The sequence below is a fragment of the Cryptomeria japonica genome, chromosome 5, assembly GCF_030272615.1.
Source record: "Cryptomeria japonica chromosome 5, Sugi_1.0, whole genome shotgun sequence".
Lineage (NCBI taxonomy): Eukaryota > Viridiplantae > Streptophyta > Pinopsida > Cupressales > Cupressaceae > Cryptomeria > Cryptomeria japonica.
This window is the reverse complement of record NC_081409.1, coordinates 343,728,384-343,800,472: the sequence shown is the minus strand read 5'-3', so window position 1 is coordinate 343,800,472 and position 72,089 is coordinate 343,728,384. Positions and strand designations below refer to the sequence as shown.

Here is a 72,089-nt window from a genome sequence, read left to right as displayed (position 1 = left end):
AAAGCGGTCTTACTTAAGGATTAACACTTCTTGTATAAGAGAGAATCCTTAAGCCAATAACCAATGATTCTGCACAAGGAATGACATCAAGTAATATAACTCACACCATCCACTTAATAGGGAAAAGTGGATCCCTAGAGAAAGAGAGAGAGAAGGATCATTTTCCCCCAAGCTAATGGGATGATGAGAAGATCTTACACAATCTACTAGAGAGAGATTAAACATAAGAAAATGTGCAATGAACTTACATGAACACATGTAAGAACAAACATTATTAAATGTAAAATACCCATCTCAAGAAGTGGTAATCTTCAAAAAGAAGAGAGAATAAGAATCATATATTCCCCAAGGGGGATTAGTCATAAAAAGCATACCATTGTATAAAATGATAATCACATATGAAAAATGCAGCCCCTAAATGAAATAATGATACAAGGGAAAGGAGTCCAAATCCTTGCCCCCCAAGTGAGGAGAACAAGGATAAACATTACACATTTTCTGATGGTGATTAGTTTCAAGTGACATGCCGTCCTAGTAGAACAAATCCTTTCAAGGAAGGGATACATACTTCTCAAGAGATCATTCCTTGCTAAGGGGCATATCGTACTTGCAAATAATCGAAACCATAGAAGAGGTAAGATTTCCAAGAGAATGAAGGAAAGAGAAGAAATGCAGTACTCATTAAAGATATTCCTCTCCAAGAAAAGAGGAAAACCAAAGAACAATTATATGCTCACATAAGAATAACCCTATGTAAGAAAAGAGATCTAATAATAAATGATGCACAAGAATAGATATAAATGTAAGAAAGAAGAAGAAAAATGGACTTCATGTTTCTACCCCAAAGTGTGTAAAAGTGAAACAATACTACCAGTAATGATAAAGAGCCCCCATGAAATGGGCTAATTATGCCATAGGGTGAAGAGCAACATGAAGGGAAAAGAAGTGCTAAGGCACGATGTTTTTACCAAGAAATACAACTAGATCTTTTGTGAGACAAATGTGTGAAAGATGATATTGTAGTTGAACAAATTTCTTAAACACATAACATTTTCCAAGAGAATGTGAATATGAATCATGAAAAATGCAATATTCAATACCTTTCACTTGCTTAATTTTTTTGTTTTTATTTTGAGGAAAGGAAATGTTCTTGTCATATTTAAACCTCTTAAAGATTCTTGAAGCTAATCTATCAGGATGGTAAATATCATCTTGCCATGAAGAAGAGGGTTTGTTAGAAGAAGAAGTTTCATTATCCACAACTCTAATTTTGCCACTATCTATTCCATCTTGAATAGATTTTTGAAAATCAGGGCAATCATCAACATTATGGTCATGGGTTTGATGAAATGAGCAAAAAGGATGCTTTGAAGAAGATGCATTCTTGCGAGCTCCCTTGATTTGTTGTTTTTCAAGGTAATCCTTAAAGTTTTGAAGCCTAAGGAATTTGTCCATAGAAAGAGGGGTACCACTTCCTAGGCCTCTTGTAGTAGTTTGTGTAGGAGGATTTAAAGGGACATGAATTCCATGCTCAAATTTCCCCACTCCTTGTCCTTTAAAACCTTGTTTTATGATTATATGAAAACTACGACTATAAGAATGTTGCAATTGACTAGATGGAGGAACAAGATCATGAATTTCTTTGAAATCTGATGTGTAAGGAGATAGAAAAGGATTTTTAGATGAAGGTGTATCATATGGAATGAGAATATATTTTCCTTTATCAAGCTTATCCTATTTGGAAGATTGGGGAGGAATATATTCATCATCTAAAAGCTCATTTTTAGGGATTTATATGTGAGGAGAAAGGTCATCAATAAAATGCATGACATCTTCCTCTCTACATAGAATTTGATGTTGAAGGTAGGTCCTAGGAGAATAAGGAGGATCTAAAGATGTAAGAATGTTGATGTTTTCATATTGCCCCTCTTGTTCAAGGGTATGTGTAGAAGAAGAAAATGGATCCATATTACCTTCCAATGCTTGCTCTCTTGTAGAAAGATCATTGGGTAAGGCATTAGATTTCATTGTATCCACACAAGATACCCTAGGAGAGGTACAAAGGTTAGGATCTCTAGGTTTAGGATCTAAAAGCTATTTAAGGTGATTAACATAGGATATGCATTCTGTTAACAACATCACCATAATGCAACATAAATGATACATGAAAATTTTGAAAAGAAAATAATTTGGAAATCCTAACAACACAATATGACCAAATGCTATGAAGAAAGAGAAGCAACAGGAAATGAAAGAAACTATTATCCGACACATGATAAATATATGCAAAAATTAATATAATCATATGTGAAAGAGAAAGTAAATCCAATTTATTAATTGCCATCAAAAGTCTCTTAAATGAAATCTGAATTTGATAGAAAAGCGGATCTAAAATTAGGACCTTTTTATGAAAATTAATTTTAAGATTTGCATTTCATGAATTTTCAATTTGTGCTTGATCTTAGAGAGTGTTAAAATTGATAAAGTACACTGATTTTCTGGATATGAGTAGAAAAATACAGTCAATTCTGTCTCCCGAAATTTTTGGAAAAAAGCTGAGGACTGTGGCGGGAATGCACACGGTCCAACCAACTTTTTTTGAATTTTTTTAGGGATGATAGAGATTATGATTTTAATGCGGAATCCAAAAAAAATAGTTGATTTGGAGATGGCTAGATAGGTCAAACTTATGGTCAAACGTCAAAAATAGAAGAATCTTAAAAATTAGGGTTTGATGATTTAACCACTGAATTTTCAGAATAAAGAGACAGATTTGAATCATAATTTTGAAATAAAAATCAGATCTATAACAAGCAATTAAAATTTTATACCTCACAAGCTTAATTTTCTCAAAATGAAAACTTAGGGTTTTTATGATAAGGACCACATACATGTTTGTGGTAGGACAAAGTGTATACAATCCCTTGGAAATTATTTTCAGGTAGAAACTATAGGATACCATCTTTCTATTTTGAAGCCTATCCAAAGGGGATCAAGGTCCTTTCTCTCTTATTTGGAATTGGGGGTGAAAAAGTTTATTTACATCGTTTGGGTATACCACTCAATTATGTTCTATCTGCAGAAATTTGCAAAGTAAACAGGCTTATCCTCATAAGCTGGTGGGAAAAAACACATCAAAAGGGTAAATTGATTAAGGTGGGGGATGTGAATAATTTAACAAAAGAAAGACTTGATGAAATGAACCTATAAAATTTGCAAATAGATCAAACTTGAAAATGAAAATTTGAAATTCAACTTGCAATTAATCAGATCTAAGAATGAGAAATTAGAATTAATGTGTAAGACGTCGGGTTCACCAAAATGTAAAGTGGAAAATTGGACCCTAGTGACTTGCCACCTACGAGAGAGAAAGGAAGCCACTAGGATGATTCTCACTTGGGAAGAACTTTACATTCAAAAGAGTGGCTTGAATCCACTAGATCTAAATCTGAGGGGAAAAAGGATGTGAATTTTGAGTGGATTGCATGCGGTTGAAGTGTGATTTACCCTCTTTTGTAAATGAGAAAGTTGACTTGTTGACTACGTGGAAAAGAGAGGGAAAATGAGTGAAATGAGGAGCTACCGGTTCGGGATCATGTTGTAACTCTGGATCTAAGCTAATTAGACTAATACAGGTTTTCACTACAAATTTGGATAAAAGTCATTGGGACCGTGGCAGGAATGTACATGGTCCTCCAAATAATCCACGAAACGAAAAGGGTTCTTCTATGTCTGCAAATGAAGCCCAAACCTGCAATTACAACTTCATACCTACAACCTACACACAGAAAAGAGAAGAAAGGGAGGTTGTAGATAGGGGTTTGCCTTAGTCAAACCCCAGTTGAGGAATCAACCTTGAAAGAAAGTAATTGCAAATGCTTGAATGTAAACAATGGAGATGTATACCTTATATATCTACAACTCGTTGATGATAATTTCTTTGCTTCTTGAATGTATCCACAAATGTTGTATGAAATGGCATGTAACATGAAAAAACCCTCACACACACATGCTTGCAAATAAATGTTGTAATGTTGGTCCAATGGATGAATGAAGAAGACTTGAATGCTTGAATGCTTGATGATGACCTTGAAATCTTGTCTCTTCTCCTTAAGATCTTTATCTATCTCTCCATTTTTTCCTTGTCCATCCATCCATGAATGAGGGTATTGAATTCCTTTTTATACATGCCTCAAGGATTAATTTTCAACGACCGGAGTCCGACAAAAATGAATTACAAACACCGAAGACAAATTGTGAATAGGAGACTCGATAGACCTAACATAGGGCCACCCTAAAGGGTGAGGATAAGGGTTCCATGCCCCTTTCCTACCCTATTTTGGGGCTCAGATAGGGTCTAGAGCAAACATAGGTCATGATGGAGAAAGAGTGAAGGGTTGGAAATGCAAAAAACCGTCCTAGTTAGGGAAGGAGATGTCCTCTCCAAGGTGAGGACCCAAAATGTGGTTAAAATTGCAAGGGTTGCAATTTTATGACACTACACATCCATCAACCTTCCCTCAAATCCATAACACAAAATGTTAACTTGAAAATAAGTACCAACCAAAATATTGAACACTCTCAGATGTTCTATTCTTAGCTTGTCATACTTGAACAAATCTCCAATCTGACTTTTGATATGATCAAATAATGCAATGTGGATGGGTACACTGACCTAGGTTGCCATAAATGACAACACCTAATAACCTACACACTCTCTCTTGCCAAAAAAACTTACTTGGTGAATATACAAAGAATCGAATGAAATATGGTACGAAGTTATCAAAAAGAAGTATCTAGATGAGGATTCACCAAAAATAATCTTGAGAATTGTCAATCCACCGCAAGGCTCAACTATTTGAAACTCTATGAAAAAATGTATAGGCATTATAATTGATCACATGTCCTAGAGAATTAAAGATGGTAGAAAAGTGGATTTCTAGAAGGATTCTTGTAATAGATACAAACCTCTTATTGATATACTAGGCATGATGCTAATGAGAAAAAAATTGCCCCTGTATTCGAAGACAAAGTTAGAGATTATCTAATGCTATCTTGGAATAATCATATTATGTCTTTTAAATGGAAGAAATTGGAAATTTTGGGTGAAGATAACAAGAAGCTGATGTAGATGAGAGGATGATTTTTTTTGTGTGTGGAGAAAAATCTAGTAACTAATCACCAAAATTGGGCTATGAAGTGTCTTAGGGAGATTGGATCAGATGTGACTGGGAAACAAAGTTGTGCTAGAACCCACACATATTGCCAATAGTGGGGACCATCATATGGTTGGTAGTACAAAAGTGTATTTTAATTAGTGATAGGCTAAAAGAATTGGGTGTTATGGTTCCCTTTCAATGTTTGATGTATTATGAGCATGAGAAAATGTTGGATCATTTATTTGTACACTATGAGGTGGCACAAGAGTGTTGGACGTTTTTCTTGGGGAAATTAAACCATTATGGTCCTATACTAGCATCACTAAAATAAAAATTTACGTGTTGGCATCTGCTAGACAAAATCTTAGTGAGGGGTTGTCTATGGTATGATATTCTTGCCACTATAATTTGGCACATTTTGAAAGAGAGAAACCAGAGAATTTTTAAGGATAAAAGAGTCAAGATAGAATTGTTGTTGAACAAAATTAAAGTGGCAGTCTGTGAACATGTCAATACCATTGTTGTGAGTAGGGTAAATCAAATATTCACATCATGGGATGACTAGATAGAGAAGGTTTGGCCACATCTCATTATTTTTGAATAAAATTAAAGTGGTAGTCTATGAACATGCCAATACCATTGATGTGAGTAGGGTAGATCACATATTCACATCATGGGATGATTGGATAGAGAAGATTTGGCTACATATCATTCCCCTATGAGGAGACAAACTTAAAAACACTAATATTTGTAAGAATGTGAGGTGGTGGCTTCCCTCTTTTGGAAGGTTCAAGCTCAATGTTGATGGTTCTACCCATGGAAATCCAAGATTATTCAATGTTGGGTTCATCATTAGGGTTGATAGAGGGAGATTGGTTTTGGGTGGATCTGACAAATTGCCTAGTGAACCAAATAATGATGTTGAGTACACTCCCCTGTTGGTTGGGTTGAGACTATGTAAGAATAATGTGTTAACAAATTTAGTAATCGAAGGGGATTCACTAAAGGTGATTCATGTCATCATATTCAAAACAACACCAAGTTGGAAGTAAAAAATATGGGTTGATTGCATTCGTGTGATTCTTCAAAATTTGGGGGAGAACACAGTAAGACATGTCTTTAGAAAATCCAATACAAATGTAGGCATCCTTTCTAGTCATGCCATAGATCAAAATGTAGATTCGATTATCTCTTTTGATTCTCAGACATGGAGGGGATTTAATATAGTAGACTAAGTGAATGAGGAGTATGATTTGATATTATAGATTAGGGAAAGGAGAATCTGGAAGAGATTGCAAGATTTTTCTTGGTCAGTCTTAGATGTAAAATATGTTAGGTCAAAAAATCAGAGGCAATATATATATGATAACAGGGACAATTTGGAATGACACTTTGATTAAAATGGTAGATCCATCCTCTATTAATAGTAAATCAAAGTTTGTCTCCATCATTGAGTGCATCTATAGTTCTGATCAAGACTCGGTCATGGAGAAGCTAGAGGAAATTTTTATCATTGAAGGTGATGTTGAAGAGGATGTGGTTCATAAGATATTTGGTGAGAAGATTCTTGTAGGGTCACATGTGCATAGTGCAGAGTTGCTTGAACATTGTTTTTCTACCATTGTAAGAACCACCAATGACAGTGAGGATACACAAATTGCCATTGATCAATTGGTTACTACTCAACATAGGCGACCAGTGGTAAATGTACTTCAAAGGCTCAAGCCCAATGCTTTCATGGGATTGGTATAAAATCCTTTCAAAATAGAAGAGATACTAGAGAATAAGGACAAGATTGACACAATTCTATCTTTGAGGCATGGATTATAAAGAAACAACTTGGAGACCAATGAGCACATGATGAGTGTAAATGGGACCATGTTCCAATCAAAGAAAATTGAGAGATGCTAGGAGGTCATAGAGGCCATCTAGGTTATGTTGTTTTCTCTTTTTTGTTGATATGGATGTATTTTATTTCTATGTTTTATTGAAATGAGAGCTACCCACTAGGTAGCAATTTGTCTAATAATTATTAATTTTAAATCATTGCAAAACTATTATAGTAATTCTAATTCGAAATATTACATGAATAGTCTACTATATGTATTTTTAGTGTATTTATTTCATTTTATTACACTTAGGCTTACCTAATATTACTTAATCATCCATTTACACTTGAAACTTGTTCATGCAAGATGTCAAGTTGATTAGGAGTTGTTAGAGAGGTGTCGACTCGGTTTGGACACCTCATACTACCTTTTTGGTAGCCACCACTCCATAATTTGATAAGTCCTATCCTCATTTCATGGAGATCGGGTGCCTTTTCTATTTCCTATTTATATGTGCTCATAAGCTAATAAATTGGGTCGACTTTTCTCATAATCTTGTTCTTATTGTGATTTTTATTTATCTTCATTAGGTTCTGGTTATTTCATTGTATCAAAGCGAGGTCTGAGATTATTTTGTAAGAAAAGGAACACTTTCTCATCTCTTGTAACTCCTTATGTTTTTGTGAAGCCACTACAGTAGGAGGCAACTCCCGAGGCAAGTTGACGGCCTCTTTTGAGCCCTATAGCAGTGTAAGAGAGGCGAAGGGTATGTTTGAGGGTTTGAGAACAACAAAGAAAGGAGAGAGCTATGTTTGGACAACATGAGCCAAGGAAGACCCATAGTTCCCTCCACATATGGCTTGACCCCTAGTTTTCTATCCATGGCATGACACTCATGCACCTCTTCCATCAAAAATAGTAGCAATTGCTTACACCCCTTGCTCACCTATGGTCGACAATGCTCGCTCATGCCCCCTCCACGTATAGTCTACCATGACTTCAAAAAACACAAAGAGAGGAGAGACACATGGCCTCAGTAGGTGTTGCCTTACACCTAACCAATCCTCCCACCCCTACACCCAGATGCAGATGATGTAGCAGTAGTAGTGATGGACACACAGGGTTGGCCTCAGCCTCCTCAGACAGTAGGCATAACTTCTCATGCCCTTTCATTGGGCGAGGTTTATGTATTTTTGGGGGGGTTTAGTTATAAAGAACTTCTTCTATAAAATACCAAAAACAAGGGAAGAACAAAAATATAACCAAGGGGCTATTATGTGTGGTATATTTTTCTCACTTCCTTAAGAAGTGCTTTCATCATTTCTACATTCTACAAGTAGGTGTCTAGATGCCTGATCTTCATTTTGTTGCAATGAGTGATTCATTGATCATTCTTCATCGACATTGGTACCTGGCTGTGTCACACTTTGACATTCTTGGTTCAAGATTAGCTTCTTTGTATGAGATTCTACATTAAGGGGGGGCTTCATGGTCTTCTCTTCTTATCTTTTCTTGGAAGAATGTTTTTCCTCACTGGGTTTTCTATCTTTCTCCATTTATGAGAGATTTATTTGTACATGAGTACCTTATCAGGGTTTATGGCCGAGAATCATTTTCATTTGAATTGTACATGGTTACCTCACCAAGCTAGTGGCTATGACCTATGTTTCTTCTTTTCCTCCTAAGCTACACTTAAATGGGGTTGTTAGTGTATTTATTTCATTTAATTACACTTAGGCTTATTTAGGCCTACTTAGTCATCCATTTACACTTGATAATTGTTCATGCAAGATATCAAGTCGATTAGGAGTTGTTAGAGAGGCGTCGACGCAGTTTCGATACCTCACACTACCTTTGTGGTAGGCAACCCGCCAGTGCTTCATGTTTGAGGAGTCCTATCCTTATTTCATGGAGATCGAGTGCCTTTGCTACATCCTATTTATATGTGCTCATAAGATAATACATTGGGTCGACTTTTCTTATAATCTCGTTCTTATTCTGCTTGTTATTTATCTTCATTTAGTTTTGGTTATTTCATGTTTTATAAGAGACAAGTTTGAAATCTTGATACTTTGTATCTTAGACCAATATCTATATTAAAATATCTTGTATTTTTTTTTCTTTCCACATTGTCAAACACACCATATTTGAACTTATTTAAGTTAAAGTTTAGAAAAAAAAAAAATAATCATTCCTATGTAGCTATAAAAATAATGAGAAAAAAATATTGTTAGATAGAATCTTAGATTGCAGTCATTGCTAAAAATTGGCTTAGTACATTTAAACATATACGAAGAAATAAAAATAAGAATTAATTTTATATAATATATTTAACCCAATTCTAATATTTTCATTATAATATTATAGAAATTTAATATTGTATAATAGAAATATACAATATCTTATGCTATTAAAAATTAAATATATTATGAAACCAAATTCACAATCAATTGGAAGATTTGGGAGAGCCAAAGATGGCGCGCGTGCAGAGGACTTCGAGCGGCCGAGCTGGGGTTTCGAAGCCCTAGCTCACGAGAGGTTCTTGTTGCAGGTGCTGAGGGGGAGGGAAGTGAAGGGTGTTGGGGGAGAGTGGTGAGATGGGAGTAGTTGGGGGGATAGGGTTGCTTCGCCGGCCATCGGGGGGAGGTTTGGCAGCACGAGAGTAAGGGTTGGCTGCGCGGGAGGAAGGGCTCTAGACTGCTACGGGCAGTGGGCTTTCGGTGGGGCTCCCATTTGTTTGGGGGGTCCATTTGGGGGCATCTATTGGAGGAGCTTGGAAGGGGGGAGCCTTAGGGATGATTCTTTCTCAAGGGGCTCTTTGGGTTGGGGTCCTTGGTTGCCCTTTGTCGCCTTTTAAATCTTTTTGAGCTCTGATGTCGGGTTTTGGTGGTGAGGCCTCTCAGGTGGCTCTAGCCATGGACTTCTATGCTGCAATGGATTCTAAACCCCCACCTTTGAATATAGAGACATTTTCCAATAACCTTTTCTCCTCAGAACGGGGGTCTGGAAGTACTGGTATTTCTCGCCTTATGAAGATTAATGGGTGTCTGGAGAGATGTAGTGAAAGGCCGAAGCTGGTTATTCCTTCAAAGATGATAGCTAAAGATGTTGAGTACTTTTCAAAACACTCGCTCTACTACAAATTTTTGGGAATGAGGGTCTCCCTGTAGTTCTTGGAAAATTGGGCGTAGAGGTCTTGGGCACCAGATGGGGAAATGGAGATTATGCTGCTAGCGAACAACTATTTCATGGTTACTTTCAACTATATGGATGATCGAAATAGGGTTTTTGAAGGAGGCCCGTATTTTTACAAACAGGTGGGGTTGTTCATCAAACCTTAGCATGCGGGGTTTAACCCTTCGGAGGAGCTCCCAAACAGGGTTCCTGTATGGGTTTGGTTACCACGTCTTCCAATGGAATGCTGTCGAGAGGACGTGTTACAGATGCTAGCAGCACTGTTGGGGAAACCAGTGGGATCTTCATCACAAACCCTAGGGAGAAAGGTGATGACCTTTGCGCTCATTTGTGTTGAAATTGATCTTAGTAAACCATTACCAGATGCTATAGATATGTGTGTGGGTTCTTACTCATGGGTTCAACAGCTAGACTATGAGACTTTACCTTTTCGCTGTCGTCTGTGTCATGAGTATGGTCATTTACAATGTAAATTCCCTAGATATAAACTAGTGGTGCACCAACCTCAACAACCGGCCCAGAGTCAAGATAGGGCTGATAAAGGAAAAAGTGCTATGGTGACTAATGTTGTGGGTGCTAAGGGTTTTGTTCCAATTAAGACAAGGAACAGAAATCAAGGCCAGAAGAGGTCCCTTCAGGAGAGATAGGAGGAGGATACCTTTAACAAATTTGAAGCATTGGATGACCTCTGCCAATAGGAAGTGAATCCGGGGTTAACCCCTTTGGATCAGGGGGCTTCAGGGGGGGCACCGGAAAGAGTTAGGGAGGACTTTTCCCAAGCCTTGGTAGTGACTGGAAGCCAACAAATGGAGATGGAGCAGGCTATAGGGGGTGAGTTGGGACTCATTCCTGGTTCAGATGTGAATTTGGGTGGGGGGGAGGGGTCCCCGATAGCCCTAAAATTGGAACCGACTGGAGCTAAGACTAGTAAGTCTTCTGTTCACTTGGGTCTTCATCAGAAATATTTTAAGAAAAGTGCCTTAGAAAAAATCTCAAAGGCTGGCACAAAGAAGGATGTGGATAAAATCAAAATGATGGGAGAGAATTTGATTAAGTCAGGGTTAGTAAAGACCTTGGATTCTCACTTTTCCAACCCTCCCAAATGATTGTACTCTCATGGAATGTAAGGGGCTTGAACAACGGCCCTAGACAAAAAGTTGTTCGGGATTTGATTAGGAATCATTCACCTGATGTCCTTTTCTTGTAAGAAACTAAAATTTTAGTGGAGAGCATGATGGGTCTTGTGCCAAAGTTGTGGGGGCGAGGTGAGTGTCAGTGTGTTGGGGTAGTTGGTTCCTCGGGAGGGGTGGTTTGTCTTTGGAACCCTTTAAGGCTTCACCCTGTTTGGTGGGCCGCCTCTAGATCCTCATTATTCGGGGTGCTATCTAGTCTCGAGACTGGGGAATTCATCTTGTTTTCAAATATCTATGCTCCCACTGATCTTCAAGGTAAGCAAAACTTATGGTCTCATGTTGCTGGTATGCGAAGGTTGGCCCCTTTTCATCCTTGGATTATGGTAGGAGACTTCAATGCCATTCTAGAGTTGAGTGAGAAGAAGGGGGGTGTAATGCGGTTGGAACCTTCTTCAGTCCTTTTCCAGGATAGTATCTCCCTAATGCAGCTGGTTGACATCAAGCCTAGCAATGGCTTGTTCACTTGGAACAATAGGATGGTGGGTGAGAATTGGATTGCTGAACGGTTGGATCACTTTCTAGTTTCTTGCTTTTGGATTGGCGGGGGGTGGTCCACAACTTTTGAGATTCTTGACTGGAGTGGGTCGGATCATTGGTCCATCAAGTTGGTTTCATCCTTAGCTCGGGTTGCCCGCTTGCCTTCATTCAAATTTCAACTTATGTGGCTTTGGGACCACTCTTTACAGGATCTTGTTGTAGACTGGTGGAGGAAAGGCAGGCTTGCCTTTGGCATTGCCATGTTCTCTTTTGCCAAGCAGTTGCAATTTTTTAAGCGCTAGCTTAAATAGTGGAACCGTCAAGGGTTTGGGAACATCTTTCATGAGAAGAAAGATGCCCAAATTGTGTTGAATGAGATCACTAGGGAAATCAGAGAGCATGGGTTGTCAGAGGAATTACTTAGAGAGGAAGACAAGGCTGTCAAGGTGGTTGAGGAATGTGAGATTAGGGAAGAAATTTATTGGAAGCAGAGAGCTTGCATTGATTGGCTGAAGGAGGGGGACAAGAATAAGGCTTTCTTCTTCAACTCTGTGAAAGCAAGGAGACATGAAAATTCCATTCCTGTTCTGGTTAATGATAGAGGTGAGCAGTGCTTATCCTTGCAAGAGATGTCTAGGGAGTCCCTTCAGTTTTTCCAATCCCTCTTTATGGAAGAATCTCAGGGGGAAACAGTGGAGGAGAATCTTGTTCTGGCTTGCATCCCTTCTCTTGTCTCAAGGGAGATGAATGAGCAGCTTTTGCATCCTATCTTGATGGAAGAACTTGAGAGGATTGTCTTCCATATGAGGAAAGGGAAGGCTCCTGGACTAGATGGGTTCCCGGTTGAATTCTTTCAAGAGTTCTGGGATATTATTAAGCTAGATTTATTGGATGTTGTCTAAGAGTCCCAGAGAAATAAGTAGATGCTTAGGGCTTTGAATGCGACCTTCATTTCTCTAATCCCCAAGTGTGAAGGGGCTGACTGGTTAGGCCAATTCCACCCTATCTCTCTCTACAATGTGATTTATAAGATCATCTCTAAACTGATAGCAGACAGATTGAAGAAGTGCCTGGGGAGTGTTATTTTGGAGGAGCGGAGTGGGTTTGTGGAAGGCCACCAAATTCTAAATGGGGTGGTCATTGCTACGGAGACCATTCACTCTATGGCAACTTCTAAGGAAAAGGCTATGTTTATCAAGTTGGATATGGCTAAGGCGTACGATAGAGTTCGATGGTCCTTCCTTCAGAAGATCCTCGGGGCTTTTGGTTTTGCTCATGAGTAGATCCAGTGGGTTATGAGTTGTGTTATGTCCACCTCTTTCTTGGTGCTTATCAATGGGGACCATACTAAGTTGTTCAAGGCTTCAAGGGGTCTCCGCCAGGGGGATCCCCTCTCCCCTTATTTATTCATTCTTCTTGCTGAGGGTCTGGGGAGGCTGATTAAGCATAATGTGGGCCTGGGTAATATTCAAGGTTGGAGTTGGGGTAATGACTTGCAGCCGTAGTCTCACTTGCAGTTTGTGGATGATACAACCCTTATGGGGCTAGCTCAGATCAATGAAGCTTCTAATATGCGTAAGGACCTGGATGTTTATCTTGTGGCATCTAGCCAGTTGATTAATGAGGATAAGTCTTCTATCCTCTTTTTCAACACTCTTGAAGATATCCAAAGGAGGATTACTTTTATTCTAAGATTCCAAATTGTCTCCCTGCCCTTGACCTATTTAGGAATTCCTATCTCTCCTGGCAACCCTCCTAGGGAGTCATGGTAGGGGATCTTGGATAAATTTTGATCGAAGGTTGATCATTGGACTCATAGATGGTTATCCTTTGCGGGGAGGGTTCAACTGATTTAGTCAGTCGTTCAGGCTCTTTCGACCTATCGATGTATGCTTCAGGTGGCTCCTAAGTGGTTCTCGAAGGGTTTGGACTCTCTAGCTAGGTAGTTCTTATGGGCAAGAAATATCTCCTCTTCCAAGTGGACTCTAGTCAATTGGGACCTGGTGTGTAGCCCGAAGCAGTTGGGGGGCTCTGGTTAAGGCAGTCTATTCTTTTTGGGGAGGCACTTGCACCTAAATTGTACTGGAGGTGGTGTGTTGAGCAGGATTGAGGTTGGTCTAGGATTGTGGCTAACAAATATATGTAGAGGATCCTGTTGGAGGAAATCCCTAGATATCCACTTGAAGGAAAGGGCTCATCGATCTGGAACACGCTAAAGAGGGGGGCTTCTCTCATTAAGGTGGGGCTTTTTGGATTTGTAGAAGGGGGGAAGAGGTCCTTTTCTGGAAGGACTCTTGGGATGGTTACCCTCCCATCCTTGATCAGTTTCCTAACCTTGGAAACCTATGCCAAAGGTTTTTGGACGCGAGATGGTCAAGGGTGAGTGATTTTAAGGTTGTCTATAGGTGCAGTCAGCTGGATTTGGAGCGGTGGAAGAATCCTAATGAGTGGTTGGTGGTTGGGATGGAGGAAGAATGTGCTGAGCTGTAGGGCATTTTGGCAAATAGACACTGTAGCCCTCTTAAGGGTAGGGATGGGCTTTCTTGGTCTCCAAATCTTAAGGGTGTCTTTTATGTGGCTAGTGCTTACTGGGAATTGATGAGCTGAAGACTTGAGGGAAGAGAAGTGAACTGGTGGAAATAGGTGTGGAATAATGCTTCTTGGCTGAAGTGTAACTGCTTTGCTTAGACTTTAGCTTGGAATAGGTGTCATACTTGGGACAATATCTACAAGCGGGGATTCTTGGGGCCTTCTATCTATGTTTTGTGTGGTAATGGAGATGAAGATTCCTTTCATCTTTTCTTCAAATGCCCATTCTCTATACTTATCTGGCACTATTGGTGGGGGCTGTGGAAGCATCCTTGTGTCCATGCAGATTCTCTGGTGGAATTTTTGAGTAGTTTGGGCAGACCTCCTATTTTGTCCTCCTTCATCCAGACTGTCTGGTATATTGGGCCCATCTTCATTCTGTGGCAAATCTAGCTCGAAAGGAACAAGATGATTTTTCGTGAGGCCAAATTGTTTGCTCAACAAGTTTGGAATAGGATCACTGTTATGATTCGGGAGACAGTGGAAGCTAAGTGTGAGGTGAACTTCCCACTAGGTAGAGATGAGGCAGATATTGTGAGTAGGCTTGGATTGCAGGAGCTATCTCCGACCTCTGCTTGTGTCAGGAGAGGTAGATAGGCTATTAAGAAGGTGCAAAGGGTGGGAAGGTGGATTACCCCTCAGGATGAGGTTATCAAGATTAACACTAATGGCTCATCTAGGGGTAACCCAGGCCCTGTCGGCGTAGGGGGTGTTGGCAGGAACAATAGGGGGGAAGTTATTTTCTTCTTTTCGATGCATAAAGGATGGCAATCTAATAATTTTATGGAGGGTTTAGTGATTCTTTATGCACTGGAGCAGGCTTTGGTGTTGGGTTGTAGGAAGGTGATTTGTGAATCGGATTCACAAATTGTTGTTAACTTGTTGCCTAAGCAGAAGGTGAGTGGGATTCAATGGCAATTGGCAGGGATTGTTCAACAGATTCTCCAAATTAGCTCTTTAATTGAGCAGGTGTCCTTCATCCATATTCCTCATGAATGGAATGGAGTGGCGGACTATTTGGCCAAGTGGGCCTCAGATCATGATAGTGATTGGAAAGTGGAAGGTTGGGAGCATCTCTCTGGGGACTACTGTCATGAATTGCAGAAGATTTTCACTAAGGACATGGATGGTTTTGAAGCTGGTTGATTTGTGGTTGGGTTGGTTGTTTTCTCTGGGGCCTCAGGGCTCTGCCTCTCTATGTAATGCTTTATTTTGATTTTCAATAAAGTTTTTACCCTTTTTATTCAAAATAAAATAAATTAAAATATATTATTAAAGATGAAATAAATATTTTTAAAATTTGTAACCTATATAGTGTAGCTCCATCTAAACATATAGGTGAGTTACATTTTCTTTAAACACAAGGTATGGGATTACACTAAAAAAATAATTATATAGATATATTTTTAATCTTACAAATGTTAAAAGAGATCAAATTTACTAATAGAACATTTGCTTCCTATCACAGTGTCACCTAATTATCTTCTTATCTAGAGCCATATTATATTATGTGAGAAATAAACAACATAAACTGTGTTCCTCTAGATAAAATTGTTATACATGTGTGTAATTACATTTCCAAATATTTTTCCACCTTTCTTTTTCTTTTGATAGGTAATAGGCCATAGCCAAAGAATTTTATTAATTTTTAAATTTGCATCTCGGTTCAGTGTGACCATTGGTAGGAAAGAACTGAGGCAAGAAAACCTCCAATCTAGCCCAAGGAAGATTAACTTCCTAGAAAAATTTTCAGTAACTGATAATACAGAACCCATATATGGTGTTGCCAACTTACATAATATTGGCAATATTTCCATTACAATGAATTCTTTTAAGCTATTACAATAAAATATCATGGAGGTTTCGAGACACCAAGTCCTATTCCTGAAGTGAACCCTGGCTAGATGACGAAGAGTTACCCTGTCCCTGCACAACACATCTCACACACCACATCCTCCAAATTAATCTTACACAACTCTTAAATATTGAAAATAAATATAAGCTTATTAAAAAAGTAAATAGTAGAGTAACCCAATTATCTGATGATCTTGTAATTTAATCATGTTAATCTTAATAGCTTGCTCAAATTATTTATCTCCATTAACTTAAGTGTTTAAAATTATCCAAATCATCAAGAAAGTCTCAGTCGCTTGCTCGTTTATTCATTCAGTACTATAATCGGAATTTTGGTTATGAAAGATAACATTTATTACCAGTAACATGTAGCAATTCATCCCTAAAAGTTGAATCTTTAATAAAGTTAAGGCATGGTACCAATCTATTGTCATTAGATTAAAACATAGATCATGCACTCTAAACTACCTCTGTGAAGCATGAACTATGATATTGAAATGCACAAAATTAACCAAGGTTAACCATTTAGCTACCAGAGCATACCCATGTAACACATAGTATTCTTAATTATTGTTGTGACAGAACAATCCCATCCCACTCAGATTACTTATTATTTTACTACAACTTCCAAGATTGGGGTTAAGTGATATTATGATCAATCTCTGCTTATTGGGTGATATGTCGGCTAAGTCATAAATTGATAGATCTATCCCCTCAATTTTGTACTTTTCTTGTGAGGAAATTAATGCCTTCAAGTACCATTTTTACCCAACATGTGGTGAGTTTGATTGATGAATTATGCTAACAAATATAGGGGAGATCCATGTAATCCCCTTACTTTATAGAGGACACCAGATATCTATAATTGGTAAAGCGTTTTGCCAAACATATGGCTTCATATTAGAAGGTTTATTAACCCAGCGAATTTTAGATTGTATGAATTTGTAATTAAGGTATCCTTTACTAACTAAATTGCTTGTTGATAGTTAGCTTAGGGGTGTTGGCCAGGCTTAATGTTGATAAGTGAATTTCCATCTACTCCTTTATTAGCTAGTTGGTCTGCTCTGGAGTTGCCTTCTCTGTATACATGGTTAAAGATTACTTCCTGAAAGGATTGGATGTCATTAAGGATGCTAGTAAGGACAACATTGAGATTCCAATTAGGCATATTACCTTTCCTAAGGGCATTAATAATGATAGTAGAGTCACCTTCAATGTTTATTTTGCTAGCTTTCAAGATTTTGCATAATTTAATCCCTTCCTGAAGGGCTCTAAGTTCAGCTTCATTGTTGGAGCACATACCCAATGGATATGCAAGAGCAGCAATTTCCTCTCCCTTTGAGTTGTGTATGATGCATCCAATTCCTACAATACCTGGGTTTCCTCTGAAAGCCCCATCAAAGTTGAGCTTAACCCATCCATCATTTGGGGGTTTCCACTTGCAATCCTTTCATTTTTGTGGATTGCTAGTAGGTCCATCTCCAACAAATGGAGGAATTTTCAAGCCAATCCATTTAAATCTCATTTTTCCATCCCAATAAGTCATTTCCATGTTTTTGTGACCCTTCATAGAGTGGCAATTGATTAATTCTATTATTGCTGCCTCAAGCTTGTTTGTTAGTTGATGCCAGCCCATTTTGTATTCTCTGAAAATCCTCCTATTTCTCTCTTTCCAGATCTCCCAAATCAACAATGAGGGAGTTGCAACCCATAGCCCTACATAAATACATCCTTTATTTTTGATAGGCCATGTCTGAAACATACCAAGGACCAACTCTGGAATGGGGGAATACCAATTCAACTTATTTCTAAGCCACCCCCAACAATTGTGAGAATATTCAAAAGTATGTAATAGATGGTTGGTTGTCTCCTCCTCCTTCTCACATAGAGGGCATCTACTAGGTCCCTCATACCCCATTCTTCTGAATGTGGGTGTTGTTAGGATTTTGTTTTGTAATGCCAACCAAGCAAATATCCTTGCTTTGGGAAGACATCTTTTGTCCCAGCAGAGTTTTAGTGGGATGTCAGTACCATTGTCTTGACCTTTTTTAATGAGTATGTTGTAGCCTTCTTTTGTGCTATATTTGCCATTCTTAGCCCCTTCTCAAACCAAACCATCCTCTTTCTGACTAAAATTAATTTTTATAGATGCCAATAAGTCTTCCAATTCTTTTGACTCATTGGGTGTGAGATCTAGATTTCCTAAGGACTTCCAATTCCATGATTTTATGCCCTTGGCTATTTTTTCTTCTATATAATCAGAAACCTTATTTCCCCAGCACCTTTCCAGGGTTGTCTGGTAGTGTCAATTTTGTTTTCTTTGTAAATGGTAGGATAAACGTCCCATGAATCCAACCAGAATAATTCATTCTCTCCATTTCTGAGATTCCATGTGAGCTTTTTTGATAAAATTTCCTTACAGTCCATCATAAAATTCCCTTAGGAGGGGAGGATATTCTGAAGATGCTAGTTGGCTCATTATTTTGAAGGTATTTGTTGAATAGGATTCTAGCCCACTTTAAATGGGGATTTTTATACATACGCCAAAGTAATTTTGCCCCTAGGGTCTTTCTTTGTAGAATCATGTCTTTTAGCCCCAAACCCCCTTTAACTTTTGGTTTATAGACCTTTTCCCATGCCATCAGGGGAATTCTATATTTTTCATTGGATCCTTGCCAAAAGAAGGTCCTTAGATTTTTATTATTTTTTGTCTTTTTTGATATAGGTAGGTCATTGCAAGAGAATTGGTATATAGGCATGGCTAAAAGAACTAATTTTATCATAGTTGCCTTGCCAACTAAGGATAGCCACCTCCCACTCCAGGAATCTGTCCTATTTTTAATTTTTGATACAATTTGGTCCCATAAATTAGAGGATCTACATCCTCTCTCCAAGGGTATACCCAGATATTTACAAGGTAGTTTGCCTTTATTGAATTGGAGGGAGCTACATATATTATTGGCAAGTATCTCTTCTGTATTGAATAAGAAAATATTTGATTTTAGGGTGTTAATTTCTTGGCCAGAAGCCATTGAGTAGGTTTTTAGAATTTGTTTGATAGTTTTGGCTTCCTGGACATCACTATGTCCAAAGAGCATAGTATCATCCACAAATTGTTGGTGTGTAGTAGCTTCTAGCCCACTGGTTATTTTGATTCCTTGGATAGAAGACTATTCTCTAGCATTATTGAGCAATCTCTCAAGTGATTCAACCATTAGTATGAAGAGAAAAGGGGATATAGGATCCCCTTGCCTCAATCCCCTAGAGGTGTTAAAAAATCTCATAGGAGATCCATTTACAAGGATTGACATTCTCGATGTGGAAATGCAATCATAAATGAGGTTGATCCATTGATTTACAAAGCCAAAAGCTTCTAGGCATTTGCATAAGAAATGCCAGTCTACCTTATCATAGGCTTTTTTAATGTCCAATTTAATAAGCATACTTGGCTCTTTATTAGTTTGTACTGAGTGTATTGCTTCTTGGGCAATGATAATTCCATCATAAATTGACTGTCCTGGCACAAATCTGGTCTGTTCCTCACTAATCAACAGAGGGAGTAAGTTATGTAATCTATTTGCAATATTTTTTGTTAGTAGTTTGTATACCGTAAAACAAAGAGCAATAGGTATAAAATATTCATAGCTTTCAACTTTGTCTTTCTTTGGTATCAAAGCGATAAATGTCTTATTTAGTTCCTTGAGGATCTTCGTAGAATTTCTAATTCCTTCTAATGCTTTAGTGACCTCATCACCAATAAATTTCATGCATTGCTGATAGAAGGAAGCTGGGAAGCCATCCGGCCCAGGGGCCTTATCTGGGTTGATTTGGAATAGCGCTTTCTCAATTTCTTCCTTAGTGAATTTTGCATTTAGCAACTGGTTCTGTTATTTGTTTATTACCTTTGGAATACATATGAGGACTTCATTCCTCGAGGTTAACCTAGATTCCTCCTGATTATTAAAGATATTATAAAAGTATTCAATTGCTTCTGCAACAATGACATCTGGATTGTTGTTGATATCCCCAAATTTAGTCTTGATGTTGGAAATTTTAATAATTAGTCTTTTCTGCTAGGTGCTATTGTGGAAGAACTTGGTGTTTTTATCTCCTAACTCTAACCAATGTTCTCTACACTTTTGTTTCCAAAAAATTTCTTCTCTGGCCAAAATTTCTTCATATTCTGCTAATAAGGATTTTTCCTTCAGATAGAGATTATTATCCATACCCTTTCTAATAACCTCTTCATTTATGTCTTTTAAAGCCTCCTCTACTTAAGTTTTTTTAATAAAAATGTTTCCAAACTAATTTTTATTCTAGGCTATTAGATTTTGTTTTACTGTTTTTAATTTGGTGACCAGTTTGAAGGATTTGGAACCTATTACTTGAGATTCCTTCCACCATTTTTTTATTATTTTTAATATGTTTTCACCTCTGAGCCACATTAGCTCAAATCTGAAAGGGCTTTTTGTAGAGGGGGTGGCTTTAGAGATAGAGAGCTAGATTGGGAAGTGGTCTGATCCTGAAAGAGGAAGGATATTTGCTTCAAAGGTATTAGGGATGTTGGCCAAATTTCTCTGAATAAAGAACCTATCCAATTTTTGTCCAATGTTGCAGAATCCTTTCCTTCTGTTATTCCAGGTAAAAGAGTTCATCTCTGTTTTGACTTCCATGAGATTTCTATTGAATATCCATTCTCTAAAATCAACGTGTGTGGGAGAAAAAGTGACACTAAGCAAACATGCCCTAATCTCACTTTCAACCACACATTTGTGGAATACGAAAGAGCCTAGAGGTATCACACAATTGGCTACTTCTTTTTGTGGAAGAGAGAGCCATGGGATACCTATTAGGATTTCTATTCCCTTGTTGTAATTGAAAGATAAAATGATGCAAGTTCAATCCCTAACCCCAAAGTGTAAGTATGAACTAATAACAAGATTACGGAATTGAACTTAAATGATGGAAAGCTGTAAACACAAGGACAAGACAAGAATGAAAATGCGTACCCGGAGTTAAAATCTGACTGAAAATGTTCTGGACGGGGGCGCGGGCGCCACTGTCCTGATTCTGCCCCTGAAACTGCTCTGAAAACTGTTGTTTTTGCACTCTGGAAAAAGCTGTCAAAAATGCTGAAAATGCTGTCTATCAGGAGGACCAGGGCACCCAGCGCCCCTGTCCCAGGGACCAGGGTGCCCAGCGCCCCTGTCCTGGTAGGACCAGGGTGCCCCATGCCCTTGTCCTGGTCTTTTGCTCTGAAATTTGGTGGGAAGGTCGGTCTCAGTCTGCTTCTCCCGGATCTGCAACCTGCGGCGTCGTCCGAGTCCCGAAACCTGCACTTATATCTGAAAAGGTGTTTGGGCGGCTATATAGGGTTTTGCCTTAGTCAAACCCCGCTTCGGTGATTTCCACCTCCACGAATAGCCAAGTTGTATTGTAAAATGTATTGTGTGTGCAGACCTAGTGTGTGTGCAAGGTCCTTAAATGCAAGAAAGCAAACTAGAGCAACCTAGAAAGTAAACCCTAATTGCTTGTAAATGATAATGTAAATGCCCTAAATCAAGATGCAAAGTGATCTAAAGCATGAATAAAGGATATATTGAAGCTTATGCAAAGACATGAAAACAATATGAAATCATACCCAACCCTCAAGGGAGGAGTACAAGCCAATCTTCAGTCGGTAATTTCCTATTGCTCTTCAATGTCTTCAAAGCCCTAAATGGATGAATGAAATTGATGAATGCTTGATAGAAGGATGTTGAATATTGTTGAAGTCTTCAAAGATCTGCTCTTTCGCTGCATAGAAGGTCCTTGAAAGCCAAAATTCGGATCTCTTCTAATGAAGAAAGAGAGCTCTTATGTAGGAAATCCTAGATCGAAAATTCATATTTTGGCCGACCTAGAGATTGAATCTCCCGCCAATTTCTTGGGGTTAAGCTTTATTTTATGATTGGATCGTGCTCCCAAAATTTCGAGAAAAATGTCCGGGACCATGTGCACCGGGCGCCACGGTCCTGACAACTTTTCACCAAATTTTCAGGGCCGTCGGATATGATGATTTTAGAGAGTATCCCGAAGTTATAGGTGATTTCAAGATGTTTTGACCCTCGAAATCAAGCCCCCAAGTTCAAAATAGGACCTAATTAGGGTTTTTGAATAAATGATGTATAGGAGGAATAAAATGAAAAGGGCACACTTTAATGAAAGGGCCCAACTTTATGATGTGGGAAATGATAAAATAGGACCTTAGACCTAATTAATTTAATTAATTAAGTGCTAAAGGGGAAATGCAATGCAAAATACAAAATGTGCCAAGGTGGGTGCTAAACTAGGTGTGAAATTGTACCACCCTAGCAAGTGCGTACAATTTATGACGCTACATTTAGCCCCCACTTTAGCGGTCATATGAACACTACGTGCATATGCAAGCTAAAGTACAAAAAAGTAAACATTATTTGAAAAAGGATATATCCATAAGTCTGTCGAACGAAGCCCCCAGCGGTATCTGTAGTACACAGTTAGGAACCGCACCCTACAAAACCACACGTTAGATCACAAAATCACCTAATGCTTACTAAGGAAGGTGATGAAAATTTGAGGGTAGCTATATGCCCCCCACTGTTTCAGCTTGCTAATTTTAGTGAGTTGAAACAGGGTATCATGTTTACCACTGCGAATTGTTAAAGAAAATTGATGACAAATGCTCACAAGAAGATTTGATATGAGATCAAAAACTAATGGAGAATCGTTTGGTAAGAAAGAGGACTAAATCTCAATTCCAACGCAACAAAGAGTGTGAGGTTTTGAGAGTTCTCTAACACAAGATGAAGGATGTAAATGGAAACAAAATGCAAAGAGAAGAAAAGAAAGGAGAAAAGCATGAATACACACATTGGTGATCCATGAGAAGAATAGTGAAAGAGAAAACATGGACTTCTCGCCCCTAGATCTTGTCTAGGTGATCCATGGAAAAGAGGACATGGAAAACTAGCCCCTAGAGTCTATCTAGGTGATCCATGTAAGGGAGGAGAGTGAGAAAGTCTAGCCTTATGCCGCTAGTTCCACTCAACCTCGTGCATGTGTGTGTAAGTGAGGTTAGAAGCATCTCATAGGAGTCTATGCCCGAGTATGCTACAACCTGTATATGTATAGTACAAAAGCGTGACATCTCGCTCTAAGAGTCTGTGCTCTGGTTCCGAGAATAATCACCTTGCATAAAAGAAAAATGGAGACATCTTTCTCTAAGAGTTTGTGCTCTGGTTCCGAGAATGACCCATTGCTCAAAAAGTGTAATGTTTATGTCACAAGAAAAGTAGAACAAGGATACCTACCTTCATCACAAAAGAAGATACCCCAAAAATGCAACAATGTCATAGATCCAAGCAAGAGAGTTTTGCACTCTTTAAGCAAGGATAAGATAGTTGAAAAGGGATATCTTGTAGTATATGTAAAGGAGATCCTTAGAGGAGAAGAAATCTTTGTACAAAAGACACCTATCCCCAAGAGGAATTGTCTTAGACAAATATAACATCTTCTAGAATAAGACAAAGAAGAGAATAAGAATGCAATACTTCCTTCTTTTGCGAGGTGAAAGTGATTCTTAATGAAGGATGACGCTCTTTTTAACCCAATTGGGAGAGTGAATTCATTATGGATGTATTTCATCAAGTGCAAAAGAGGTTATAGTCAAGGACTTACACCTCTTGTAAGAGAGAATCCTTGAACAAACAACAACCAATGCATACAAGGAATAACATCAAGTAATAAAGTTCACACCATCCACGAAATAGGAAAAAGTGGATCCTTAGATAAAAATAAGTAAAGATCATTGCTTCAATGAGGACTTACACAATCTTCTAGGAAGAGATTTGGACATAAGAAAAAGAAGAGATGTATGAAATCACTCTTGTCCCCATAGAAACAAGAGATAATATAGAAAATTAGGCTATTATGTTGCTTCAAAAATATGATTGCACTTGAAATTGTACCATCATGAATGACAATGAGCCCCCAGTAAATGAGCTACCAATGTCACATAATGATGAGCAACATAACAGCCATTAATGTTATTTAAAGACATGATAGATTGAATGAGGTATTTGAATATGACATGCTGAATGCTCAACTATAAGTGAGATGAAAAACATGTATAAAATTATAAAAATAGAGGGATGAGTGTAATTTATTAGAGCCTTATCCTTGGAGGAAAGGACTTTATGATGACTAGGAAATAAAGATTCATAAGTGGATTTAGAAATTTGAGGGGAGTCATAAAGAAATTTGTTCATTGCCAAGATTTCCTTATGAGGGGAATGAGAGTTGATAGAAGTAGAAGATGATTTAGTTGAAGTGAGATCATCATCACTACTAAATATAGCATTCACATTGAGAGATGGTCTTTTGGATGCTTTAGTACGTTTGCAGGGATTATAGCCGAGTCCAAAGGCATAATTGTGAAAATTAGTCTCTAGAGGAACTTTTATCCCTTGTTCATGAGTGCCACAACCATTTCCATGATACCCATGCTTAGCAAAAATGCGAAAACCACGACCATAACGATAAGCCATTTCAGGAAGAGAAGGTGGTTTTTCATAAGACAAAGAATCAAACTCTTCATAATTAGAGGTGTGAGGAGAAGAAGTTTGAGAAGCGGCCACAAAATTATTGCTCATAGGTTCAAGTAAGACTGATTGATCTCTAGTTTCTTCCTTCTTTTTACCTTTAAGATCTCTAGGAGGAACCCTATACTCACCTACAAAGGTGGGATTAAAATCAAGAGATCCCCAATCGTCTTCTGCGAGAACCTTCTCAGGGTCAAAAGCTTTTTCATGTGTAGATTCAAGTCGAGAAGGATCTTCTTCAGGAGCTTTAGACTCATCCAAATAATTTTGATTATCAGAGGATGATGATTCATCCATAGGTATCTTGTTTAACGGGTCATCACTAGAAGAGGAAGGCTTAGAAGAACTCCCTTTGGAAGTAGATGTTTGCAAACAGGCCTGAAGTTTAGTATCACCTATCAAGGTATATGTCTTATTGTTATAAATGAATTTAACTTGTCTATGCAATGTAGAGGGGACAGCTTGCATACTCTGAATCCAAGGTCTCCCTAATAACAAGTTGTATGATAGATTTCCCGACATAACATGGATAGGAGTAGGCAAAGTAATAGGTCCCACTGTGATGGGTAAGGTGATAATACCTAATGAAGACTTAGCCACATTATCAAAGCCTCGAATGGGACGAGAGTCAGGCTCAATAAGGGATGTATCCACATTCATCTTATGCAATAGATTAATGCTACACACATTAAGGCCAGAGCCATTATCTATCAGTGTTCGTCTTATAGCAATGTCATTTATGATAACCATAATCATCAAGGGATCATATTGTTGTTGAATTTCACTAGTAGGCAACTCATCTTGGGTGAACACAATTTGAGCTTTAGGATTCATCACAGAGTTAACTAAAGATGCTATATTACTAGATGTATTCGGTGGAGGAACATTCAAATCTTTCAAGGCATCTTGTAACATTCCATGATGAGCGGAAGAAGTTTGGATCAAATCCCAAAGGGATATCTTAGCAGGGGTAGCTTTAAGTTGTTCTATGAGATCATATTCCTTACCAAGAACTTGTGAAATACGTGGAGCTTGCGGAAGAATAGGTTGGGAAGGAGGAAGTGAAGTTGGGATAACTAGAGGAGGATTAGGTTGCCTATTGTTTCTTGTGTTATAAGTATGGGCAACCGCATGATAACTCTCTCTAGTCAGTTGCTTAGCATACTCATAAGGGCTCTTAGAAGAATAACCTCCTTGCACAGTAATAACAGGTTTCTTAGGAGTGCAAAAAGAATCATTAGCATAACCACCTTGAACCACTAAGATAGGCTTATTTAAAGGTTGAGAATTTTGAGAAGGACAAGCACCTTGGACAGTGAAGAGAGGTTTGTTAGGTGTTTCATTCACACGTATCAAATTGATTGAGGATGGTTCAGAGGAATGAACAAAAGTGTTGGAAGAATTTTTGATAGTCTTCTCTTGCACTAAAATCTTATCACGAATTAAATCAATTTTAGGAGAGAGACAAGCGGTAGGCACTGATGTTCTAGTAGGAGGAGTAATACTAGGAAAGGTCATATCATCCTCTATCATCAAAGGATCTACATGGGGAATAAACTCTCTAGGAGAAGGATCAACATTACTTTCTAAAGTCTCACTTTTGAGAGGGAGATCTTTGAAAGAGATGTTAACCATCTTTCTTTGAACTAGGGTATCCTTATGAGTAGAACCAAGTTGAGGAGAGGGAGATGCTTTATTTTTAGAGGGAGAATAATTGATATTCAAGGAAGGTGAGAAACTATCAAGGGAGAGAGAATAATCTACACCTTCTTCTAATGGTTCATCCCAAATAGTGAGGTTGTTGAAAGGAATGTTTGAAGTATTGTCAATTTCGGGAGAGGAGATAACATTGTTTATTAATTCCTCATCCTTAGGAGGGAGAGCATCAATAGATGTGTTAAACTCATCCTCTTTCCTCAAAATATGTTCAATATGATCTTTAGGGGAGAGAAAATTAAGGAAATTGCTTATTATTTCATCTTCTTTCTCTAAGGGATGCTTATGGGTAAGACAAACTTTAGGAGAAGGTTAAGCATTTATCATTAATTCATCATCTCTAGTGGGAATTTTGTTGGAAAAGGAAATGCCATCACTAGGAAATGTAGGGATAATGTCATCTTCTTGCACAAAAGGATCCTCATGAAGGGAGTGTTTTTTAGGAGGAACATGAACATATTTCTCCAAAGATTCATGCTTAGGAAGGAGATCTTTGAAAGAAGTGTTCATAACCTCTTGTTGCACCAACATGCCCCCATTGGAAGGACCAACTTTAAGAGAAAATAAGTCTATGTCCATCAATACCTTTTCACTTAGAGAGGCATCATGAAGGGAAAGTGAAGTAGCATTAAGAAAGGTGTTTATGATATCATTCTCTTCCTCTAGGATAGCTAGATAGGAAGGGCACATTTTAGGAGAGTTGTCAAGATCACTCTTAAAGTCTTCATCCTTAGAGCATGGGAGAGTCTCAAAGGGATTGGTAGCAACTCTTTTAGACACTAAAATGTTGTTATAGATGAGGGGAGGTTCTTTAGGAGAAGGAAAAATTGAAACAAGGGAAGCCAACCCATTATCACATCTATGAAATGAATGCATCATGACAACAATTTTCCTCTTTCAAATGATAACACATGCAAAATAGAAGGAAATGTTTAATTTCAACCAATGCAAACACTTAGAATGTAGATTTAGAAAATGAAATTTATGATTCAAATGAGTTCCTAAATCAGATTTGAAATTATTGATCCCAATTAAGCTATCCACAAGTTCAACTTTGAATTGAAAAATTAGGGTTTTAGCAAAAAATTTCCTCTAATTTTTTTTTGAATCTTGCAAGAAATTAAAACTTGTAAATATAAATTTGAATTTAAAATAGCATAAACACTCAAATTTGAAAACATAAATCAGAATTAGAGAAGATTGGAGTTCACGTCGGGTTCACCAAAATGTGTGGGAGAAAAAGTGACACTAAGCAAACATGCCCTAATCTCACTTTCAAGCACACATTTGTGGAATACGAAAGAGCCTAGAGGTATCACGCAATTGGCTACTTCTTCTTGTGGAAGAGAGAGCCATGGGATACCTATTAGGATTTCTATTCCCTTGTTGTAATTGAAAGATAAAATGATGCAAGTTCAATCCCTAACCCCAAAGTGTAAGTATGAACTAATAACAAGATTACGGAATTGAACTTAAATGATGGAAAGCTATAAACACAAGGACAAGACAAGAATGAAAATGCATACCCAGAGTTAAAATCTGACTGAAAATGTTCGGGACGGGGGCACGGGCGCCACTGTCCTGATTTTGCCCCTGAAACTGCTCCGAAAACTGCTATTTTTGCACTCTAGAAAAAGCTGTCAAAAATGCTGAAAATGATGTCTGTCAAGAGGACCAGGGCACCCAGCACCCCTGTCCCAGGGACCAGGGCGCCCAGGGACCAGGGCGCCCAGCGCCCCTGTCCTGGCAGGACCAGGGCGCCCCACGCCCTTGTCCTGGTCTTTTGCTCTGAAATTTGGTGGGAAGGTCGGTCTCAGTCTGCTTCTCCCGGATCTGCAACCTGCGGCATCGTCCGAGTCCCGAAACCTACACTTATATCTGAAAAAGTGTTTGGGTGGCTATATAGGGTTTTGCCTTAGTCAAACCCCCGCCTCGGTGATTTCCACCTCCACGAATAGCCAAGTTGTATTGTAAAATGTATTGTGTGTGCAGACCTAGTGTGTGTGCAAGGTCCTTAAATGCAAGAAAGCAAACTAGAGCAACCTAGAAAGTAAACCCTAATTGCTTGTAAATGATAATGTAAATGCCCTAAATCAAGATGCAAAGTGATCTAAAGCATGAATAAAGGATATATTGAAGCTTATGCAAAGACATGAAAACAACATGAAATCATACCCAACCCTCAAGGGAGGAGTACAAGCCAATCTTCAGTCGGTAATTTCCTATTGCTCTTCAATGTCTTCAAAGCCCTAAATGGATGAATGAAATTGATGAATGCTTGATAGAAGGATGTTGAATGTTGTTGAAGTCTTCAAAGATCTGCTCTTTCGCTGCATAGAAGGTCCTTGAAAGCCAAAATTCGGATCTCTTCTAATGAAGAAAGAGAGCTCTTATGTAGGAAACCCTAGATCGAAAATTCATATTTTGGCCGACCTAGAGATTGAATCTCCCGCCAATTTCTTGGGGTTAAGCTTTATTTTATGATTGGATCGTGCTCCCAAAATTTCGGGAAAAATGTCCGGGACCATGTGCACTGGGCGCCACGGTCCCGACAACTTTTCACCAAATTTTTAGGGCTGTCGGATATGATGATTTTAGAGAGAATCCCGAAGTTACAAGTGATTTTGAGATGTTTTGACCCCCGAAATCAAGCCCCCAAGTTCAAAATAGGACCTAATTAGGGTTTTTGATTAAATGATGTATAGGAGGAATAAAATGAAAAGGGCACACTTTAATGAAAGGGCCCAACTTTATGATGCGGGAAATGATAAAATAGGACCTTAGACCTAATTAATTTAATTAATTAAGTGCTAAAGGGGAAATGCAATGCAAAATACAAAATGCGCCAAGGCGGGTGCTAAACTAGGTGTGAAATTGTACCACTCTAGCAAGTGCGTACAATTTACGACGCTACACAATGGTGGCCTAGTTAACTTTCTTTATGCCCCCCCATTTTTCTGAAGAGTCTTCTATGGCATTGAAGTCCCCTCCTATAATACAAATCTGATCTGGTATCGAGGTGAGAAATTGGTCAATTTCTTCCCAGGTTTTCTTTTTATCTTTACTTTGAATGGGTCCATAAATATTAAACAAGAGGAATTTTAAATTGCTCTTAATGTTGTTGACCCTTCCACACACCCAATTGGGAGATTTATAGCTCGATAAAAAGGAGGCTATCCTAGGATTCCATATTACTACTATTCCTCTAGAAGCCCCCATGGTTAGATGACCCTCCACTTCTCTTATTCCTATTCTTTTATTAAATGATTCCAATTCATCTTTATTCAGTTTAGATTCTTGTATTAAAAATATATCTGGGCTAAATTTTGTTATGCAACACTTGATAATTCACTGCTTGTTAGGAGCATTCAAGCCCCTAACATTCAAAGTAAAGAGCTTCATTTCTCCTTGGGAAGGACCTTCCCCTTCCCTGCCTAGTTGAGAAGCTTTGATATTGATTTCTACCCCTCTTCTTAACTTCTTTGGCACAATCTGGGGATCCAATATCTTTTATTGTTTTGGCTAATCCTAGGTCTTCATCATCTATTTCTATTTCAGTTTCCATAATATCCATAACTTCTAGGGTTTCTACCTTCATGGCCTTTTCCTTCAAGAGCCTTGTCATAAGAAGCCTTCTTTGATAGGCCAATTCATCATCATCAACAACTTCTTCTATAAAAGAGTCCATCAAATCGTCAAATTTTTCATTTCCCATATATTCCGAGATGATCATATTCTCCTCTTCAATCCTCCTTAAATACTCCTCTTCAATCCATATTGTGGGAATCATTAGTTAGTGAATCTGAACATTCATTTTCTACCATGATAGAGGGCTGACAATCCCTCCCAATTCCGTGGCTTTCTAAGCCAATCAGTGCCACTTCTACTTTCTCCTTTGGGGGTAACTCTATGATCTATTTTAAGAGGGTTTGTTCTTCAATGGTAGGAATTGGGAAGTCTAAATCCATCAATGAGGGAATGTCAGATATGCCAGCATCTTCGCAGGCAATTTCTCCTTCCTCTAATTCCTAGATTAGGGTTTCCAAAGGTAATGGTTTCATACAACCTGGGCTGCCCTTCAAATCTATGTCCTTTTTCCTCAGATCTGTATTAACTGTCTTTACCTCCTCATTGGTTTTTATGATGAAGCCACCTCCAGTAGGGTTGAAGGTTATGCTTACATTATCCTCAGGGGACGTTGCTTGGCTCATTTTTTGTCGTTTAGGGTTGGGAGGGGATAGATCTGGAAAGATTGCTTCCCTACGATCCACCCTGCCCATATATATTTCTGGTTTAACCAAATACATTGAGTGATTAGTTATTATCTTAATAGGCTCAAAATTAATGTCATTTATATGCAATTTTACCATGATCCTAATGGTTGCAGAATCTCTAAAATTTTCTTCTCAGCCTTCAAAACCCCCAAGTGAGTCCCCTATTTGAACAAGGTAGTGTTCGTGAATAAGTTCTACTGGGAGGTTAAGTAATTCTACCCACCTGGGAACTAAATTTTTTTCGAACATTTTAGGGGAGAAATTTGGCTGCCATTTAAAAAAGGAAAAGAAGTAACCTTTAAAAAATCTAGGTTGATTATTAAGTATTTTATCTCTTAATTCTAATGTATTGCAATGAATAAATAGATAATTGTCTTCTAGGGTTGTAATACTTACTTTCCCTTTGGTTGTGGAGATCAACCACTGGATAATTTCCTTGGTGGAGGTACCATATCCGCACCATTTGCCAAGCAGACCTCGTCTCTTGTAATCCTCCTAGAGACTGTTCATATATTGATTGCTTATAATAATTGTGTTATGATTCAATTTGTTATGAATTGTAGCTTGTTGCTTGCCACTATTATTTTGTATCTTACTTTTAGGGATAATGATCTGAGGAAGGGCCATTGGTGACTTTGGCAGAGACTCGGCACTATTCTGCCTTTTGCCTAATTTTACCAAATTTGCTCCAATGGCAATAGAATTTGCAGAGTTCCGAGTTGATCTTTGTGACGACCATCAATTGTCCTTATAGAAGAGTCCTTTTGGTTTCTAGGTGTTGATCTAGGGTTCCTCTATTTCCCAAACTAATCAAAATCTCCTGCGGCAGATGTAGAGATTATTTTATCTTTTAAAGATTAGAAATCTTTAGGCTAATTGGGGGACCTCTTGGAACCCTAGCCACCTCTTTGTAGGTCTGATTCAGAGTAACCGAGATTGAATTTGCTCCCGTCACATAGGATAGTGTGGAATTTAGGGCTTCAAATCTATTTGTTGAACCCACCTTGTGCTTGTGGGTGAACCTCAGATATGTTTTTGCTTGCCATGGGGATTTCTTTGTGATCCCATGATTTCTTTTTGGCCGCAGGAATGACTGTCTTGCAGTTTTTAAATTCGTATTCATAATTTTTAGATTACCACTGCCACACGGGTGGGCTATGGCAACCATGCCTATTCTTTGCAGCAACACCATGGCACTTAACAACAATATTTTTCCACATTTGTCTATATGATCATGTAGGTAAAAATAACCATCAGTAAATCTGACGTATCTAGCAAAATCTCCATAGTAATTTTTTAAGAAATGAAACTATTTAGCAAGTATAGAATAGCTTAAAATATTTCTAACTCAATATAAACATTAATATTCTTATATTATTGTAATTTAATTTTTATATTATTAAAATTGTTAACTTAGAGTTATGTTTAAAGTTGGTGTTAGGCTTGACTTAGTTTAACTCTTTACTTTATTATTATGCTAAGGTTCAGGATAAATATTAAGATTCTTATATTAATGTATTTTATTTTTTATATTATTAATATTGTTGTTATTTATTAATATATTATTATAAATATTATTATTCTATTATTAACAATATTATTTTATTATCAAAATTTTATATCATTTAATTGCACGAGGATAACCTAATCTAAATAAAATAATATAATAATTAGTTTTAAATGATTTCGATTAAATTTAATCGTTGAATTTATTTAATATATTAGTATACTATGTTATGTTATGTTATGTTATGTTATGTTATGTTATGTTATGTTAGGTTATGTTAGGTTATGTTATGTTATGTTATGTTATGTTATGTTATATTATTATCATTTTATTTTGATAAAAAAATATAAGATATAAAATACTAAGATACAAATAATAATCGAACAAAAAATAGAACCATATTAATTTTGTATAGATTCTAAATCATTTGCTAAATATTTATTTGATGGTAGTGGATGCTTGAAATAAATTAAAAAAATAAAAATAAAAAAATTACTTGCCTTAACGTCTTAAAAAAATGTCCTCAAAATTTTCATTTAGATAGTAGATCCATGTAATCCAACAATAAGATGTAAATTTTTTGAGAAAATTACATTGGAGAAATATAATATATGTAATTTGAAAACTCAAAAAAAAAAATTTAAAAATAATTAAAATATTTAACAATTCTTATTGATGGAGAAACAATTGAATAATAACAAGTTAAAAAAAAATGATTGCAATAATACTAGCCTAATGAAAAGTGCTAATAAATATGGGTGCAAAGTAATTAAATTAACCTATTATCAACTAAATAAACAACTTAACCCTAATGTATTCATAGTTGATAGAACCATAACACATAACTCATTTTAGATAATTCTCATATAGGTACTTAATAGCAATTGTAAGAAGGTAAAATAGAGACATATAAAAGGAATTGGATTTCAACATAACACATAATTATTCATATGTCCATTAAAATCATGAGCCATTTACATGCGTATTTATGATATCTTCAATATTCATTCACTTGGAATAATAAAGCTAGTCCTCTAGAGGTTGGTCGAGAGGAACTTGATCCTAGCAATTTGATAATACTCCATAAGATGTTTGTAAACACCATTGTGTCAAATTCAAAAACTAGGAATCAGTAAAGATAAATAGATATTTTCTCCAACAATTAGTTAGAAAATTTGAGCAAGACATAATTCATATTTATGCTTCATATTATCTCATGTAATTTAGTTCTGAAACTCAAAGAATCACAACATAAATGTACAAAGTTGTGTCCCACTTTTATAAAAGAAATGACAAATACGGATTCAACTCACTAGAAAATGACATATATATTTTAAATTTTAAAATCATGTAAATTAATAAGACATATATTTTTTAGCATATTATTTTATTTTAATTTCAAAATAAAATAAAAATATTTTAATATAATATTTTATTAAATTAACACTAAAATATAGATGTTGATAAAATGTTAAAATTGAAGTTACATGGAGCATCACACTTTATATAGAAAATTTAATATTTTTCCTTCAACTTTTTATTTGTGTGTATTAATAACTTCGAACTTTCATTTTCATTACCTGTTCTCTTACTAATTTATTCAAAAAAGAAAAGAATGATATCATCTTGACATAGATTATTTTCTTTGTTGCATCAAATTTTCTAAAAAAATTTAATTAAATTTTAATATTTTCAATCAACAAGATAATCAACCTTATATTTTAGTGTTGACTGGAGCTATGAGTGTGCACCAACAACGAATGACCTCTCCGGCCAAGTCAATGGACGCAACGGCGGGGGTCGGCAGGGGCGGTTAGCAGTGAATGGCGGGGGCCAGCGAGAGCGGAGAGGGGCAAGCCCCGAGCTTCGAACTCATGACCTCCACTACGGGAGGCTCACAGCGGTACCGTTGCGCTATGGGGTGAACCCCACAAAATGGAATTTTTAATTTTCTTAAGAAAAATATTATTTATATGAGTTGGAGTTGTTGAAACATCAAAATTTTCAATTTTTTTTTTTTTTTTTGTGATTGCTCTCAAAGTCATATATAATATGCATTTAGTAAACATTTTAAATTTGAAAAATTATGGCCCTTATTTAACTTAGCTAAAATGAATCTAATCTGACCAACATTAATCTTTAATTAGATATATTGAAATTCACTTGTATTGATAAATTGGTCTAAAATATGACACAACTTTGTACTCTTATCCACATATTAAATTCGATTATAAAACTACTAAGATAAATAATTTAACTTAACATTAATAGTGTTTCATTACTCCCAAAACTTATTTATCTTTCTTATAAATTTAATTTGCTAAATTCATTAGATACTCGCCAAGTGTTATGTGGTGCATTGACTTATTAGCTTAGATTACTTATATAATGGGAATTCATTTGTTTGCAATATTTTTAAGAGCGAAACTCTAAGATGCACAACTAACAAGACCTGTGTAGTTTTCTGGCTGACATGTGGTCTAAAAGACGCGGCTCTTCGTTGCTACAAGGAGATATCCACAACATATATATTACAACTAACAAGACCTGTGTAGTTTTCTGGCTGACATGTGGTCTAAATGATTCAGTTATTGATAGGACAGATATGGGCATTAAGTGGGCTCGTGACTTCCGCTCAAACCCTAATTCCACCTCTACTCCGTGATACATGTTAACTATAGCGGCACAGATATTGATAGGACAGATATGGGCATTAATTATGAGAATGTTAACTATAACATTTTGCTCATGTGCAACGTCGATAGAAGTAAACCGAAAAAACTCAAGCGATGCCTTGGCCCTATAAAAACAAAAAGGAAAAGAAAATCTCCATAACATGCGAGTCTCTTGAAACGACTGTGGTATCAACGATGAGCATAAGAGAAAACATTTCCCACCTGTTTTCAAGAACTCAAAAAACTGTAATCGAATTGACAGAAAAAATATGGTCATTAACAGGAGCCTTAACGCTACTTCAGAGTATTCTTCCCAAGGAGGTTGGAGCAATCTTGAGCAAGTTCTTCTTATACCGAGTTTGGATCATTTTTTAATCTCTACAGTGAGATGAAGATTGAGGAGCTCAATAAATCAAATGATTATGGTTTAAATTCTCTGTATTTCTTTTGTGAGTTTTTGGTTTAAGAATTTGGTTTGGTTGTTTTGGATTTTATGAGTGATAAACATTTTAACGTTTAGATCATTATATTACTTCATTATTTCAAATATTAAGATTTTTTTAATTCAAGAATTTAATGAAAATTATTGACTATTCAAGCATCAAGATGATAACTCATTTGGCAAGAAAAAGCTTATGGAAAATTGTAGAAATGGGTTTTGAAGAGTCAAATAAATGGACCAAACTTGCAGCTTATGATAGAACAACAAAAAAAAGGGCTGAAAGGAAAATCTCCTAAGCATTAATCCATATTCATGTAATCTCATCGTCACTATACCATATGAAGATGAAAAATGTAGTCCACATGACATGCATTGTGATCTCATCACTTGTTTTTTTGTATTAAGCATCATATAAACAACAGTTACAAAATTTGAGAGTCTTGGCTGGATACCTTGTAGCCAGCTAAAGAGTATTGCAGGAGCTATATCAGGTGGGATCACGAGTCATGATATAAGATCATATGCATTGGAGCTGAATTACAAAATTACGCAAAATGAGAGACATATCAAAATGCATCATGGGGTATATAACTAACTAAACACAAAGGAGGAATTAAGACCATTGTTGTCGCCCATGGGGGGGAGCCATGCAGTCCAACCTAGCTCTCCCTTGCACCAGACTAGCACATTTCCTTCGGCAAACTAATCTCTGAAGGGGTGGGAGGGTAGTCCTTCCAACTCCAGCTCAATGAAGTCCTCTCTGTTGTCGTTCCTCCATCTCTTGCATGAATCTCATCAGCCCATGTTCAAAATGAGTCTTCTTGCTTCCCATGCGATCCCAAGTGAAGCCATGTGAGAGCTCTCTAATGAAAACTAGGGTAGTTCCATTCTTTAGCCACCTGTCAAATTTGTCTTCCTCCAATCTTAGTACCACTATGACCTGCATAGCAACAAGGTAGCGGATGAGTCTCCTAAGAGACTCAGTGAGGTTCCTACTCTTTCCATTAAACACATCATCATTCCTAGATTTCCAAATGATCCACAAAATTTCCAAGGAGAGAGAAGACTAGAAAAGATTAGCATGTTTCTTGCCACCTCTAACATAACCAAATACCATCTCTTCAACAGTAAAACAATTGTTACTAAGTGAGATACAAACAGATTCCAGACTTCTTTGGCAAAATGACATTCAAAAAAAATGTGGTATATTGATTTAGGGATATGGAAAAGTTTGCACAGTAGGGGGTCACCGTTGTTATCCTTAAGTGGCAGTTTATGAAGCAGGAGTCTCCAAGCAAAAAATTTCTTTTTTGGCTCAGTTGGATTAGACCAGAATCTTGAGAGGCTAGAATGCCATTTTTTTGTATCACAGGAAAGGTTCCAAGTGCTATTAAGGTGCTCGAGAATATCCACAGAGTCAGAAAGGGCAGAGTAGATCATTTTGGCCTTGGTTAGCAGGAGGGGAGAGCCATCTATCGAGCAGAGGGAGGCTAGAGGGGAGAGGGAGGATGGGTTAGGAGAGGGAAGGATGGGAGCAAGTGCAGACTTAAGGATGCTGTAGGTTCTGGCTTGGGAGAGGGGAAGGTTTAATTTAGAGCTGATAGTTTCCCAGGAGGTCAAAATGCCATCTTCCAGAATGTGTTCAAATGTGACCAGTCCTCGATTGTGCCATTTGAGGGCAGAACATCCTTGAAGACATGCTAACTGTTTCCCATTGTGCAGAGCATTCCACCATATAAACCTTTCCAAATTCAAAGAGCCCTTCTTATCTAGAATGTCTTTATTGCTGATGTATTATCTAACATGGTTCCAATCCTTCCTTATAGACTTGAAGACTTCTGAACCCGCAGGGGAGACCTCAAAATTCCTAGCAATCAGGTCTCCCATGGCTAGGTTCTTTCACTTTTTTGCTGTTTTTGGGGCGGAGCATTGAATATTGTTTCTAACAAGCACTTTCCAGGGTTCGTTTCCATCATGGGCTTTACAAATCCATTTGGCAGCCAGTGCAGTTCCTTGAAGTTTGAGGTCTTTGAGGCCCATACCTTCCTGCATCTTAGATCTGATACACCAATCTCATTTAACATCATGTTGCTTCCTTTTTCCCGTCCCATCTGACTAGAGGAAGTTCCTGATTTGTTTTTTTATGTAGTTGAACTGGTAATTGCTGAATAACCAGGCTGAGGAGTAGTATATGTTATATGAAGATAATAGTTTCTGACAGACCTGAAAATGACCTGCTAGGGACAAGAAGTTCCAGTTCCATTTAGTGAGCTTCTTATCCACCTTATTTATGAACCATTCCCACATTTCTTTCAAGTTCGGGGAGACAGAGAAGGGAATTCCCAGGTATCTGATGATGGTATTTGGGCCTCCCCACTTCAGATCAAACTTAGACAACCAAATAGGATGGGAGTTAGTTGAACCTAGCAAGGTAGATTTATGAAGGGCAATTCTACTACCTGAGGCTTTGCAGAAGATCTCAATATTGTGAAGAAGATGTGTTAAATTTTCCTCATCTAGGGAGAATAGAATAGTTGTGTCATCTACAAACTAGATATTAATGATTTCTTCTTTGTTAGGGACTGAAATTCCTTTGACCCTAGGCGATAAGCTGAAGTCCTTTAGTATATAGTGCATAGCATCCGCAACCAAGACAAATAGGGCTAGGGCAAGCGGACACCCCTGTCTAATTGATCTGGAGAGAGTGATGTTGTTAGATTTTAATCCATTTACCTCCAAAAGTGCATAGGCATCACTAAGTAGTGTCTGAACAATCTTGTAGAAGGACTCTGGGAAGCCCAGACTAGCTAGCATTTGATTTATGAATCCCCATTCTATCCTATCATATGCCTTCTCAAAGTCTATTAATAGCATAGCCCCATTCTGACCGGAGACCTTTTCCCATTCAAGTGACTCCCAGTAGGTCACCAAGTTCTCAAGGATATACCTTCCTTTAACAAAGCCTGTTTGGGTAGGGCTAATTACTTTTGGGAGGATTCTAATTAACCTATTTGCTACTACTTTGGCTAGTATTTTATAAGATACATTTAGTAGCGTGATAGGCCTCCAGTTCTTAATCAAAGTCTTGTGTCCCTCCTTAGGGATGAGCTTGATAAGCCCTTGGTTGATCTCTTTGCCTAGGGTTCCTTTGGAAATAGCCTCCAAATATAGGTCATGGAGGTCTCCTACAATCCATCCAATGCTTTTCTTATAAAACTCCACTCGGAATCCATCTGGTCCAGGGGATTTGTCATTGCCCATAGAGGAGATAGCCATAGCAATTTCCTCTCTTGAGATAGGGCGCCCTAAAAACTCAAAGTCCTCATCATTAAGTTTGGGTGGGGTCAATTTCTTAATGAGCTCTCTAGCATATCTATGGTCATCATTTACTTCATCTGAGGTAAAAAGCTTATGATAATAGTGGGAGAAGCATTCTGGGATCCCCTGGGAGTCTGTGATATGAGTGTTGTTGTCCCATATAGCATTGATGTTCTCTTTAGCATCCTTAACTTTGAGTGAGGGGGGTACAAGGGGGGGTATGAGGGGGCAGGCTCAGAGGGCGAGGCTTTAGATACAGGGGGGGACTAGAGGCCTGTGTCTTAGACTTTGAAGATTTATTTGATAATAAGGGACTTTTAATTCTAAAATGGCCACTAACCTTACAAAAATGGCAGGCATCAATTCCACCCATATACTCAATTGAACAATAGTAAGTTTTATAGTTAAGGCTAATAACAATTTCAGCAGAGTATACCATACCTAGTTTCAAGGCAATGAGAAGTCTAGCATCGAGATGAGGGAGTACCGAGGGAGAAGAGTCGATTTTTATAATTTTCCCCAAGGGTTCCGCAATTTTATCAACACAGGACCAGAGGAAGGCCGAGACATTCTTAATGGTTATCTATTTCGGGCATGAAAGGGCGAGAATTTCAGTGTTACAAGCCTTAGGGTCCCAACAAACAATCGTAAAAGATGAACTCCCTATCGACCAAAACTGCTTATTTACAATTTTTCTTTGGTTTTCCTTATTGTCAAAGAAAATTAGAAACAAACCCTTTTGAATCATTCTACAAAACAAAAAGTGAAACCCTAGTTTATTGACCCACACATCTTGCAGCCATTTATTCATATATTTACGAGATGGTAAGTTATTTACATCAAAGGCAGCAAATTTTTTTTTTGAATCCCTAAGTCTAGAAATCTCAGAAGAAATGGCAGAGAGCATTGAGTCGTTAGGTTTAATGGTGATGCATTTGGATGAGTAGACCTCACCTTGTGTTCCCATGATATTGGCTTCATCTTCATGGTGGAGAGCGTCTTCGAACTTTTCATCTTCAGGGAATGAAAACCGCTTTCCCTCCACCACCTGGCTGGAGGTTTTCCGTTGCTCCCGACCATTCATAGAGAAAAGAATGGGTGGTTTTAGGTTATTGGGGTCACCTTTATTCAGCTCCATTTATTGCAGAGAGAGTAATAAATGTTTCGAGGGCTTCCCAGCAAGGCTAGGGAGCCCTCGCATGTGGTAGCGTCCTGTAACCAGCGACACCACCAAGGTTTGTGCCCTAGTTGCAAAGCGCAATCAATCCACCTTATTGATTCAATTTTTTTTTATAAACTGTTATTGTTGTATTCGATCTCATCACTTGTTGCAAATATACAACAAGATATACATACAAGCTTTCCAATATTTTGAATGCACCTTATGATAGAACAACAAAAAAAAAGGCTAAAAGGAAAAACTCTAAAGGAATTAATCTATATTCGAATAGTTATTCTATAAGAGAATATTTTTGAAAATGGATGGTGAAAATAAAATCATGGATTCGTGGAAGACTCCATAAGAAGATTAGCAAGATAGTTATATGTTTTAAAATTGTAAACTTTGAAGAAAATTTTAGAATTCAAACATGCAATAAGGTAAGAGCATCAACAATTAATTACTAGAAAAGAATAAATGATGTGCTCAATATGATACCTATTCTTATAAAAAATTAAACAACTAAAGTAGACTCATATTACAATAATTACTGAGCAAATAAAATAGCTAACAACTCAAGCTAGATCATTTAATTTGATCTCTTATGTCTTTTGAAGAAGGATTGACCAAAAAATTTGGAAAAAGTAATGAGAATGTTTTATTTTCAAAATAAAAGATTTTCAAATGAAGGTTCCACCAATCAAGGACAAGCCACACACATGAATCAAAATTATTTACAAAGAAATAGAGGAGGAGGTACATTTGATAAGATAAATATTTTATATTCCAACTCACAATAGTTGAGTTCTCTTCAAAAGGTAATGCAAATTGAAAGAAGGTAATCATAGAAAAAAAGATAATTATTCTTAGAAGCATTAGGAGGCTTCTCCAAAAATAAATTATTACTTTATTAAATATTTCCTAAAGAGTTTTGGTAATTATAATCAAGCTGTTCTTATCACATGTCATAAAATAATGAGTTATTTTCTATACTGATGAAATATTCAAAAGCAATATCAAGGTTGGAGATGACCAATACTTAAATATTGTATTAAAAGGTGTGAAATTCAATATAAAGAAGGTACAAAAATGTCTAGTTGATCTTTATTACAATCCAAAGCTAAAAGATATTATATTTAGTGTTACAAAATTAAATGAAAAGTAGTATGGAGTGGGTTTAAAAATAAAAAACATATAATCCTAAAATTAATAATTTAGGATTTTTTTTTTTTTTCTATGATAAATAATAAGATGTTTCTATGTAATTTTGGAGTAAATATTATTATTCTTGCATTATGAAATACGAAGATAAAATTTGCTTATGACATCTCTAGTATGGACACTTAAAAACTTTCATGGTATCAGGTTACTAATGGTATAATTCTTGAGTTATTTTATGATTTACTTAAGGTTGAGGCACATAAGGAGGTTCATGAAATATGTAGTAAAGAAAAATGCAAAAGAGAAACTTTTTAAAGTTAATATATCCTAAATGTTTTCTGTCTTATACAAACAAATGATTTGAGTAAGTTATCATTTCTCATGTCTTGTATTAATGATTTTTCAAAAAAAGTGTTAGGTCAAGTTTTTAAGAATAATGATAAAAAAATTTATATATTCAATTTGTGAAGCATTTTCTAAAGAAAAAATCATAAGAGAAAAGTTATAAAAGATAATGCTTTTAGGGACCATCATGTCCACATCACCTAGCCTATCCTAATATTTGTGCTATTATGAAAACAAGAAGATTGATTAATTTATTATATTTCACTACTTTTAATATCGATGATTAAAGTGTTGGATTTGTAGTTCAAGATTAAGAATGAAGTATTCAATACTAGTAAGAAGTTTAAATACCTTTTAGAGAATGAGAGTGGGTAAAAAATTAAGTGCATAATGATTGATCATTTCAAAATATTTATTTATGGTTTTTAAAGGCCAAAGGCCATAGGACAACTCATGGTGGATATTATACAATTCATCTAGCTCATATTGAATTTTTTTAATTTCATATAAAATAAGTATTTTGATTAATTAAACCAGGATAGCCTCGAACCTTTTACATAATCACTTAAGATAAACTACCTAGTATACATGAGGAGTGAACACCCATCCAAAAAACTATAGCCAAGACCAAAAAATATAAAAAACAAGTAGATGGCCAAAAGAAAACCACTACACAGAGAAACAAAAAGCCAACCAAAAGACCACCCACCCACCAAAGACAAAAAGGAATGGTCTACTAAGTGGGACCATTATCATCTTACCATTCATGGCATAAAACATTAACTTCCTTAAAATAAAGTTTTTTGTTAAAATATTTGCTAGAAGCCAGTATTATAGAATCCATAGTAGACTTGACAACATAGGTGATAGGGCCTAATGCCATTGTAGGAGACTCCAGATCTCTTTCTCTTCACCTTCCTTCATTTTATCTCCTCCTAGATTGAATGTACAAAGGCAAAATCATTCCTCACAATTTGCTAGCTTAAAGTAACCATCTCAATTTTTCTTTTTGGAGCCTCATGATTTTCCTTCAACTAAACTTTGTCTTTTCTCTCATCTCTTTGAGTAATATTTACATTGAGTTCCTTAAGCTTCTCCTCCATAGTCTCCCAACTTTCCAATTTTCTACCCATGTCATTGGCAGGCCTCCAAATCCTCTCACCATTCTCTTCCAACGCTTAGATATTACCATGAGCCTCTGGAGGCATCTGCCACTACTTCCAAATAGTTGATCTTCTTCTTGGCCACACTCAGTTGGGAGAGGAGCCAACAAACAATCACATATTTTTTATCAATGGCTCCATCTAGCCTAGTAACATTATCGACCAGAGTAGGGGAATCAAGATTGAGAGAAGAAACACCATAGGTTGGTGAAGGGGAGCCTAACGAGCACGTGAAGGGACATTTCTCTATAGAACTAGTCAGAGACTAATTTGAACCTATGGATAAGGAAGAATATAAATCCTTGGATTCCTCTACCTTCTCAAAGTTCACCAAATCAACTTCCTTGGATGGGGTAGTAGGGGGTTTATCTGCTTGGCACCATGAATAGGGTTGAACTGGGTAGGGACAAGTTTAGTCTTGGACAAGGATGATAGATTAGGGTTAATTTTCATAATGCATGTTCCAAAAAGCTCCACAACTAGGTTAGGGTCTAGCATGGGGCCAAAGGAAATTAAAAGTCCCCCACTAGATGGGGTCAAAGACAAGTAAAATTTATAAAGCCTCAAGATTAAGCCTTTGTGAAGAGGGAAAGTATTCTTGGCTTTAGCCAAAACAACTGAGTAGGATGAAGATGAACAAACCTAGAATGAAAAATTCATTTTGATGCCATAGTTGAGATGGTTTGACATGTCAAAGAGTTAGGTGTGGAAGTATTTGAATCTCTTGTCTAGCATGAAATACTTCATAAGAATGAGCAGCGTATATTTCTAAACCATAGGTAGGTCAACCTTATTGTAACCACTTTGAAGTCTTGAGGCACTTTCACCCAATGTAAAGAGCCTTTTTAAATCATCTTTATAAGCACCCTTTGTATTTTGGGGGAAATTTACTCCTAGAGATTAACCAATAAAAATAGTGATAGTCTCCAGAAAAACCATAAAAATCACTCCCCCAATTTTAACTTCACCTTTCTCCCATAATTGGGAAAATTATTCCAAGAGGTTTGAGTTATAACTTTGCATTCTGTCCACATAGTTTGCAAGGTTTCCCTTCACCACTTTTGGCCACAAATTTGCATTGTTCTTGAAATCATCATAGCTATCTAGCTTTGTTTGCATAACGTCTCCATCCATAGATAACACAGTGAAACCAGAGGCAAAGAGTAAAGAAGTTTTTTGAAAACTAGGAGTATGAAAGGGACAACATAGGTCAAAAATTGGGGAAGGTACATCTAATGTCAAAATTAGAGGTCTACCACATAAACAATAAATAATTGGCAGATAAGGTGGTTATGCCAAGAAATAAAAATGCAATCTTAGAATTATTATTCATCATTAAGCATTATGTCACCAAGGTAGTGACACAAATCTCAACAAGAATTTCATGCACATCCATCCATATTTTTATATGATTGGAAAATAGGCCAAGATTAGCTAGCCTATCTATAGATTTATTACCTTCACTCCATGTATGAATGGTTATTATGTGGCCAATCCTAGAGAGGAGATCAAGACATTTAGCAATTAGGTGTCTATATTTCCAGTCTAGTTTAGCTTCTTTTTTTAGCATAAAAATAGTATTTTTGGAAACATATTGAATAATGATTTGTCTGTAACCTCTCTCTTTTGTCATCAAGTGTTTATTTATCATGTTTTATTTCTCTTAATGATTATTATTCACAAAAATATTAGGTTCATTTTTACTCTGTTTGGTCAGACCTAGAGAGCGGATGAAGATTTGGTGGCTGAGGTGACCGGTTTGCAGAAGGATAAAATTCGTTGGGACCGTGTTGGGAATGTCATGGTCTTCCATAAAATCCGCAAAATGAAAGGGGTTCTTCTATCTCTACAAATAAATCCCAAACCTACAATTATAGCTTCACACCTACAACCTACACACAAAAAAGATAAGAAAGGAAGGTTGTAGATAGGGGTTTGCCTCATTCATACCCCGATTGAGGAATCAACCTTGAAAGAAAGTAATTGCAAATGCTTGAATGTGAACAATGGATATGTATACCTTGTATATCTGCAACTTGTTGATGATGATTGCTTTGCTTCTTGAATGTAACCACAAATGTTGTATGAAATGGCATGTAACATGACAAAACCCTAACACACACACATGCTTGCAAATAAATGTTGTAATGTTGCTCCAATGGATGAATGAAGAAGACTTGAATTCTTGAGTGCTTGATGATGACCTTGAAATCTTCTCTCTTCTCCTTATGCTCTTTATCTATCTCTCCATTTTTGCCTTGTCCATCCATCCATGAATGCGGGTATTGAATTCCTTTTTATACATGCCTGAAGGATTAATTTTCAATCACCGAAGGCCAACAAAGAGGATTTGCAAACCCCGAAGACAAATTGTGCATAGGAGACCAGGTAGACCTAACATAGGGCCACCCTAAGCGGTGAGGACAAGGGCAACATGCCCCTGTCCTGTCCTATTTTGGGGCTCGGATAGGGTCTAGAGAAGACATAGGTCATGAAGGAGAAAGAGTGAAGGGTTGGAAATGCAAAAATAGGTCCCGGTTAGGGAAGGAGATGTCCTCGCCAAGGTAAGGACCCAAAATATGGTTAAAATTACAAGGGTTGCAATTTTATGGCACTACACATCCATCAACCTTCCCTCAAGTCCAAATGTTAACATGAAAATAAGTACCAACCAAAATATTGAACACTCTTATATGTTCTATTCTTATCTTGTCGTACTTGAACAAATCTCTAATTTGACTTCCGGTATGCTCAAATAATGCAATGTGGATGGGTACACTGAATTAGGTTACCATAAATGACAACACCTGATAACCTACACACTGTCTCTTTCCAACAAAACTTACTTGGTGAATATATAGAGAATCGAATGAAATATGGTACCAAGTTCTCAAAAATAAGTATCTAGATGAGGATTCACCAAAAATAATCTTGACAATTGCCAATCCACCATGAGCCTCAACTATCTGAAACTTTATGAAAATATGTATAGATATTATAGCTGATCACATGACCTAGAGAATTAAAGATGTCAGAAAAGTGGATTTCTAGAAGGATTCTTGTAACGGATACAAACCTCTTATTGATCTACTAGGAATGATGTTAATGAGAAAAAATGTTGCCCCTAAACTCAGACACAAAGTTAGAGATTATCTAATGATATCTTGGAATAATGGTATTATGTCTTTTAAATGGAAACAATTGGAAATGTTGGGTGGAGCTAACAAGAAGCTGATGGAGGACAAATTGGCTTTGAGACACATGGTTGTATGTAGATGAGAGGATGATTTTTTTTGGTGTGGAGAAAAATCTGGTAACTAATCACAAAAATTGGGCTATGAAGTGTCTTAGGGAGATTGGATAAGATGTGACTGGGAAACAAAGTTGTGCTAGAACCCACACATATTGCCAATAGTGGGGACCATCATATGGTTGGCAGTACAAAAGTGTATTTTAATTGGTGATAGGCTAAAAGAATTGGGTTTTATGGTTCCCTTTCAATGTTTGATGTATTATGAGCATGATAAAATGTTGGATCATTTATTTGTACACTATGAGGTGGCACAAGAGTGTTGGAAGTTTTTCTTGGGGAAATTAAACTATTATGGTCCTATGCTAGCATCACTAAAATAAAAACTTATGTGCTGGCATCTTCTAAACAAAATCTTAGTGTGGGGTTGTCTATGGTATGCTTTCTTGCCACTCTAATTTGGCACATTTTGAAAGAGAGAAACCAAAGAATTTTTAGGATAAAAGAGTCAAGATAGAATTGTTGTTGAACAAAATTAAAGTGGTCATCTATGAACATGTCAATACCATTGATGTGAGTAGGTTAAGTCACATATTCACATCATGGGATGATTGGATAGAGAAGATCTAGCCACATCTCATTAATGTTGAAAAAAATTAAAGTGGCAGTCTGTGAACATGTCAATACCATTGTTGTGAGTAGGGTAAATCACATATTCACATCATGGGATGAGTGGATAGAGAAGATTTGGCTACATCTCATTCCCCTATGAGGAGACAAACTTAGCAACACTAATATTAGTAAGAATGTGAGGTGGTGGCTTCCCTCTTTTGGAAGGCTCAAAATCAATGTTGATGGTTTTACCCATGGAAATCCAAGATTATTCAATATTGGGTTCATCATTAGGGTTGACAGAGGGAGATTGGTTTTGGGTGGATCCGACAAGTTGCCTAGTGAACCAAATAATGATGTCGAGTACGCTCCCTTATTGGTTGGGTTGAGACTATGTAAGAAGAATTTGTTAACAAATTTAGTAATTGAAGGGGATTCACTAAAGGTGATTCATGCCATCATATTCAAAACAACACCAAGTTGGAAGTAAAAAATGTGCGTTGATGGCATTGGTGTGATTCTTCAAAATTTGGGGGAGAACACAATAAGACATGTCTTTAGAAAATCCAATACAGTTGTAGGCATCCTTTCTAATCATGCCATAGATCAAAATGTAGATTCAATCATCTCTTTTGATTCTTAGACATAGATGGGCTTTAATATAGTAGAAGAAGTGAATGAGGAGTATGATTTTGATATTATAGATTAGGGAAAGGAGAATCTGGAGGGGATTGCAAGATTTTTCTTGGCCGGTCTTAGATGTAAAATATGTTAGGCTGAAAAATTAGAGGCAATATATATATGATAACAGAGACAATTTAGAATGACACTTTGATTAAAATGGTAGATCCATCCTCTATTAAGAGTAAATAAAAGTTTATCTCCATCATTGAGTGTATATATAGTTCTGATCAAGACTCAGTCATGGAGCAGCTAGAGGAAATATATATCATTGAAGATGATGTTTAAGAGGATGTGGTTCATAAGATATTTGGCGAGAAGATTCTTGTAGGGTCACATGTGCATAGTGTAGAGTTGCTTGAATATTGTGTTTCTACCATTGTAAGAACCACCAAAGACATTGAGGATACACAACATGTCATTAATCAATTGGTGACTACTCAATATTGGTGACCAGTGGTAAATGTACTTTAAAGGCTCAAGCCCAATGCTTTCATGGGATTGGTAGAATTATTTTTTAAAATAGAGGAGATACTAGAGAATAAGGACAAGATCGACACAATTCTATCTTTGAGGGATGGATTATAAAGAAACAACTTGGAGACCTATGAGCACATGATGAGTTTAAATGGGAGCATGTTCCAATCAAAGCAAATTGAGAGATGCTACGAGGTCATAGAGGTCATCTAGGTTATGTTGTTTTCTCTTTGTTGTTGATATAGATGTATTTTATTTCTATGTTTTATTGAAATGAGAGCTACCCACTAGGTAGCAATTTGTGTAATAAATAGTTTTATTTATTGATTTTTAATCATTGGAAAAACTATTATAGTAATTCTAATTCCAACTCTTACTTGAATAGTCTATTATATGTAGTTTTAGTGTATTTATCTTTTAATTACACTTAGGCTTACCTAATCTTACTTAATCATCCATTTACGCTTGACACTTGTTCATGCAAGATGTCAAGTCGATTAGGAGTTGTTAGAGTGGTGTCAACTCAGTTTGGACACCTCATACTACCTTTTTGGTAGGCAACCTGCCACCACTCCATAATTTGAAGAATCCTATCCTCATTTCATGGAGATCGGGTACCTTTTCTATTTCTTATTTATATGTGCTCATAAGCTAATAAATTTGGTCGACTTTTCTCATAATCTTGTTCTTATTGTGATTTTTATTTATCTTCATTAGGTTCTGGTTATTTCATTGTATCGAAGCGAGGTCTAAGATTATTTTGTAAGAAAAGGAACACCTGCTCATCTCTTGTGACTCCCTATGTTTTTGTGAAGCTGCTGCAATAGGAGGCAACTCCCGAGGCAAGTTGATGACCTCTTTTGAGCCCTATAGCAACGTAAGAGAGGCAAAGGGTGTGTTTGAGGGTTCAAGAACAACAAAGAAAGGAGGGAGCCATGTTTGGACAACATGAGCCGAGATAGACCCATAGTTCCCTGCACATATGGTTCAACCCCTCATTTTCTATCCATGGCATGACACTCGTGCAACTCTTCCATCAACAACAGTAGGAACTTCTTAAACCCCTTGCTCGTCTACAGTCAACAATTCCTGCTCATGCCCCCTCCATGTATAGTCTTTTATGACTTTGGAAAACACAAAGAGAGGAGAGACACATGGCCTCAGTAAATGTGGTCTTACACCTAGCCAATCCTCGCAGCCCTACACCCAAATTTAGATGATGTAGCAGTAGTAGTGATGGACACATAGGGTTGCCCTCAGCCTCCTTAGACAACAGACGCAACTTCTCATGCCCTTTCATTGGGCGGGGTGTATGTATTTTTTTTTTTTGGGAGGGGGGATTGGTTATAAAGAACTCCTATAAAATACCAAAAACACGGGAAGAACAAAAATATAAACAAGGGGGTGTTCTGTGGGGTATATTTTTCTCACTTCATCAAGAAGTAATTTCACCATGTTTGCATTCTAGAAAAGAAACAATCTAAGTATAGTAGCATGGATTATAATGTTCCTATACAACATCTATAACACCTTTCAATTATCATGATTGGAAGTTGAAAGTAACTCTTGTACTTAAGAATAAAGGCTTATTTATGGTAACAATGGCAATAGAAAAATAACCTAATACAGCTAAGGACAAATAAAAGTATTTCAATAACTATTTGGGATAATTGATCAACTTAAAAGTCATGAGCTGGAAAATAAACTCTTAGCTAAAAGTCCTAGAGATTTTACTACTTTTGAGGATTTTTTCACTAAATTTAAATCTTCAGATTTGAAATTTAAATATTGTGGAAATGGCAAGAAAGAGGATCAATTAATCCTTTCTTTACTTTCCAAACTATGGCCTGTATTTTATGTGTTTGTCTCTACTTTTTAGTCTACTAAAAGAGCTATTGGTAGCTCATGGAAAATTCCTACTCTAGATGACTTTATTTTTTATCTATCAAAAGAGAAATAAAAATTAATTCAAATGGGTCCCTTGAAATCTACTGAGCCTCAAGCTCTAATTGCAGGATATGAAAAGCAACAAAATGGTAAATGAAAAAATAAGAACACTGAAAAGGACAATGAAGACAATAAAGAAGATAAAATTAACAACTTCAAAAATGATAACTCTTCTCAACAAAGTAAATCGACTATTGAGAAAGTTAAATATTCCTTTTGTATGAAAACTAGTTATGAAGAACATCAGTGCATGAAAAAATGGATTGAGAACTTTTTGTACTCAAAAATTTTATTATTGGGGTAACTGATTCTATCAAAGCATCTTCTCCGAATCAAGAAAATACTAAGGACAAAAAGAAATTCAAAAGCAAGGCCATAGTTTCTACATAATCATCATTTTTATCTCCATGGATTATAGATTCTGGTGCTACACACCATATGGATTCTCTTGCATGAGCTATGTTGTAACATAGTAATATAAAGTGCCACACCTCTTTGTACTTTTTATTTGATGACATATTTGATGTAATCCTCTTGTACTCTATAGATTAGGAATATCTTGTGAGACTTGGTTCATGGCTCTAGGTGAGACTTGAATTGTACACATTTGTGCATGGCTCTAGTTAGACTTAGATTGTACCAATCTACCATTGATGAGTATTTAGTTGACGCTCCAAGTAGGTGTCTCCATGCCTGATCTTCATTTTGTTGCAGTGAGTGATTCATCGGCCATTCTTCACCAACATTGGTACCTGGTTGTGTCACACTTTGACATTCTTGGTGTAAAATTAGCTCCTTTGTAGGAGATTCTATATTAATGGGGGGCTTCATTGTCTTCTCTTCTTATCTTTTTTTGGAAGAGTGTTTCTTCTCACTGCGTTTTCTATCTTTCTCCATTTATGAGAGATTTATTTGTACATGAGTACCTTATTAGGGTTTATGGTCGAGAATCATTTTCATTTGAATTGTACATGGGTACCTCACCAAGATAGTGGCTACAAACTATGTTTCTTCTTTTCCTCCTAAGGTACACTTAAATGGGGGTGTTAGTGTATTTATTTCATTTAATTACACTTAGGCTTATTTAGGCCTACTTATTCATCCATTTACACTTGACAATTGTTCATGCAAGATGTCAAGTTGATTAGGAGTTGTTAGAGATGTGTCGACTTAGTTTTGACACCTCACACTACCTTTGTGGCAGGCAACTCGCCATTGCTCCATGTTTCAGGAGTCCTATCCTCATTTCATGGAGATCAGATGCCTTTGCTACATCCTATTTATATGTTCTCATAAGATAATACATTGGGTGGACTTTTCTTATAACATGGTTCTTATTCTACTTGTTATTTATCTTCATTTGATTTTTGTTATTTCATGTAGTGTAAGGGAAAGGTTTGAAATATTGATACTTTGTATCTTAGACAAATATCTATATTAAAATCTTGTATTTTTTTTTCTTTCCACATTGTCAAACACACCATATTTGTACTTATTTAAGTTAAAGTTTAGAAATAAATAAATAATAATTCTTATGATAGCTATAAAAATAATGAGAAAAAAATATTGTTATATAGAATCTTAGATTGCAGTCATTGCTAAAAATTGGCTTAGTACATTTAAACATATAGGAAGAAATAAAAATAAGAATTAATTTTATATAATATATTTAGCCCAATTCTAATCTTTTAATTATAATATTATAGAAATTTAATATTGTATAATAAAAATATATAATATCTTATGTTATTAAAAATTAAATGTTATACTATTAAAGATGAAATAAATGTTTTTAAAATTTGTAACCTATATAATGTAGCTCCATCTAAACATATAGGTGAGTTACATTTTATTTAAACACAAGGTATGGGATTACACTAAAAAAAATAATTATATAGATATATTTTTAATCTTACAAATGTTAAAAGAGATCAAATTTACATTTGCTTCCTATTGTAGTGTCACCTAATTATCTTCTTATCTAGAGCCATATTATATTATGTGAGAAATAAACAACATAAACCATGTTCTTCTAGTCAAAATTCTTATACATGTGTATAATTACATTTCCAAATATTTTTCCACATTTGTCTATATGATCATGTAGGTAAAAATAACCATTAGTATCTGAAGTCACTATATCTAGCAAAATCTCCATAATAATTTTTTAAGAAATGAAACTTTTTAGCAAGTATAGAATAGCTTAAAATATTTCTAATTCAATATAAACATTAATATTCTTATATTATTATAATTTAATTTTTATATTATTAATATTATTAACTTAGAGTTATGTTTAAAGTTGGTGTTAGGTTAGACTTAGTTTAAATCTTTAGTTTATTATTATGTTAAGGTTCAAGATAAATATTAAGATTCTTATATTATTATATTTTATTTTTAATATTATTAATATTGTTGCTATTTATTAATATATTATTATAAATATTAGTATTCTATTATTAATAATATTATTTTATTATCAAACTTTAATATCATTTAATTGCACGAGGATAACCTAATCTAAATAAAATAATATAATAATTAGTTTTAAATGATTTAGATTAAATTCAATAGTTGAAATTTATTTAATATATTAGTATATTATGTTATATTATGTTATGCTATGTTATGTTATGTTATGTTATGCTATGTTATGTTATGTTATGTTATGTTATGTTATGTTATGTTATGTTATGTTATGTTATATTATGTTACAGTATATTATATTCATTTTATTCTGATAAAAAATTATAAGATATAAAATACAAACATACAAATAATAATCTAACAAAAAAAAGAACCATATTAATATTTAATAGATTCCAAATCATTTGTTAAATATCTATTTGATGGTAGTGGATGCTTGAAATAATTATTTTTTTAAAATTAAATTTACCTATCTTAATGTCCTAAAAAATGGCCTCAAAATTTTCATTTAGATAGTAGATCCATATAATCCAACAATAAGATGTAATTTTTTTTAGAAAATTAGATTGGAGAAATATAATTTATGTAATTTAGAAACTAAAAAAAATTAAAAATATTTAACATTTCTTATTGGTGGAGAAACAATTGAATAATAACAAGTTAAGAAAAACCGAGTGCAATAGTACTAGCCTAATGGCAAGTGCTAATAAATATGGGTACCAAGTAATTAAATTAACATATTATCAACTAAATAAATAACTTAACCCTAATGTATTCATAGTTGATAGAAGCATAACACATAACTCATTTTAGATAATTCTCATATAGGTACTTAATAGCAATTGTAAGAAGGTAAAATATAGACATATAAAAGGAATTGGATTTCAACATAAGGCATAATTATTCATGTCCATTAAAATCATGAGCCATCTACATGTGCATTTATGATATCTTCAATCATTCACTTGGAATAATAAAGCTAGTCCTCTAGAGGTTGGTCGAGAGGAACTTGATCCTAGCAATTTGATAATACTCCATAAGATGTTTGTAAACACCATTGTGACAAATTCAAAAACTAGGAGTTAGTAAAGATGAATAGATATTTTCTCCAACAATTAGTTAGAAAATTTGTGTAAGACATAATTCATATTTATGCTTCATATTATCTCATGTAACTTAGTTTTGAAACTCAAAGAATCACAACATAAATGTACAAAGTTGTGTCCCACTTTTATAAAAGAAATGACAAATACAGATTCAACTCACTAGAAAATGACATATATATTTTAAATTTTAAAATCATGTAAATTAATAAGACGTATATTTTTTAGCATATTATTTTTTTTTTTAATTTCAAAGTAAAAAAAATATTTGAATATAATTTTTTATTAAATTAACACTAAAATTTAGATGTTGATAAAATGTTAAAATTGAAGTTACATGGAGCATCACACTTTATATAGAAAATTTAATAGTTTTTCTTCAACTTTTTGGTTGTGTATTAATAAAACTAGTTTTATAAAAATTAATTTTTAAACAAATTTAGAAATTTGCATGCAGTGAAATATAACTCTGCCATTTTCTCATTACCTGTTCTGTTACTAATTTATTCAAAAAAGAAAAGAATTATATCATCTTGACATAGATTATTTTCTTTGCTGCATCAAATTTAAAAAAAATTAATTAAATTTTAATATTTTCAATTGACAAGATAATCAACCTTATATTTTAGTGTTGAGGACCTACTTTCAAAAAAATATAAAATATAAAATATAAAAACTAATTAAAATAAAAAAATTCATAGTTTAGAAAAATCCATGTATAGATTTACAAAATGGAATTTTTAATTTTCTTAATACAAAATATTATTTCTATGAGTTGGAGTTGTTGAAACATCAAAATTTTCAATTTTTTTTATTTTATTTTTTTGTGTTTTTTTGTGATTGCTCTCAAAGTCATATATAATATGCATTTAGTAAACATTTTTAATTTAAAAATCTATGACCCTTATTTAACTTAGCTAAATGAATCTAATTTGACCATATGTTTGACCAACATTAATCTTTAATTAGATATATTGATATTCACTTGTATTGATAAATTGATCTAAAATATGACACAACTTTATACTCTTATCGACATATCAAATTCGATTATAAAACAACTAAGACAAATAATTTCAACTTAACATTAATAGTGTTTCATTACTCCCAAAACTTATTTTTCTTTCTTATAAATTTAATTTGCTATATTCATTAGATATTCACCAAGTTTTATGTGGTGCATGGACTTATTAGCTTAGATTACTTATATAATGGGAATTCATTTGTTTGCAATATTTTTAAGAGCGAAACTCTAAGATGCACAACTAACAAGACCTACTACTCCGCGATACATATTGTGAATGGTGGCTCTATCTCCTTGAGTATTTCAACTTCTATTGCTTCCTCCACATCCCACAATTCATTGAAGGCACGGGCATCCTCAGCAATGAACTCTTTGATGATGCGCTAATCTACTACTCAAACCTAAACGGCGCCGCCAAAGTTCTAAACCAGACCGCTCACAAGGCAACAAATTCTACTACCTTGAACATCACTGCAGATTTTGATCAGCAAGTATGCGATTCCTTCCGGGGACTAAATATACGCTGGACGCAAGAGCTAAAAACAAACAGAAATGATGCAGATGAAGTGGAAGAGAAAAACTCCTTTCTTCTTAAAGCAGACAAGGCAGCCTTAGAATTTTTTACCGAATATTTTGAGCATGTTGCGAGGAAAGCAGAGGAACTGAGAAGGGAGAAAACAGATCTTACCATAGCTACTAATACTGTACCTGGCAATTCAGATGCTGAGTGGACAGCCCTTCCTTTTAATCATCCCTCAACTTTTAATACCGTCGCCCTTAATCCTAGCACTAAAGAAATGATTATCTCGGACCTTGAAAGCTTCAAGCAAGCAAAGAATTTCTACATAAGAACAGGCCGTGCATGGAAGCGCGGGTATCTCCTTTATGGGCCTCCTGGCACTGGAAAAACAAGCCTCATCGCCGCCATTGCTAACTACATGAATTACAGTGTATATGATTTGGATCTCACGCACGTTAAAGACAACGTTGAGCTCCGTAAGCTTCTGATCAAAACGAAAGAGAAATCGATTATTATTGTGGAAGATATTGATTGCTCCATTGTACTGAACAATGGACCTAACGACCAACCGAAAGGTGGTCAGAGTAGAGTTACTCTTTCTGGTTTGCTTAATTTCACAGATGGATTATGGTCTTCCTGCGGTGATGAGCGTTTGTTTATCTTTACTACGAACCACAAGGATCATCTTGATCCTGCTCTCTGTAGATGTGGGAGAATGGACGTACATATTAATCTCTCTTACTGCGATTTCCCCGTGTTTAAAACTCTCGCTTATAATTACTTGAGAATTGAGGATCATGCACTGTTTTCTGCCGTCCAAGAGAGGATTAGTGCAGGCGCCAAGATAACTCCTGCCGAGATTACAGAAATCCTCAGCTCTAAACCTGAGGATGCTAATAAAACGCTGAGTGCTGTGATTGTTGGTCTCGACAAAAAGATAAAGGACAAAGAAGCCAAGAGCTTGACGACGTAGTATATTTCTGAAGCACCCACGGAAATATAAATGAGTTTTTATTTTATGTTGTAGAAGAGCTCTAATATTTAGGAAGACAAAGGTGTGAATGTCGACTGCTACTGTAATTCGCTTTGCATTTCAATGAATTAGGTTTATACTTTGTCAATTTCTGGCTTAAAAGTTAATGGTTGAAAACCATATCATCGTTTAAAATGATTTAGCACTGTAGCTTTTCGAAGGCATTTAACGATGCGTTAAGTTGAGGAATGCAATATAAAATTTCTTTTAGGATTGCATTATATGGTTCAGTCTTAAACTACACATTAAGCAACATATTAAGTTTACAGAATGTCAATCAATTCCAGATGTTTAACATTTTTAAGTTTAAAAGTCAAAGCTTAATGTGTGTGATTTAAGCTGTCTGCATTAAGTGTGATTGTTTATCACTAATAAATTAATATTTTTTTTAAATATGTAAACTTTTAGTAATTTTGTATGTGTTAAGTGTGATTGTTTTGATTGAGGTAAGTTAGGTTGACAACATCTATTTTTTATTATAAAAGAGAAAACAATTGTAATTAAGCTACCAAACAAAACAAAATAAAATAGTAATGAAATTGTCAAATGTTTTTTAATAAAATCTAATGATATAACCCAAAGGATGCTAGATCTTATCACATTTAACCTCATACCTTCAACACTAATGTGTTATTCAAAAATAGACTTAGAAAGACCTTTCTTTTTCTTTTGTATAGTTTCTTATTAGGTGTTATCTTCTAAGTCAAGAGAGCTAGGAGAAGGGAGGAGGAAAACCCCCACCTAAGTCCAATCTATGGGCTATTTATAATCTAAAGAATGGTATGGACATGTCAAATAATAGAGAACTAAATTAGGAGTAGACATTCATTTCTTTGAAACCAAAGAAAAGAAAGAACAAAGGAAATAATTTATTGAATAGCTACACCATGATCCAATGGAGCTGTAATAACCACACTAAGGATAGAGGAATAGCTACTAGAATAGAAGAATACCAGCCTAACTCCCATGAATCAATGATCAAGTTTTCAAAATTAATTGCATGATGGTGGGAATGATGATCTCTATCAATCTCCTATGCTAAGTGTGACTACATCTTGCTAATAAAATTATAATATATCTTTAGATATTTAATATTTAAATGAATATTTATTAATGTAATCATATGAGAATTTAATTATATGCTTGATATTTTTTAGGTTATGAATATTTGAATTATATGCTACCTGAATTATATTCTCACCAACTTTGACAAGGTAAAGATAACCCATATTTAGTAATGTAATCATATGATAATTTATTTATATGCTTAATATTTTATAGGTTTCAGCCACCTCAGCCTGGAGGGCGTGCATATCCTGAGCAACTTTCATTAGGTCCTGAATCTCCAGAGGCATCGTATCTGCTTTCCTCTTCAAGTTGTCTTTGGTCCTTTTGCAGGGTCCAGAGTCCTCTTTCCTATCTCTCTTCGGTTCAAGATACACGAACATAGTACCCTACTAAGACTTTTCTAGTTTGTCCACCATGATGTCAAAGTAGAATCCATTTTCTTAACTATCTTATAATTGTGTTCCATTATAGTATTCATGGTACCCCTCACCTTATGATGGAAATGGTTAAGAAGGGTGAAGTGATAGCCATAGACCCTAGTGAATCTACCATCCAGAGTGATGTACTCCATGACAACTCTTAGTACTTCCCTCCAAACAATCTTGACTCTCCCAGCATCGAAGTAACGACTAGAGATTTTTACAAGAGCCTCCCTCTCTTCATCTTTTTTCAGAAATTTGAGGACCACTTCATCAAAGAACTTCCTATCCTTAAATAATTTAACCCCCTCCATAGAGAGCCCAGTAACTTCTCCAATCACATTCTCATCAACTTTTACCCTCCAACCAAAAAGAATAATTTTGCCCTCCTTCCAGGTTTTTGCAAAATACTGGGTGAGTTTTGGGTTTGGCCCATGAAGCTTATCAATGAAGGGGGCCAATACCCCTCTTTCAATCTATCTCCAAACTTTGTGCTTCTTCTTGCTCTTGTCATGAGTAGTCAGCTCAATTCGTTTCCTAGTACCTACCATTTTTGCAGTTATTTTTCTTTTGTGTCTTGCAGATCGAATGAACAAAGAAAAAATCCAACAGCAAAGCCAAAGCACCTAGAAATTATGCTAAGCTCTACCACCTTTAGGATTAATTAATGCACCTTCATCATGACAAATGAAGGAAAATTACCGTTCCTTTCCTCTATCAATCATATTTAAAAGGGCAATTTTTCCCTTGCATGATTTCATAGCCAATTAAGGCTCTAACGTTAGCTCCAAGATCGGTGTAGGTATTCCATGTATGCCATCCATTTAGCTTAACCCCCTCATTTGTAAAAGAATCAGCCACTTGATTAGCTTCCCGATAAATATGGGTTATCTTTACCCTGTCAAAGTTGGTGAGAATGGCCTTAGCCTCATCAATCTAGCTTTTGATAGTCTAGGATAGGGGTGAATTCCCTTCTAGACAGTCAATAATATTTTTTGAATCTCGCTCTATCCAAATATTTTTGAAATTATTTTTATAAGCTAAGCCAACAACATTAAGCACCTATGGCTTCGGCAATGTGGCTGGATTGAGAGCCCAAGGAGAGTTCCACTGCCGAAATAAAATTGCCATTATCATTTCTTAACACTTCCCCACTCCCATTTGGCCTTGGGTTTCCCTTAGCCACCTCATCAAAATTGGCTTTGATCCAGCCCCTTGGGGGATGAATCCAACAAACACCTTCACGATTATTTTTAGAAGGCTTTGAAGTCATCTAGATATCACCTTTAATCATCCAAGAAAATTCCTTTGATGAAGAGGAGGATGACAAGGAGTTGACCCTAAAGCAAGTGGAGCATCTTTCACAGTGATTGAAAATGTTCAAATAAATTCACTAGCAACTTCTCATAGCCCAAGAGAATGAGGCAAGGATGTCTTTTGTTTGTTTTTTTAGACTATTTTCAACCTCTGACATTTTGATATTGTAGATTCTCACTTTGTGAACTAGTATTGAATTGGGATATTTGGCCATCTAACCCTTTTTGCTATGTATTAACCCTTTAATCTAATAAACTCTTTGGCTTCGATTACGTCATCATCAAAATAATTTATGTATTTGAGTAACTAGTTTGTCCTCTATTGTTTGGAAGTTTGTATTTTACTTCTGAAATTATTTTTTGAGTATATAGTATTCTTCTATTATATATAATTAATGATCTACAATCATGGACACTATTAAATTTAATTTGTAGACACCTAAAATTGTCGTAGCCTAATTAAATATATATTTTTATTTATTTGAATTATCCTTTCTCTAAATTAAATAAATATTTATTTACAATTGGTACCACTTTTTCTATTAATTAAATAAATCTATTTATTTAATTAATTAATTAAATTTTTCCTTCATGACACTTGTTATTTATGTTTTCATTTATCCTAACTATCCCCTTCATATTTTATTGTTCTCTCTACCTACCCTTGAATCCTAACCGACCATTTATACTTTCAACTCTTAATCTTATCCCTATCATTTCTAAGGTGTCTTCTATATAAGACAATACTCTCTTCCTTTCACAACTTTCATCAATCTAGCAATCTAACACTTTTATACAATCAAGCTTTTTTGCGATCAAATGATTTCACTACAATTCGTTTTTTGTTGAGCTCTTGTGCACATATAAAATTTGAGAGCAACCATAATAAATAAGATCAATGGAGATCAAGGCCTACTTGGCATGTGAATGGTATTATTATCTTATTTTTGGATTGGCATGTTCTTAGGTCTCTTCATTAATGTATTGTGAATGCGTTAATGTATAACTACAATTTGTTGTTGTTGGATATTTTATGGTCTTCAAATAGTTTATCATCATCATTTTTCACTATATACATAATTGTTAGTGTATTTATTTTATTTAATTACACTTCGGCTTACTTAAGCCTACTTGTTCATCTATTTATACTTGACACTTGTCCATGCAAGTTGTCAAGATAATTTAGGAGTGGAATAGAGAAGTGTCAACTTAGTTTCGACACCTCATGCTAGTTTAGTGGCCGGAGGCAACTCGCCACCACTCACTGAGTGTTGAGTTCGACTTCTGATTCGACCCAATCACTCTCATTATATGTACTCTTCTTCTCCATAGTATTTACTTAGTCGACTTTTCTCATATCATCATCTTCTTATCGTGCTTATAATTTATCTTTATGAGATCTGGTTATCGCATGGTATTAGAGCAAATTTAAAGGTATTTCAGGCCATTAGCCGAACTGATTTTTTTGAGTAAAATATCCAGTCAACAGTGAAGGCATGATTCTTCTATTATTGGGCAGCCTAATGTCACCTTGACTATGCGCTTTCACGTCGAACCTAACATTTGGACCTTGAGCTTTCACGCTGCAGGCAATTTGTAGTTTGAATCTTGCAGTATGTTGGTCGAATAGGGGAAGACACATTTGTAACCCTTGGCGTGGGAGCATTTTTCACCCCCTGTAGCGCGCCATATAATAATAAAAGGTTGTTATATGTGTGTGGGCTTCGAAAGTGTTTCTTGGAGCCAAGTGCGCACCAAACAAACTCATTGTGGCCATCCAAGTCACGCATTCAAGTCGTGATATTTAATCAGGTTGGTGGCTGATTTGTTATTTTGTCCACCAGCACACCATAGCGTGGGCATGGAGGTAAAATAATGGTGTACGTCATAGGTTAGGCAGAGGCGTTTGAGGAGGCTTTGGGGTGAGCAGCACGCAAAACCATCTGTCACGCTTTTCTCTCTCTTTTCCTGCATTCTTTCGCCTTCTTCTCAAAGTTATAGGGCGAGGAGGTGTTTGGCCCAAGCATAGGCCGCAAAAGGAAATCCTTCACTCTTTGATCCGCCACAATTTGGTCCTCCAAATCTTTTATTTTTATTCATTTCTTAAAAAATTATGGCAATGTAATTTATTTTATTTTATTTTATTTTTTTGGGCAAGAAGTGATGATCTTTGCATAGGTGTAAAATTTGTAATCTTATAACTTTTGCTAGGTAACTCAGATTTGAGTGTATTTTCTTTGCAAAGGTTCTTATTTTATTGTCACGCATCCAATAAGTATACAATCACACTATCATTATAAAGTGCTGATTTGTGTCTTCCTTTGGCTTCATTCATGCACTCCTGTAAAGTGTCAAAATAAGGGGGGAAAACTATAATCAAGATGGGGTGTTGTGTGTGGTCTATTTTTCTCACTTCCTCAAGAAGTTCTTTCTTCATTTCCGCATTCTACAAAAGAAACAATCTAAGTCTAGAAGCATGGATTCTAATGTGACTATACAACCTCTAACACCTTTCAATTATCATGGTTAGAAGTTGAAAATAATTATTGTCCTCAAGAATAAAGGGTTATGTAGGGTAACAATGGGAATAGAAATAGAACCTAATGCAGCTAAGGACAAAGAAAAGTATTTCAATAAGTGTAACCAAGCATTTGATTTTTTGTGTTTAAATCTATCTCCTGAATTAGTATTTCATGTTGACAATTTGAAAACACCCAACGAAGTTTGGGAAGCTCTTAAAAATCTATTTGGGACAATTGATGAAATAAGAAGTCATGAGTTAGGAAATCAACTCTTAGTTCTAAGTCCTAGAGATTTAATTATTTTAGAGTATTTTTTCACTAAATTCAAATCTTTAAAGTTGTAATTAAAAGATTGTGGAATTGACAAGAAAAAAGATCAATTAATCCTTTATATACTTTCCAAACTAGATCCTGAATTTCCTATGTTTGTCTCTACTTTTAATTCTATTAAAAGAGCTCTTGGTAGCTCTTGAAAAATTCCCACACTAGATGACTTTATTTATGATCTATCAAGGGAGCAAGAAAAGTTGATTCATATGGGTGCCTTGAAATCTACTACACCTCAAGTTCTAATTGCAAGATATGAAAAGCAACAAAATGCTAAAGGAAAAAAAAACACTAAAAGGGACAATGAACAGAAAGCAGAAGATAAAATTGATAACTTCAAGAAGGATAACTCTTCTCAACAAAGTAAATCAACTATTGAGAAAGTTGAATGTTCCTTTTGTATAAAAACTAGTCATGAAGAACATTAGTGCATAAAAAAGCAAATTGATCACCTTAGTCTTTTACTCAAAAAGAATAATATTGAGGTAACTAATTTTGTCAAATCATCTTCTTCAAATCAAGAAAATACTAAGGGAAAATAAAAATTAAAAGAAAAGTCCTTAATTCCTACATGATCATCATCTTTATCTCCATTGATTATAGATTCTGGTGCTACACATCATATGGATTCTCTTGCAAGAGCTATATTGTAGTGCACTAATATAAAGTGTCACACCTCTTTGTACTTTGTCATTAATGACATATTTCTTGCAATCCTCTTATACTTAGTCGATTAAGAATACCTTGTCAGAATTGGTGCATGGTTCCAATTGAGACTTAGATTGTACCAATATGCCTCTAGTAGTTTATCAACTGATGCTCAAAGAAGGTGTCTCAATGCCTGATCTTCATTTTGTTGCAGTGACTGATTCATTAGTGATTCTTCATCACCATTGGTACCTATTTGTGTCACACTTTGACATTATTGGTGTAACATTGGCTTCTTTGTAGAAGATTCTACCTTAAGGGGGGCTTCATGGTCTTCCCTTCTTATCTCTTTTTTGGAGGATATTTTTTTCCCACTAGGTTTTCTATCTTTCTCCATTTATGATAGATTTCTTTTTACATGAGTACGTTATTGGGTTTCATGGCTGAGACTCATTTTCATTTGCATTTTACATGGGTACATCACTAGGCTAGTAGTCGGGACCCATTTTTCTTATTGTCCTCCCAAGTTATGCTTAAAGGGGGATGTTAGTGTATTTATTTTATTTAATAACACTTAGGATTACTTAATCCTACTTAGTCATCTATTTATACTTGAGACTTATCGATGCCAATTGTTAATATCATTTAGGAGCTGATTAGAGAGGTGTCGAGTTAGTTTCAACATTTCATGCTAGTTTAGTGAGAGGCAACTCGTCACCATTGATTGAGTGTTGGCTTTGACTTCTTATTCGGCCCAATTACTCTTTCTATATGTATGCTTCCTCTCTATTATATTTAATTTGTTGACTTTGTTCATATTTGTCTTCTTATTGTGCTTGTAATTTATCTTTATGAGATTTTGGTTATCACAATAATTTATCATGCAATTACCATTACAAACACTTTAGAAAAAAAAAGATAAAAGTATATCAGTTTCTTATTAAATAAGTGTCAATAATTTTGAAAATAAGTGAGGATAAAAGTTGTGTTTTCATTACTTTAATTTTTGGTCATTAAACTCATTTACTAATTAAGAAAATCAAAATTTCATAGGATATTATTTAACCTGTCATACATCATAGCTATGGTAATATTTTTGGTTTTGTTTAGTTGTTCTATGTTATAATTAGATAAAGTGATAAATGACTCAAACCCTTACATAATAGCCACATGAAAAAAGAAAGAGGTCTTACAAGGAGTGGGCATGCCTAGCAATAGAACCGATAGACATAAAAGAAAACTATAACTAGTTGAAGACCAAACACTAGACAAGCACACAAAACCAAATAGGACCAACACCAAAAAATGCCACCCATAGAAAACACAGATCGATGGTCTATAGTGTGGAGGTTTTTAATATCTTTCCATTCTTAGTTAAGCTCCTTTACCTTGTCATGGACAGGTAGTCTTTTAATCATACCTATAGACACCTTAAATTGTCCTGTCTAATTAAATAAATATCTTTATTTATTTAATTATTTTAGCCTAATTCTTCTATTAATTAAATATATCTTTATTTATTTAATTAATTCATTATCCTCTTCTAAGCCTTTCCTCATTTAAATAGATACTTTTATTTACTTAAATTATCCTTTTCCTAAATTAAATAAATATTTTATTTATTTAATTAATCCCACTTCCTCTATTAATTAAATAAATCTTTATTTATTTAATTAAGTCATTAATCTCTTAATTCCTACGCTACCTACCCTCTTATTATTTTCTTTTTTTTTTACTTACCCTCTAATCCTAGCTGACCATTTATCTTTTACACCTCTGATTCTTATCCCTCCATTTCTTATAGTGTCTTCTATATAAGGAGATACTTCCTTCATTATCGACCCTAATCATCCTATTCAACTACTAGCACTTGAAGCATTCTAGCATTCGAACTTTCATATGCGATCAAGCCTTCTTGCAACCACATTTCCGTTCTTTGTTGAGCTCTTGTGCACACATAAAATCTGAGAGCAAATATATCAAGCAAGATCAATGGAGATAGGAAGAATGGAGATTCAAACCCTATTGGACATGTGATGGTATAATCTTTGTAATTTCATTTGATTTACATTGTCTTAGGTAATCTTCATATGTTATGGTGGATCTTTGTTGTTGTTAGGCTAGGGTTTCGTGGTTGAATCTATTTTAGTGTTTCAATATTGTTATTACATTTTTACAAATAAACAAAACCCTTTCCAAGAATAGTAGTAGTGGACTCCATTTTTGCCTTGATGATGGTCCTAGTAAACTTCAAAGCACTAAAAACCACAATATTCATAGATCACTTCCTATTTGCGTGTCTTCATTTAAGATATTCTTGAATAGCTTGAATTGAAGTCAAACTTTTACACACCAAAACCCTATTGGATGATACCATCTCCACTAATTTTGTTCTTAAAGTTTCTTGATTTTCCTAAATTTCTATGATAGCCATAGTTGTTTCCTTTTTTAAATCACTGAAGGTCACCTTGGCACTCGAGGCTTTGAATGCCTTGTCTAAATTTTTTCATCACAATACCCTCTCTACCAGGGCATTATCTACCATACAAGCTCTATAGTCTTTATCCTCTACTAATTAGTCAGTAGGCCTAGCCCCAACGAAAGCCTCTAATATATTAATCTTTCTTTTAGTAGTATGGAGCTTGGCAAGGAGGCAACAAATGATTTAATTTTACATATTGTAAGTGAAGCAAAGTTGATTGACTTTTACAGTAACCTCCAACAGTTGGAAAGTTCTAGTGGAGGAAACAGATGAGTGGGAGGGGAACCCAAGGTTAGCATAAAGGAATTAGGGACCAATATAGTAAAATTAGGGTTGAAATTAACAAGAGTCCATTCCAAATCCATAACCAAGAGGAAGAGGAGTCCTAAGAGATAAAATACTTAATGACTAGTCCTTTAATAATTTTCTCATTCTAATGCTAAGCATGGGGTTAGATATTATTCATCTTGGTAGTATGTTAGGTGTTAACTTAGGTAGCCAACAATTTAGATGGAGGGTTAGCCATAGAAGAACTAGAAGTAGCTTTGAAACTTGTCTCAATGGTGCCAAATAGCTCCACAACCAAGGTGGGGTTAGAGAGGGAACTAGTAGGGTTTATAAAGGGATTTCTAGTAGGGGACATAGCCAAGTGGAAATTGTAGAGCCTCAGAATCAACCCTTGGTGAAGGGGGAACACTTCCTTATACTTATTCATTGCTACACATTAGGACATGGAAGAAAAGATCCATAAGACAAAAAATATTTTAACACCATGTCTTAAATTATTTAACAGAGGAAATAATTGGGAATGTAAAGGTTTGTACCTACCATCTAGGGTGGTGTATTTCATCTAAACCAACACAACTTCCGTCCATTTCCCAAGGATTTACTCCCTATTGAAACCATTTTATAGATGAGATATTCTCTCTCCCATATCCAAATTTTTTTGAAGTACTATTTATAATTGCCTTTAGGTTTTTTAAGGAAAGTCATGCCTTCTAGGAAAATCCTAGTAGTAGCACCTTATAGACTCCATAGAAATGGTGAAGGGTACACTTGCAATGTATAATTTACCCTCATTCCAACAAAAAAAAAACTATTTGGATAGAGAGAAATTAAATTCTTTCATGGCCTTATTGTAGGAAGTAAGATTCCCCCTCTAATATACCAAAGAACATCACTCTACTTAAAATTGCAATAGTTATCTGGACCAATCTATATAACATCTTCCTCCATGGTAGGCCATCGCACAAAAAATTGGTTTCAGTGACTGAGAAAGGGTAAAACAAAACTAAATTAAGGAAAGGATAACCAACAATGGTTTTAGCAAAGGTATTCCTTTCTCCAAATATAAAATACCAACTCCACATCATGTAATGATCATATGGAATGATGGAAAAGGCGATAAGAAAAATGGAATTCCTTAGATATTTACACCATATTACATCTTATGTCATCTTCAATCGCAAAATGAACATCCCAAGGTATCTCACGCAATGTAATTCACATTTGAAAGAAATTAGTGAAGAGACCCAAATTGGCCATCCTATCAATAGATTTATTCCCCTCTTTGAGAATGTGGGTGAGTGTAACATGATCCAAAGTAGAAAGGATACACCAAAATTTATGAATGAGGTCTTTCACTGTCCAACCTAGAGTTTCTTTTCCACAAAGAGTCATAATCACATTGTTGGAGGCCCCTTCAATGATGATGTTTTGCAAACCCCATCTTTAGTTATAGATATGTTGTAGAAGGACACTGCCACTTCAACAAAATTTGATATCTAGATGCCAAGATTTGTTATGTTTTATTTAGTTGCCTTTTTTATAACATTGCTATTATGTCCTACAACATGTTGTTCTATTGGTCTCTTTCTATTCTATAATGAGGTGGGTCCCTTCCCCACTTACTTTAGTCAAAAATAATTATCATACACCTTCACATAGAGTGAATGAATAGTTACTACAAAACTTCATATAAATTGAAATATTTTTTTCTTATCTTAAAAATAGCACACACAATAAAATAAGACACAATTTTTGTAACCTTATATTTTTGAATTACAATATTTAGACCTTGCAATTAAACCATTAAACAAGCATGCACAATTGTGTTCACAAGACAAATAAAAAGTGAGTGAATTCTCACTCACATTGCCACTCTCTATCACTTGGGTATATAGGCTCGTATTTTACAAATTGAAGATTCCTAGGTAAAATCTATCATTAGAGAGAAATGGAATATTAGATAAATTTTAAAATTATAGCCTACATATATTTAAGAACAAACCCAAATCTTACATGAAAATCCAGTAAGGTGGTGAGAGAGAGAGAGAGAGAGAGAGAGAGAGAGAGAGAGAGAGAGAGAGAGAGAGAGAGAGAGAGAGAGAGAGAGAGAGAGAGAGAGAGAGAGAGAGAGAGAGAGAGAGAGAGAGAGAGAGAGAGAGAGAGAACAAGCAATATATGAGTGCTTATTTGAGATGGATAATTTTTATTTCAATACCTTTCTTTGTAATTCCCAATAAGAACTCAACACAATAAAATTTAATAGTGAACTAGGAAACACGAGAATCAACATCTTTATACTCCTCCTAAAGAATTAAAGGAACAAATATCCACGCTACAATAAAATTATCCCACTCAATCATCTAAGAATTATTTGTTATGAGGAGAGTGACCAACAAATGAGATAAGTTTGCCTTGAATAAGCCTTGGTTTGACAATTAGAATACTTAATCCTATTGAAGAGGTTATCCATTTAAACCAATATTATACATTACAATAAAATCAATAAATCTAGTACGAAAAATGTGTTCATCATAGAGGATCTAGTTGAGGGTTCATAATGAAGATTCCTTCTAATTAATATTCCTTCTATGTATTAGTATTGTGATGAACTTTAAGTCTTCTCTTTTGAGGTATCAAGTTATCCCTATTAGCTTTCATTAGCTATACCCAAAGAGGTCATGTATACAATCTTTATTGTCATGTACCTATTTTGCTGCATACAATACACAAAGATATCAATCTCATAAATGAATAATTTTTTCTCATCTTGAGTACAAATAATTTGAATTAAGAAATTGCAATCTTGTATTTAAGAACAATCCATGGGCTATTATTGATCTTGAATAGAAAAAGAACTAAATGGAAATAAACTAAAGTATAATTAAGTACATTGTTGCATAGATATGTTAAGATTGTATTAACATCATCAAAAGAGTTTTAAATCTCTAGAATCCATGTGTTTGAATCTAATATCAACAAAGAGGTTTGTCAAAAGGAAAGGTCTATGGTTCCATCTACATATAGTAGACTCCCAAGGTCGTTTCCACCACTTCATTTTGTCAAAAAAAGTGTGTAAAAGGAAACAAATTTTTAGGATTAGAAGGCCCATTAGACATAATTACATCGGACTTGATGCATTCATACTAATTGAACTACACTATGAAAAAAGAATTAGCATAGATGTTAGAAACAAGACCATATATGTATATGTGTTATCTCTAGACCATCTCAAACTATAAATCTTCAACAAATTTTCTTGTGTTATCTCTATACCATCTCAAACTATAAATCTTCAACAAATTTTCTTGATAAAATAACATTTAAATAGATACGTCCTCTTTTCCCTCTCTTTTCTTTTTATTATTTTCAATTATCTATTTCAACTCAATTAATTAATGTATGTTCTAATTACACTTTGAATTCTAATAATTTTAGTAGCCCATCTAAATTTTATAAAATACTGTAACTAATATCTTAAGATTATAATATAAGATTTTAAGTGGAGATTTATTACATGCAATCCCTATCTAGATCATAGAAGATAATTTTCGAGTTAATCAAGAGCAGAAGAGATTGTGTTGAGTAAAACAGCAAGTCTCGAGAAATTGCCTGAATATTTGTTAATAGAATTATAATATTACCTGGTTTTATACACAAATTAGAAAATAGCTGTTCCTACATATATTCCGTTTCCTTCAACTTTGCATCAAGTGCAGAAAGCAATGCATTCAATGCTCTAAAAGGGTCATCAACGTTTCTCAAAAGAATCTCTATAATATCCACTGGAACCATCTTGGCCCCAGCCGCCATTTTCTCTTTCACAGCAGCGTAGAGCTCGTGATCCTCAATCTGCAAATAATTTCTAGCAAGAATTTTAAATGCAGGAAAGTTGCAGAAGGAGAGTTCGATGTGCATGTCCATCCTACCAGGGCGCAGCAGAGCAGGATCAATATCATCTGGGTGGGTGGTGGTAAAGATAATAATTCGCTCGTCTCCTAAGGAGGAACACAACCCATCTGTTAAATCTAACAACCCAGAGAGGGTAACATTATCATTATCCTCAACATCACTGTAATCATCACTCTTTGGATGAGGACTAGATTCAGTGAGCGAGCAATCAATGTCCTCAACAAGAATAATAGACTTTCTCGTTGTTTGAGAAAGAAGCAATCGTAGTTTTCCATTACTAGCGACTTTACTGAGTTCAAAATCATATATATCGTACTTCATGTAATTGGCAATGGCGGCGATAAGGCTTGATTTTCCAGTTCCAGGAGGGCCAGAAAGAAGGTACCCACGTTTCCATGCACGACCAGTTTCTCCATAAAAATGTTTACCTTCTCTAAAGTTGTCAAGATCTGTCAAAATGCGATCCTTTAGAGAAGGATCGAGTGCTAGGCAATCGAAAGTACAGGGATGGTTGAACAGAATCCGGCTAAATTCATCGTGATCGTTGATCCAGAGACTTATATCTCTATTCTTCTCCTCAATTTTGTCTGCAATTTTCTTAAGATGGGCACAATAATCATATAACAATGATTTGCTAGGCCTTGCCACTTTGAGTGTAAACAAGCGTTTCTCTTCAAGCTGATCGCTCTTTTGCATTGGCTTCCATTCGATTGATCTCGTCCACCACATTTTGGATCCTCGGAAAGAGTCTTCAATCATTTCTGTAGAACCAGGCTGGAGAATAACAGTTCTCTTTCTGGGGGCTCTAATTGCAACGAGCGCTCGAGGATGATGGCATTTGCGTTCAAGATTTGTGAGATAGGAGTTCGCTCGGCCGAATATCTTGCTGGGCCAAAGAAATCTCCCTTTGTGCTCCGGTACGCTGATGATATTGTAGTTGAGATTGAAATATTGCTCGAGTGATAGTTGCCATCGGTTGAATATGTCGCGTACGTGCTGAGGAATGAGATTTTCAAGAAGTCTGAAGAATCCTAACAGAGAATACAAATGTGCTATCACTCGATTCAAAATCGACATCTTCAAAGCCTTATTCGGGAATAGAATTCAGACGCCATTTTGATATTGTGGATTAGGTGTTTTAAAGCGATGAAAAGGGGTGAAGCGATAGCACGCGACGCTTCCCTCCTCGGCATCAAATGTTAGAATTGTTCTTTTCTAAGAATAGGGTGTGTTTTAATTTTTATTGGGAAAACACAATTGTATACTATTTTATAGTAAATAAATTTGGCATTTTCTTAATTTTAATTTAATTTGAAATAAAATAATAAATAAGAAGATCTTAAAGTTGATAGTGAATATGGGTGGGGTCTAACTTGATTGGTGAGAGCTTTCTTTGGGAAAGCATGAGGTCATGATGTCTAGTCTCCTCCAACCAACCTAGTGTCATCAATCATGTTAGTGACATTTTGAATCCAAATAAATGAGCTTATCCTTTTCGAGGTCTCTATTAGACTTAAAAAATAAGCTAGCAGTAGTGGCACGCAACATGAAGGATATTAAAAGATTACATATATATATTTATATAATAGTATATTATGAAATAGAGTTATAGTAATATATAATAATATGATTATGTTTAATATGAATAATTGTATTAATATAATATTATACTATTAGTATAATATTAATATGCATTATAATTTTTATTTAATAATAATATAATTATTTTAACTATGTTAGATTAAGATAACGGTATTATTTTATATCAAAGAATAGTATAGTATTAATAATAACATTATAACCCTAATTTTATTTCAAACATAATTGTTTAATTTATGAATAAGGTTAAATTATAATTAGTGTTCAAATAGGATTCATTATATAGTTGAATTAACATTATGGTTGAAGTACAATTAGGGTTAGGGTTAACACTAGGTTAGGGTTGGGGTTTAATAAGGTTCAATTACAGGGTTCAAGCATGGTTATGGTTTTATTATGGTTAGATTAAGGTTCAAGTTGGAGGAAGGTTTTAATTATGGTTAGATCAGGGTTTGATTATGGTTGGGGTTAGGGTTTGATTATGACTAGGTTTAAGTATAACTAGAGTTTCTTTTATGGTTAGGGCTTAATTATGGCTAGATTACGTTTCAAGTTGGAGGTAGGGGTTAATTGTAAGGTTAGAGTTAACTTTAGGTTGAAAGGTTATGGTTAGGTTTCAATTATTGGAAGATTAGGTTTAGGGTTAACATTGGGCTACAATCAAGATTATTATTCTAGGATAATGCTTGTGATGACAATTGAGGTTTAGTTAGATTTAGTGTGGGGGTTAGGGCTAGGGGTCACTTAGGATTAGGGTTAGTACAACAATTAAATTATGGAATAGTTGTATAATTTTAGCTCCCCCTCCTCACCTATGATTTTGATGTTGAGAGACATCTGTGATTCAAGAGTTTGTTTTTCTATCGTTTTTACTACGTGAGATTATTTTTGCATGCATGATTATGCTCAAAAGATCCACCACTCTTTGAAAATGGATATCCCTTAGCATATTTTACATAAATTATTTAAAATATCAGTATGCTAGTTAATAGACCTTTCCATGCATTAATGGAAGGGTTCAACTCTACAATGACTCCTTAATAATGCTATGCATTGCTCTGACTTCTTCACTTTATGATCTCATATTGTATGCATTCACGAAGCCATCTCAATTACTATTAATTATCAAGCCTACAAAATAATAGCATATTTAGCTCATGTTTTTAATATCTTGAGGGAGTGAATATGTTCACTATTATCCTCAATATACATACCCATATGATGGAATTTTCTTATTACGCATGATAGACAATATTTAGTGTAAATGAAATAGAATTTGTAGGTTATGGGTGTTCAAGACATCATCATAGAAATAGGACAAGATCATGGAAAAGGAAATCAAGATCACAGTCACATTGATTTCCTTCAACACATAACAATAAGATCAATGTATCATAATTGAGCGCACATTTTTGTAATTATCAATTTGATTCAAACAAAAAAATAAATATACATTTCTCCATGTCTTCTATTTAATTAAAATATTTTAATTATGTTAATGACTCAATACCCTTCTACTTAATGTTTGTGAAATATTAAATAACATAACAAGATTCCCACGATATTTATTTATTTAACACTATATAAATTGTATTGAAAAGGAAAAACGCATGCCAAAGGTTCTTTTATTTCCTATCATTTTTCTGTATAAATTGAACATTAGGTTTAACAAGTTAGAGACGTCTCCAAAATTGGACACTATGTTTTTGACTAATTGAAAAGAAATTATATTTCCGTAAACCTGTTAATTACACAATCCA

At 35.4% G+C, this 72,089-nt stretch overlaps 2 protein-coding genes across 2 annotated transcripts; one reads left to right on the top strand and one right to left on the bottom strand.

Annotated features, from left to right (window-relative positions):
* Window positions 1-40,008: 40,008 nt before the first annotated feature.
* On the top strand, window positions 40,009-57,402 carry LOC131035409 (AAA-ATPase At3g50940-like). The gene is made up of 4 exons (XM_057967112.1): window positions 40,009-40,084; window positions 54,544-55,687; window positions 57,033-57,107; window positions 57,291-57,402. The coding sequence occupies exons 1-4, from the start codon at window positions 40,009-40,011 to the stop codon at window positions 57,400-57,402; spliced, it is 1,407 nt and encodes a 468-aa protein (XP_057823095.1).
* An 11,094-nt stretch (window positions 57,403-68,496) lies between these two features.
* Window positions 68,497-69,807, bottom strand: LOC131035399 (AAA-ATPase At4g25835-like). Its single transcript, XM_057967101.1, has one exon. It carries the CDS (start codon window positions 69,805-69,807, stop codon window positions 68,497-68,499), a length of 1,311 nt encoding a protein of 436 aa, XP_057823084.1.
* Between the last annotated feature and the right edge of the window lie 2,282 nt (window positions 69,808-72,089).

What these genes read in the sequence shown, in the direction of transcription:
- LOC131035409 (XM_057967112.1), top strand. Translation starts at nt 40,009, where the DNA reads ATGTTTCGAGGGCTTCCCAGCAAGGCTAGGGAGCCCTCGCATGTGGTA. An exon ending in TAACCAGCGACACCACCAAG is followed by an intron (nt 40,085 to 54,543) that starts GTTTGTGCCCTA and finishes AATTCATTGAAG; the next exon opens with GCACGGGCATCCTCAGCAAT. An exon ending in CCTGAATCTCCAGAGGCATC is followed by an intron (nt 57,108 to 57,290) that starts GTATCTGCTTTC and finishes GTTCCATTATAG; the next exon opens with TATTCATGGTACCCCTCACC.
- LOC131035399 (XM_057967101.1), bottom strand. Translation starts at nt 69,807, where the DNA reads ATGTCGATTTTGAATCGAGTGATAGCACATTTGTATTCTCTGTTAGGA.